A 56,524-nucleotide genomic window follows, 5' to 3' on the forward strand; every position below is an offset into this window, starting at 1 on the left:
AGTACAAATATTTTGCCTCTCTGAATACAAATACTGTTAATACTCCTGTTGCAGCAGCTTCTCTCTGCAGGATCTCTCTGGGGCTTCACACCTCCTTTATCCCAGACAAGACATGAGAACTCCACCTCTCCTCCTCCTCCTCTCATCCTCCTCCTCTCAAAAGTCTGTGTTCATATTGCAACTACTTGTCACAACTCCTCCTGTTGGGGAAAAACAATACACTTACTAACTATACACATATCAGAAACAGACGGAGAGAGAGAGAGAGCAGGGTGCAAAGAAACATCATGTCCCCTTTTAAAACTGTCTGACTAACTGACTAAAGTGTGGATCACTTTTCATTGCGTCGACACAAAATGCATTCAATGACCACGTCTTTTTCAATGGTGGAGAAGAGGTGGTGTGGCTCAGATCCTACTTAGTGGGCGACACCTGAAGCTGCTAATCTGTCCTCCTGGATCCATCCTCCTCACTTCAACAGTCACAGGACAGACAGGGTTTTTCCTCATTTGGATCAAGGGTCTAAGGACAGAGGGTGTTTGTAAAGCCCCCTGAGGCAAATTGTGATTTGTGATATTGGGCTATATAAATAAAATTAACTTTAAATTAAAGTCCATTAAATTACATTACATTTCTCTTCCAGTTTGGTGAGTTCTGCTGAAAACACACAAATTGGGAACTAAAGCTACATTATACAATCACGTTCTTGGTGACATTCGGTCTTTCACAGGAAAATGCCCTCATAACTCAATAACCAGTGATGTCATCATCCTCAAGCTGACTTCTCACAATAATCTGGTTTCTTGCATGTAAACGTCTCACAGAAAGTCAGCCACTGGTTGCGAGCTGGATGATACTAAGGTGAAGATGCCTCGTCACCTTTTAACTGGCCTGATCATTTATTACCATGGAGCAGGAGATACAGAGTGTGCAGTAAATGATCAAACCAGTTAAAAGCTTCCAGTCTGGTCCAGTTCTTTCACTGCCTCGCTGGTACAGCCACGAGTTTGATCAGGTTAGAATGACTCAGTGTTTTTCTTTCTCTTCAGATCTTGAAGCTGCGTACAAAGACTTTTGACAAAGACACTTTGAGACAGCATACAAAGACACTTTGAGTTTCTTGGAGAGTTAAATAAACATTCAATCAATGTCTGATGTCCAGAAATGAGATCGAGACCAAAATCAACAACAAAAAAAGACTGTCGAGACCTATGTTGGGCTCTGTTACAAGCATAAATGAAATGTCAGTTCTTATTAGAAACACAGTCTGCAGATTCTGAATTACTGGAAGACAGAGGAGGATGAGAGCGAGCAGTGAGTTATCCTTTCAAGGCCAAGTGGGCGACTTGTTTTCAACATGTGGTTTAGTGAAAAAGCTACAGTGTTGATCATTAAAAATGTCAGGGAATACTTTCCGTTGAGGAGGAAAAGGTCAGAAGTTGTAGCTTCTGCTGCTGGTTGGTTGTGTTTAAGCAGCTTTAGAGTTACAGTTTTCCTTTTAATGTCATTCATGAGTCAACATGTGCCTTCATGTTGATGTGGGTTAAGTGCCCTCTAGTGGACATGAGGTAGCAGTTATTATGGTAACATAGGAATCTTTGGGGTCTCAGTTTTTAAGGTTTCATGAGACTTACTAAAGTCAGGACAAAGTCACTAATGCCACATCTGTGTATTTAGGGTCTCATTGGACTAATTAAGGCTACATCAAGATCACATGAGACTCAACGTTACATGAGAGCTGCAAAAGTCACATGAGATTCATGAAGCTTCCATGACACCAGAGGTCAAATGAGGATTTTGAAGGTAACTTTCACATGAGAGATTTTGAAGGTCACTGAGACTTGTTGAGGTCAAATGGAAGTCACTAAAGTCACATGGGGGCCTTTAGGGTCTCATAAGGCACAATGAAATTACATGAGACTCAAGGTTACATGAGAATCTTTACAATCTCATTGGGGTCTTTGGGGTCTCATGAGACCCGTTTGGGGTTATATGAGTTTTTCATTCATGAGTCTTTAATGTTGTATGTGACTTGGTGATGATACATTAGAATCACATGAGACTTCTTGAGGCTGCATGAGAGTCTGTAAGGTCAGAGGAGACTTGTTGATGTTACATGAGAGTCTTTAAGGTCAATTGAGCCTTATTAAGATCTGAAAGACCTGTTGTGGTCACACACAAATCTTTTTAACTCCCAAGAGACTCTGGATCACATTAGACCCTTTTGCGTCCCATGAGACTTGTTGAGGTTATATGAGACTCTTTAAGGTAACGAGAATCATGAAGCTTCTATGAGACTGGAGGTCAAATGAGGATCTTTAAGGTGACTTTGTTGAGGTCACATGAGTCATTAAAGTCACATTTAGTCTTTGATTACATGAGGAAAAAACCTGCAACACTTGAGAAAATGAATAAACGTCTCCTTTAATTATTTGAAAGTAATAAGTAAAAATCTCCAAGAGTAATGTCAAGTTATTTAATGTATTCTTGTTGATGACTCAAATCAAGCAATGGGTGATCTGATCGTGAAGTAAACAAGACTAAAACAGTTTTTCAATCAATCAGAAAGTACTGAGGTTAAGGCCTGAGAGCTGTATCAAAGTCCAATCAGCTATAAATATCTTTATTTAAAAAGAACGCAGGACAGATGTAGGACGTTCAGCAGTTTTTAATGAAAACAAATAAAACAAATTTACAGAAATAAAATGATACGGTACATAATCTCAAGTTTGCGTTTGCATATTTGCATCATCATTGTCATCATCATAAAAAAAACAAGCTCAGAGAATAAATACTGTACATGAAGAAGTGGACGGAGGTTCTCTGAAGCAGGAAGTGTTGGTTTTTAACACGTCTGAGGAATATTGAGCGCTATTGTTCTGAGCTGAAACCCAAAGAAAATATCTGTCTGCTTTAAAATCTTGATGATTCAATTTCAGCAATTCACCATCCTCCAGTCAAGATATAGATAGGAAGTTGGAATGGTGAAGATGGGTTGAATTGATTGAATCTGAACTTGCCTTGTTGTTGTGGAGCGTCTTATAAAGCTGAATCTGGTGTCTCACTACAGTTTCTGGATATATAGTCTTTTAAAGTTTGATCAAATTTAATCACAAAACTTGATTTACAGTTTGAAATTTTGGAAAAATAAAATTCCAATGCAATACCTGCTGGCGCAAATAACTTTCCAGATGTGTTAAAAACAGCTACTGTCTGGTCCAGAGAGGAGCCCTGTGTGCAGCAGCTTGGGTGAATTGCTCCTTTAAACACTTAAATTATTTGTTAATTAGTTTGCATGTCCTCTGGGTTAATGGAAAATTAGCTTTTATTTTGGAAGCAAAGTGAAATCAGATGACAGAGGTTCAGTCCAAGCACGGAGAGAATACAAACACACTCACACACACACACACACACACACACACAAAGTTTGTATCATGTCAACTAGAAACAACGCTTCATTTTATGCATCCCTGTTTGTTTCACTCCAGTATTGCAACTCGGCCCCAGTACCAGGACTCGGACCAGTATCAAGACTCTCGGGCCTCAGTATTGCTGATAAAGGAAGCGAATGGGAAAGCAGCAGCTGATCTGTACATTATTGCATCATGATGACATCATCAGACAGAGGAGGAAGTGCAGTTGAAGAGCTCAGAGCTGCTCGTCTTCAACAGGCTCAGTGGAGGTTAATCAGCATCATCAACACGGATTTGACACTTTGTCTTCTTTTTACAGTTGCATGTTGATGAGACAGAGTTACTGCGCCTTGAGACCAAATACTGCATAGATAAACACACACACATACACACACACACACACACACACACACACACACACACACACACACACACACACACATAATGTCCTTAAACCTGTTTGTTCAATATTGGAAGACTGAGATGCTTCAAGTTAATCAGGAGGAGGCAGGAAGACAGACAGGAAAATGTTGACCATTTGAAACCTTAGAAAATAACCACCAGTTTAAAAATCCCTTTCATTACTGGATGATGATGAAATCAGCCAATTGTGAGGTTTACTGGTTATTTCTGCTTTTACTATCAATATTTCAGATTTTGTGTTAAACAGCTTTTCATCCACATGGCTTTGGCTTGATGCTCTTCAGCACTCATGTCTGAATCCAAAGTGAGACTATTTTTTAAATTTAAAATGTCGAGATGGAGACTTTGTAGTAAGAAATACCAAACAACATTTATTTCATGCATTATTTCTTGAAAATGAATTAACTTGTGTGTATTCCATCTGTAAATGTTTTGCAGGTGATTCACAAGAAAAATAAATAGTTCTAAAAAGTGCTTTGTACTTTATCTTACTTATTGAATAACAACTTATACATGTTTTTGTATTTACAAAACAGCAGCTGTGGAATCACTGACATTTATAGATTTACATATAGAAGTCCTTTGAGTGACTCTCCCTCAGGTAAATTATTGACATTGCTGATGGCCAATAAGAGAAGAGCCTTTGGGAGATAAACAAACCGAGTGGACAAGACGTCACCATGGAGAAGGAGCTTTTACAACTCGTCTTTAACTTTGTGGGAAGTTTTCAATGGTGTTTTCTATGGTTTCTCCTGGTTCTGTAAAGTCCTTTCACGACTGTCAAACAACCACCCGATCATTTCAATTTCAATACCTGGAAGTCTAAAAATGCTAATGAAAGCTATCTGCTAGCAATTACCTTTCACCAGTTAAAAGTCCTGCTAGTTCCCCCTAGAGGCTGTAGCGTTCATTACAGCCACAATATGAAAGTGACAAAACAACATAGTGAAGTTGAGCATGGAAGTCAATTCATGATCAGTTTGTGTGACAAAATAATCTCAACTCTCGATTGTGAGATTGAACCACATCTCATAATCTTCTTTAGTGAATGGCGCTAGCTCAGGACATAAGTCTGTTACCTGGAGAGGATGATGAGGATCTACGAAAACCTGAACAAAATAGATGATTAGAATATTGGACAAACTTGCTGCTATGTATATCAGCAAAAAAAGAAAAGCGCAGCATCGGGTCCTCACAACATTATAAATCACAGCTTGACATGATGTCCTGTCGGCCAATCAATATGACAATATGAAAACCGCATTGTCAGGAAATGTACTTAAATCATCAGGATAAATATACTGGCAGCACAGACTGGCTACTCATGACAATACCACACTTCTTCAGTACTTGACCTTGAGTATTTAGTAACACTTATAGCCACTTAAAGGGAATGTTTTCATTGCTCAAGAAACCCATTTCCAACCCTCAGATGTTTCCTATATTAAATGAGTCAATCTTTTTTACTATCCAGTTTTCGGAAAAAACTCAAGGTGCGACCACACTTATCCATAAAAACATTTAAAGCATTTGGGCCCTTTAAAGTAACTGAGGAGCAAAATGGCCACTTCGTATGGGAATCGGAGAAGCAGTTGAAAGCTTAGAATAAAGCTGCTCAGCGGACGTTTGAGTTGACCTTATTTTGTCACACATAACATACTGGTTATTTAGCTCCTCTTAGAGCCTTACCAGTAGTGGAGCTACTATGATATGCTTATCCTGAGGGTGGCACTAGAAGAAAGGTAATGGGGCCGAGTCTAAAGGGTTAGTCCAAATCCGACCTGTCTCTGGACCAAAGTGTTCGATTGAAGGACAAATCATGTGGTTGTTTGAAAGTCGTGAAAAAGCTTTGGGTAAATATTTACAACATACACTGTAAAATAAATAATTAGAGCACAGAAAAAGCAACCAGACAACTGTTAATATTTTCTTTTGCTCATGGAAAGTGAATAAGCTTATTTACGGAAATTGTTCCTTTGCTGTTGCATGTTGTGAAAAGTTCCAGTGATGTGTTTAAAGTCTTCTCACTCTTTGTGAAAAACGTTTCAGTTACAGTAAAAGTTCTGCTCAGACGCTTTAAACTCCACAAAGTCCTGGTTCAGTGACGGCAGGAAGTTTGACTGAAACGAAACCGACAGGCTGAGTGTTCAGACCAGGCAACAGTCAGGACGAAAGGCCTTTCTCACTGTAAAACCAGGAAGTAGCCCGGTCCAGAGTCTGTAACACATCGGCAGTGAAGACGACAGTTAACCTACAGGCAGGAGGAGGCGTTCATGTACTCCAGTTCAAACTCTGGTTCCAAACATACAGCCAGGTGATTCAGCAAGAGGCAACAAACCTGAATTAACTGACTCTCTGTTAAGGCTTTTTGCTGAGGGTTGAGAAAAGGAGCTGGATTTTATGTTGCCATAAATCCAAAAAGAAGGTTTAGCTAGTTTAGGCTCCTATTGCTGCAGGAAAGTTAAAACTATGTTTACATTAAAGGATAACTCCAGTTTATTCCGTCTTGGCTGCCTCTGAGGTCACAGAGGTGATGTCCTCTGTAATATTTGAGGGTTTTAGGGGAGGTTACATGGCATCAATTAAACACATATTACACATTTTAGGTTTTTTACAGCTGATTTAAAGGTATTTGTTTATCTAAACAAGTCTAAGGACTGAGTGACGGACTAACACACTTTTGGTTCTGGTCTTTTGACAATATGAAAAATATAGAATACCACCAGCCTTATCTTTTAATTTCTTTTTCTCCACTTCGCAGTTTGTTTGCTGTATGTTAGGAACAAGTCGAACACGAGCGCAGCGACATCTGAGGGAGTCAGTGTTGATATGACGTGAACGTCTGCTGAACTCTCTGACATCAGGTTTGTGCTGGTTAGTTTCTCCAGCAGGAGGAAGAAGAACTTTTCCCTTCAGAGGAGATTTGTTCGGAGAGAACCAACCCTCTCCAAACTCTGAGGACCCGATCCCACCCGACATAAACCAGGTTCTGAGTCCAGACTTTCTTGTCCATCTTTGTGTATGGTCTCAACACAAGCTGCATCTTTAGCCTGAAACTCAAATTACTGGCACCAGTGTGTCGTCGTCATGTTAATTTTAGCCAGCAGGTTCCGGTATCGTTGAGATGTTTTAGATTCTGCTTGTCGATTCCAGCTCCTCACCAATCCTGGTTCTGATTCTTGTTATCTCAATCAAACCAAAATATATTAAAAAGAAAATTCAGCTTTATTTTCAGTAGATTCAGGATGCACCAAAGAGTCATTTGTCAGAAATGACGAGGTACTTTGGGGTTATTTTTGGTACAAAGGAAGAAAAATATAAATATTCTCTATGTTTTCATGCACAAGTTGAATGTTTCACTTATTTTTCTTCGAGTTGAATGTTTTGAATCAGCTGAATCTGGAGCATCAAAACGACAAATGGGGACAACAAAAAAGCTGCATACTGTTTTTTCCTTATTGCTTTCTAGAAATTTTGGGACAATTCTGTAATTCGGCTGCATTTTCCAGAATGTGTGGGAACCTTTCAGCCTCTGTTCTGCTCAGCTTCAGGTCTGTGGTTTATTCAAAGCAACAAGTCCATTTCTGGTTTCTATCATCACAGGTCAGCTGTGAACTTTCGGACCCGAGAAGAAGATCCAGACAGAAGGAGGGGAGGAGGAGGAGGAGGTGCTGTCCTCTCATGTCTGTTTTTCAGGCCTCAGTCAGGTGAGAAGGTTGCAGGTTTGAATCCCTGCAGCCATGATGGCTGAGCTGATGTCTTCTGGACTCTTCTGCCCCTGCAGCTCCAACAAACTGGAGGTCAGAAGTCAAAGGTCGCCGGTTCGACACCCCACCGCCGATGCTGTCATCAGTAGGGTGTGAAGAGAATCGATCCTTGGCTCGTTCTGATTGGTCCAGGAGCCGGACGCAGGAAGGAGGCGGTGAAGAGCGACGAGGAGGCTGGAGGGCGAGGATGGAGAGAGATGGCGGTGGTGAGGGGTGAGGAGGTGGGAGTGAGGAGGGGGGAGGAGGAGAGAGAGGTGGGAGGGAGCGAGATTGTGGAGGTGAGGGAGGAGGGTGGAGGAGCGAAGGGAGTGGAGAGGAAGGAGGGAGAGAGGGAGGGCTTCACCAACTCCTTCTGAGGAGAAGAGGAGAGGACAGGAGATGAGAGGAGGAGACAAGGAAAGGACACAAGGAGATGAGGAAACAGGAGAGGAAAGAAGAGGAGAGCAGACAAGAAGAGGAAAGGAGAGACAAGAAAGTGGAGGATGAGACAAGGAGAAGAGAGGAAACAAGGAGGTGAGGAAACAGGAGAAGAAAGAAGAGAAGAGGAGACATAAAAGGAAACATGGAGAGGAGAGAGACAAGAAAAGAAAACAAGGAGAGAAAACAAGGAGAGGAGAAGAGGAAACAAAGAGGGGAGACAAGGAAAGGAAACAATGAGAGGAGAGGAGGCAGGGGGAGAGGAAAGGAAACAACACATTGTTGATATATATTAGCATTTGTCTACTGTATTGATGCATTTATTGATTTATTGATCTGCACAATACTGTAGTCAATGTTTCATGCCAATAAAGCTACTTTGAATTTGACTTTGAGAGAGAGTGGTAGAGAGACACTTACAGTGAGTGAGCTGCGCTGCTGTTTGTTATAAGGGCTGTATTTGGGTTTGCCGGGTTTTCCTGCCACTCTGTCTTTGTGCCTCCTGCTGGAGATGTGCTGCAACAACAACAACAACAACAACAACATCAACAACAAACACACTTTGACACTGACAACAAAGCTGAGGAGCCTGTGACTTGTCTGGATGTGTTGTGGAAATTAGTGAAAGGAGGGAAGAGGCAGAGCCAGAGCAACACTTCCTGTCAAGACAGAAGAAACAAGCTTTCTGCCAAAATAGAACTGAAATACAAAAGAATTTCAATATTCAATTGGAGAGAAAACTGATATTGACAAGCAGCCAAATAGGAGCTCTTTCAAAATATGACTGCTCTTTTTAATTTTTATTAGATTGTTATTTATCTGTGGTTATCACTATATTATTTTTTTTATTATTATCATCACATTGTTAACATATGGGGGTGTGCGAAATCACTCCCTCTCTGAAAAAGGCCTATATTATTTTATTAATTCATTGGGTCTGTATAAAGTAATACTAAAACAACGTTATCATACTGTATGTGCCTGCTGTGTTTCTACCTGTTTGAGTTGGATCTCAGAGTTGACATGGACGTCACAGATCTGGCAGTGGAAGGTTTTGTTCTGCAGGCCGGAGCCCTTCACTCCGGAGCTGCTGACGTTCTTCAGCTTGGCTCCGGGTCGAGGATACGCCTTGATCGGCCCGGCGCCGCTCCGAGCCTCCAACATCGTCTTGTGCTTTGAACCTGCAACAAAGACACAAAGCCATACAGATGTTGTTGTTTTCATCCCCTTCACCAACCCTGTCCACTTTTAATCCTTGCTGCTCATTTTTCAAATCCTCCATCAAACTGTCCGTTTGTTAATACATAAAACAAACTATAATGCCATATTTCCATCTCATTTTCCACATGGTTTTCCCTTGTTTCAGGTTGGACTGGCACTCTTTTCATTACATCATCTCATTGCGCCCCATTCTTCTGCAATGGTTTAATGGTGACTCCACAGTAGTGGATGAAAACATGTTTCTTTTGCAAATTAAAGATCATTGTTTTTCACACATGAGATGGGTGGTGTCATGTTAAAAAGCATCAACACATACCTTCCACTGGTTAAAATCAAACATGTGAACGTATAAAATAATGACCCAGATGTCTTTCCATACATCATCTCGTCCCTCCTCACCGGCGTTATGAGCCTCCAGCTGAGACAGAGAGTTGACGGCGACTTTACACAGAGAGCAGTACAACAGCTTCTTCGCTTTCTCCTCCTCTGACTCCACTGAGAGTGGAGCATCCTGGGAGGAGGCCTGGGAAGGAGGAGGAGGAGTGGGGGGCGAGGAGGAGGTGACAGGAGCTGGAGGAGGGGGAGGTGGAGAGGCTTTGGAAGAAGAGGAAGAGGACGAAGGAGAGGAGAAGAGGCCCGGGGCGGGGAGTGCGGAGGGAGGACTGGAGGGAGGAGGCTCACTGCCTGCTCTGCTAGAGGAGGGGGAGGAGGAGGAGAGAGGGGAGGACGAGCGGAGGAGGAAGGGTTTTAGAGAAGAGGAGGAGTCTGTGAGGGCAGATAAGAGATCTGGAAGGAGGACGGGTGAGAGGAAGAAGAAGAGGAGATGGAAAAAGGAGGAGGGAATTATAAAAACATCATCAGCAACATTAACAGTATTCAGATCAGTGTTATTAGTAGATAAAAACTACCTGTGTGCTGATTGGTGCTGCTGTTAGCTGAGACAGGAGGGGCGGGGCCAGCAGGACTTGTGCCACTCCCATTGGTCTCTCCAGTGATTGACAGCTTGACCTTGGCCTTGTTCTCCTGAGACTTGACCTTCTTGGCATGACGACTGCCTCTGTAATGAGCTTCTGCCTGAGACTGAGCAAGAGACATACAGAGGGACAGGCAAAGTTTTACTTTTCTATTTGCTCTTGTTTCTGTCGTCTGGATATAGAGAAGTGAAGTCCTGATGTCACTTCCTGTCTAGGAAGTTCCATGCATTCTTATTCCTTGTCAAAAGCTGGCGACTACATTACCCACAAAGCAACTCAACCGCGAACAGTTCGGTTGGAGATTTGGGTGTGTTATGCTAGTAGAGGTTAATGTAGCCTCAAGCAGAGATGAGGAGAGGCCTACAGAAGTCTGGTCAGCTCACTTCTTTCTAACTACACACAGTGTGCGTGTTACACATCATGGTAGTCAATATCAATGATATCCACCCACACTTCGACTGTTACCTTTCCAACTTTTAGCTGTAATCTCTGCTGTTTAAATAAGACTAAGAGTCGACAGTACAGCCATGCCAGTGGCTCTGTGAGGCTGTACTCGGGCACGGCCGTGCTTTGAACTAAATGCTAATGTCAGCATGCTAACATGCTCTTAGTGACAATGCTAACATGCTGATGTTAAACAGGTAATATTTTTTATTTATTATGTTCACCATACACTTGATGATGGGAATGTCATTAGTTTTAACTCATCAACCAAAGTACTGAACAAATTAAACCGATGATAATGATGATAGTTGCAGTAATCTGTGAGCGTTTACACCTGCATTTACGTGTGTTTTCTCTGATCCAAATAACATACAGATGGCATGCTGACAACAGGTGAAGATGGAGGTCTATTTGGTTATTAGGTCTGTACAGGAGTTTCAGGAGTTTCTCAAAACCACAGGAGTTTGAGAGCCCCTGTGTTGGGATGTATGTGGATCTGAATTGTGATGCAGTGTGTTAACAGTTCACATAAACAGATTATCTCTTCACTGTAAAAAATTGTTCATGTTAGGTGTCACCGCACAGTGTAACAAGCCCAGAGTAACAGTGTGTCAAACACTAACAGACCTCCAGGTCAACAGTGTCCTCATGTGACTGTCTGGAAGCTCTATGACTCAGCTTTTACTCAGCTTATTAAACTAAGTTAATGCTGCCCTCTTTTACTCTTCGACTCTCCTCAGCAGTGATTCATGTTTTCATGTTCACTCATGAATAATTTTAAGAGCTCATACATTCGTTATGTTTGATTGGCATGTCACTAACGAGGCAGCTCGTTACCTCTCAGCAGCTATTATGTAAATGAGCTGTGCGTCATTTACTTTGTTACTGCAGAAGGGTCGGGGTTACACCTGACAGAATAAACCAGTACAACAAAAACAAACTAACAAGCCTTGTAAAGTATTTTCCTTAGTTGCTCTCTGCAGCCAAATTGTCTTTAAAAGAACATCAACTTCAGTCAGTTTAGTCTCTGTACATGTAGAGGTAGCTCCAGTGTGTATTTAGCCTAGCTTAGCAAAAACCGGTTGCAGATGTAAACCGCTGGTCCAGCTCCAGGAAAACTGAAAAAAAAGTGAGAAAATAGACTGCAAATTCTGATCATTTTCAGCATCAAAAATAATTTAAAAAAACTGTGAGATCCTGGCAGGACCGCAATGCAGTTATCAACAATTAGGGCAAGCTATGCTAATGTTAGCTTGCAAACTAAATGTTAATTTTACTGGATGCTAAATTATATTCTCACTGTTCAAAACTGTTTTAATTCTTATCCCAATCCCGAAACCACAGACTTCAGTTGCTAATAAGCTAACATTTGTAAGATAAACACATGTTAACGTATTAGATAACAAACGACAGAGGAGTATGTTAAAGGAACTGTCCAACATTTAGTAAAATCCTCAGTCAGATGAGGAGATGTATATCAATTCCCTCTCTGTGTGTCCAGAGATACAGTAGGTCCACGGTGTATATAGCCTAGATTAGCACAAAAACTGGAATCAGAGGGAAGCTGCTATCATACAGCCCCATTAATAGTGTAAAAAGTGAGAAAATACGTTGTAAATTTAGTCATTTTCACATCACACCACAAATTATAAAACTCTGTGAGGTCCTGGTGGGACTGCCAAGCATGATACCTATTGCTGACCTGACTGCAGATGGATCACAAGAAAGGAAGTGGATCACAGAAGCATAATCAAACTGAAAACTAGACACAAAGAAACACAAACATAGACGCTTACATCAGAGTTGAACCTCAGCTGGCACACGTTACATGAGATGACCTGTTTCTTCTTGGGTACCAAGGTAACACCAAAGGTGTGGTTGATGACAGCCTTCTGCACCGGGTCCATCTGCAGGAGACGCACAGAGGTCAGAGGTCACCTGCCTGCTCAGGATTGGCTGAACAGCGATGACAGAGTGGTGCTGACAAGAATGATAGGTCAGTCTGTACTGCCTGCAGCTACAACACGCTGTCACTGTTACTGTCCCTCACACACACACACACACACACACATACACACACACACAGTCATACCGTGTTGAAGTTTGGGAAAAGTCCAACTGGCGACGTCGTCTCAACAGGAAACGTCAGGAACGGTTTCATCATCACTGAGGGACCAGTGGCGCCTATCAGCCCTGGCAACGCCCCGCCCACTGCACCACACCCACTTCCTGGAACAGAGAGACGGAGAGTTTGAATATTGATTTGAGTGCTCTGCTCCTGGGGCTGATGCCAAGGGGCTGTCCTTTCATAATGGCCCAACAACACCTGGAAAACGTGGCAGCTGGTTTTGAAAACATTATGGAGTTCATGGCAAAACTTAAGTCAGAGAAAAACTGTTTAATTCTTCAGATGTTCTTACAGAGAGCATAAGCATTGCCCCTCTTCCAAGGTAGCCTCGGAAGCCCCGCCCCGTCTGTTCCTTTTCTCATTCACATTTTCTCATTTATGTCTTTCTGACAGACAGATGCTGGAGCCTTCTGTAAATATCACTTTGTGGTCACACAGATGTGTACTTTCTGGAAGAAATGATAAAATGTTTGCCCAGGGCGAAACCAATGTTTAAATATAACATTTCTACAGACTGCACCACTCTGCTTCTTCTTCGTCGATGGAGCGTACGTTATGTCCGCTCAGTCTGTGGAAATGCTGAATTTAAATCTCGGTTTCTCCCAGGGAAAACATTTTATCATTCCAGGCAAACAGGAGACATCTGTGAGATCAAGAAAATACATTTGAAGACACAAAATGTAACGTGGATAACGCAAAATATACTGTTTTGACTATTCCTCTTCAGATGGGACTTCATACATTGAGGCTTTGATGTTAGAAAACAAAGATGTATTAAGTTTTCAGATAACCATTGTGTTAATGTAAGCAGGTCAGTAAATGTCTCTTGAGCTGGTGCGTTAGCTTGAACCTCAACAAAGACATTGCTAAGTGATACAGACACTTCTTGGCAAACCCTCAGAAGAACATATGCAGGAAGTCCATCTCACTCTAATATTTATGTAATTTCAACCTGGAGACCTGAGCAGCTGATCTGCTTTACACTGACAACATGAAGAACATATGGAGCTGCAGCTGTTGGAGGCAGAGAGAGGGGTGATAATACAGAGAGAAAAAGAGAGAGAGAAGGTGAATGAGTGGCTCACATAATGAGTCCAGGTGTCCAGTTGCCACAGGGCCAGTAAGAGTTGCTCTGTCTCAAATCCCCTTCAAACTGTCTTGAGTGTTATTCAGAAATGACAGAATTACCAAAACCTGAACCAAGTTATGGTAGGAAAAAGGTGATGCCTCTGAAGTCCAAATCCAAGCCTAACCCTGCTTCCAGCTGTGTTTGTTCCCAGTTACATATGAGGAGGTGTTACATGTGCATACACAGTATACACGAAGAGTAGATCTGATGAAGAATAAGTGTATTTCTTCTATCTGTGTACATGTATAGTCACAGCTTGTAGAAGCCCTGCAGTGAATTATTTCATAACAGTGTGGGTGGAAACACTGATAGCAACTGAATCAGCCCTGACAGAGGAGGAGGATGAGGAGGAGGAAGAAGAAGAGGATGAGGAGAAGTTTTGGTCTTATTGGTTTTGTCCATCTGTCCAACTTAACTTAGGTAAACCCATTCTGTCCCATTTTAAATACACTATAAACCAGTCAAACCAATTCTAAATTCTTAATGATTAATTCCAACCCATTCACTGTGTCCTATAACCCATTCTAAATGCACTGTAAGCTATTCTAACCCATTGTAACCCATTTTAACCAATTTTAATCCATTGTAAATGCACTATAACCCATTATAACCAATTCTAAATGCAATGTAAACCATTAAACTCATTTCAAATGCACGATAGCCCATTTTAACATGTCTTAAAAAAGTGAGAAAATAGACTGCAGTGAACTTGTCAGTCTCCAGTCCTAACCCTTGTAGATAAGGATTTCAAAGACAGTTTTAGATGTTGATCTGGATAAACTGGATTGAGAGGTGTGTGTTCTCAGATTGACGTTGCCCTATAACCCATTCTAAATGCTTTATTATTTATTCCAACCCATTGCATTATAACTCATTATAACCAATTTTAACAGTGCTATAGGCCATTGTAATCATTCCAAATGCACTATACCCCACTGCTATCCATTGTAAATTAACTATAGCACATTATAACTCACTCTAAATGCACAATAACCCATTGTAAATATCTTGATCTATTCTAATGTACCTTACATGTACCTTTCCATTTTAAATACAAAATAACCCATTCCAAAAAGTATTATCAAATGCAATATAACCCATTTTAAGACATGTTACAAGCCATTATAACCAATTATAACCCATTCTAACGTCTAAAATCCTGTTCTAACCCTTGTAGATGAGGATTTCGAACCCAGACCAGACCAGGCCAGGCCAGACCAGCTGTGTGTGTGTGTGTGTGTGTTTTCAGACTGACATTAAGATATCTGTGGATTAGTTGTGTGCCATGCTGCTGCTCTCTAAGTTTATCCTCATATAGCAGAGCTGTGAGTCAGTGTCTGTATTTATCACTGCAGCTCATTATGAAGTTCAGAACAGCATGACACAACACAGTACTGTAATCAAACACATGTAGCCGGACACATAACAGCTCAGATCACTGTCTGGATCAGCCGTTATTAGCTGGGAGATTATTTAATTTAGTAAAGAGAGATTAGCGTCTATTTTCAAAGATGGTGTAATGTGGCAGCTTGGTGGACCTGTCAAAATAAAAGCTTCGTCTTAAATAATACAGTCACAGTGAAGTAATGCTGGTAAACTGCATCTGAACTCCTGCTCTCTGATTGTCATTACTGAAAAAACAAAAAGGTATTTACACCCACTATAAAGCAGAAAAGTATTCATAAATCGACTATGTCACAGTTTTTATTAGCAGTAATAAGTAGTTTCCAAAGTCAGTTTGACAGTTTGTGTCATATTAGTACAAAACAGTACAGAACATGAATTTACTGTATGTATTTACTGTATTTACTGATGAGTGCACCGTCAGTGTTATGTTAGTACATAGTGTGTACTTTATAGTATATAGGGTTTTCATACAGGCTTTGTGACCCTCTACCCACTGTGGGTGGAAGTTTAAGGAGAAAGTCACTAAACTGATTTAGAAGAGATCTGAACAGATTATTTTACATAATAGACTGTAGTTTGCTCAATAACTAAAAAGAAATACTTGTTTAACTGGCTGTGATTGGTCTTCATAATATCATGACAGTGTTTGACCAGTGGTTTGTTTTCAGCTGCTTTCCTACTGACTCAGGAGGTGGAGGGGATCAGGATCATTTCAGTCACCTTGACAACCCAGAGAACCACTCACACAACACAAGAACCCTTTGGACCTCATCAGGGGCTACTGATACCATCGCAAGAACACCTAAAACATCCAGGAGAACCACTGGAGCTCCCTCAAGTAACCTGGGCGCTTTATCAAGAACATCACAAAGGTTTGAGAGGCAGGGGCTTAAAGCACTTCAGTTGAACCATAATGACGCCTTTACAACCTCTTCAAGCACCACTGAAACTCACTTGAACTTGAACACTTCATTAAGGACCCCGAGAATCTACTCATGGATTACTTAAACACCTCAAGGACCCCTGGAGCATCCTGACGGACAATTGGAGCCTTCACCTGGATTCCTTCAGCTTTTACCAATCCCCTCACCACTGTCTGAGCTTTTATTCAGTGTAAATGTTTCAGTGTCCATCAACACAACACTCAAACATCCACAGATTTGTAGTCTGCACGCTGGTATTTTTAACTGCACTTGATGTATTCATCGTGTGAATGCACGACATACTGCAAATATACTAAGTCTGTAGTCGGACATGGTTTCCTGTATGATCAGTATGAATTGGGGGTATCTTTTAGTATGTGTGTGTGTGATGAATAGTGTGGTGACAGGGTCGTCTTAATTCTGTCCTTCTGTCCTCTGAGATCTGGTTACAACACACACACACACACACACACACACACACACACACACACACACACACACACATACACACACACACACACACACACACACACACACACACACACACGCACACAGCAACCCTTCTGTCTTACAGCAAGTTGCTGATCTAAGAAGCTGCTATAAATACTGCTACACATCTGCTACTGCATTCGCATGGAAGCGGTCTGTAAACCAGTATGAAAACCGGCCAACAACTAAGTAACGAGCCAGACAGTTTTATTTCAGGATGTTGGTGATTGGTCAGAAGATCTGTGAAACGCGGCGCCACCTGTAAACAAACTAGCACTCTCAGTTTAAAGTTTCTTCCCAGGTTTTTAAAAAAACGCTTGGCATGAGAGTGACATGAGCAGTCGGTTATTTGATCATTTTTAACAGGGGGGGTGACCCAGTGGTAGCACCCCCCCTGCCCCCACACCACCAACCAACACACACACGAGGCCTGACCTAATTCTTGATATTATGATTGCGATTATAATTTCGATTTAATAGAACGGCTATTAGGCTAAATACATATGTTGTGTAGGCCTATTGTTTTACTGGATGTGGACATTAAGCATTTTAATAATGCTTATTTTTCTGAACACACCATAGTTTTGATGGTATAAACTTTACCTCAAATTATGTAAGTGGGGCAGCTGAGCGCGGTGCAGTCAGTGCAGGTTAATTCCCTCAGTCGCATTTCCTGCTCCACTTCCAGGTTACACCAAACATTTATAGTGAAAACTATATCTGTTGTCAAGTCTCCCCTAAAATATTGTTACAGGTGGTTTGGTGTTGGGGGGGTGTTTTCAGCAGCATATACGCAGCTAAATGATCATAGAAATATTATAGGAATAGGAATACTTCAGGCGGCAGTGTGTCTTTATGATCCTCTCGCTCTTCCACGTTGCTACTTGTCACTTTGATTATGAAGGTGACACTCCTCTATAGAGTATGTAGGTTACAATATAGTATATAATTGAGTATTTATAGTATATAGTTTGGAGAATATAAAAAATCCAAGACGAAACTGACAGAAGGGCGGGACTGAGAGAAAATGTCCGTCTGCTGCTTCAGCACCACGGACAGCACCATGAATTGATCAAAACACAGTACAGTTAGGCTACTGATATTTCAGAGGCGAACTCTGAACTCAACAAAGCTGTGTTGAGAGCGAGGAAGAGGAGGAGACTGCACACTCCTGAGGAGAGCTCTAACCTTCCAAAATAAATGATATCACCTGTGTGGGAGACCATGGGTGGATGGTGCACCACAGCGAATGAGCTACAATTGCTTCCTCCATTTTGGACTGAAAGGTCAAAGGTCAGCACTGTCAAGACGACTTGGTATTGTTCAACGGTGTAAATTCACGCATTTCCCAAAGTTGAACTTGATTCTTGCAGATTTACTTCGCTCCTGCAAGCGGATTCACTAATCACAGCCATCCCATTGAAATTAATTGATTTTGCAGCAGAATTTCACGGTTTTAAATGCTGGTTAAATCATTATAAAATCAGACCATTTCAAAGTTCCAAAAAAAGCAAAGTGTTTGCTGACATCAGCAGCTGCTGAGATTAAATGGTCTATAAATTGATTCTAAATCCTTTGTGATTCGCAGAGTCCAGTTTCCTGATGGTCAGTCCAGTTTAATCTGTGGCTGGAAGATTTATGATTCTGGCTGCAGTCACGGTCATCTCTGGCATTCACACCTCACACACACACATTTACACACACGCGCGGTCAGTTCTGCTTGGAAGCTCGTATGATGACGACGTAAAAAGGAAAATCTCACTCAGTGCTCCGCTGTACCGTCAGCTGCAGACTGAACCTCCTGTAACTGATCTGACCTGCAGAGCTCTGCGTCATCTGTCATAAACCACCCCCATAATTTAGCCAATGGCTGTGGTTACTAAGAAGCGTGGCTGAAATTGAATCACTCACACGACCCCCTCCCCCGATATATAAATCCAAATGGAGCTGATTAATTTGCGCATAACTTGTCAGTTATTTGCAGGAACTGACACCCAGAACATCCGTGGTGTTTCCAAAGGTTTGAGGGTTTGAAGGGGTGCTCTGATGAGCCAATATGCATCATAGCAGTTTTTCAAAGATCCCCTCCAGACATCATAAAACATTTAAAAATAGCTGTTTGCAAATAGTAAGTTGTGTTGGTCATGGTTTTTCCACAAAAATCTTGAATTAATTAGTTAAAAATTCTTAAAATGATATCTACCCCTTCTCCCTCATTGACAAATATGTTGTGTATGTTACCCAGCACATTGCTGCTGCGCAGCCTGAACCTGCTATGAAAGGAAACAAAATGATGTCTGTCACAATCAGCTGCATGCTGGTTTGAGTTTGGAAAAAATGAAGGAAAGGGAAGAAAAAATGAACAAGATGATTAATAATACTGCCCAAAGAAATCGTCAGATAGGTGTAATTAAAATAAAACTAGCACATAGCAACCGGCTGGCCAATAACAACTGCGCTATGCACTTCATATGTGTGTGTGTGTGTGTGTGTGTGTGTGACAGACAGGGAGAGGCTCTGTGAAACAGTGACACTTAAAATATGTTGAAACAGATATCAAAGTGTCTCAGTCATACCAGTGTATTTCTGAATGACAGAGATACTTTGATACCCTGCAGCAGGAATGAAGTCACTTAATCAACATGGCTCTTTTGTTGTTATACAGACTACATCCTTGACACATACAGTGGATTCACTTGCATCTAACCCTCTTTTGTCAGAGTATTAACTGCTCCACTAAAGAGGAATGGATCACAGAACGTTATGAAACAGGAGTCCATGTTACAAATGCATCTCTGTCCCGTTAGTGACCAAGCTAAGCCTGCTGGCTCAAATTCTTTACCTACGTTAAAGTATCAATACGGTAAAAGTGATACTCCATTATAAGTAAGTCCTGCATTCAAAATCTTAAGTAGAAGTACAGAAGTATTAGCCGAGAAATCTACTTGAACTATCAAAAGTAATAGTACCTATTATGCAGCAGAAATACTTCTGTCAGTGTTATATTGTTATGCACTACATTATTGGATTATGACCACTAATGCATAAACATGTAAGCAGAATTTTAATGTTTGTTTTATAAAATGATCATATGTTTTAAAAGTAACTACTAACTACAGCTGTTTATGAGCAACCCCCTGCCCCCACACCAACCAACACACACACAAGGCAGAGCCTAATTATAATTCAATAATAGAACCACTATTAGGCTAAATACTTATTTTGTGTAGGCCTATTCTTTTACAGGATGTGGACATTAAGCATTTTAATAATGCTTTAGTTTTGAAGGTATAAACTTGACCTTGAATTATGTAACTGTGGCAGGTGAGTGCAGCGCGGTCAGTGCAGGTTCATTTTAAAATGAGTTAAAAGTACAATATTTCCCCCTGAAATGTAGTGGAGAGGAGTACAAGTACCTCAAAATTGTATAGCATTGTAAATGTATTTAGTTACCGCCCATCACGGAAAATGATAAAGTTGTAAGTTGTCCCATCTTAAAGGAAGGAAGGAAGGATTTGTAAACAAAGACCCGTCTATACACACACAGTCCTGAGAAGAGGTCTGATCAACCAAAGAAGTGAAAACAAATGTGTGGATGGACAATAGGTGTGTATGGGCTTTAAATGGAAATTAATCTAATATTATTAGCTACACTCTGACACACACCGACAAGTCAAACTGTCCACTACAAAAAAGTTTTAGGTTGGTATCACACACCTGTCCACCTGTTCACATTGGCTTTTGACAAATGGGCCAAGAGGAATAAACATGAAGTCATATGTTCGGTGGGCCTGAGAACTCAACGCACTGCAACTTAAGAAAACACATACAAATGGTTGTGGGCTCTCAGGGCCACCGTACATCCTTATCATCCGCAATGTATGGAGCTGTGTGAAGAAATCGAATGCTGGTGACTGACTCCAGGTTCATGCTGCACTTGAACTGAACCTGATGTGTTTATTTATCTTCTCTGGTGTCACAAAGAGCTCACAAAGAAACATGTGATTCTGAGCATTATTAGTCAAGACTGAAAGTGGGCTTTATATGTCATAGATATGACAGACAAGTAGAAAAAGAGAAGTCCTTATCAACATCAATAGGGAATTACCAACCAGTGAAAAGGTTGAAAATAAAAGTATTCTTTCAACCTCATTTTCAAAACACAGAAGACTCAAATCTCTTGGGTGAATAATGGTGAACAGTTTACTGGAGAAGAGCTGTGCGACGGAGTATTTCCCGTGGTATAAACGTCAACATATCATCATCCAGACTGCTAGCTTCATTACATCATCATCATCATCATCACAGCAGAGAAAAGAGAAACATCTGGTGCTGTTAATCAGACTGTAAAGTGATTTGAACGCATGGAGTTAAAGTGAAACCGACAGCAGCAGAGACATTTCTCACACAGACAACAGGAAGTGATGAAGGCTGAGGAAGAGGAGGAAGAGGATGGCGATGCAGATGATGACACTTGTTCAAATCAAAGGATCCTACCTGAACCAGATGTCTTTTTTTCTTTATCTCGATCCAGATTTACTTTTTTCTCACCCCTCTGTCTGTATTTATTCTATTCAACTGTAATCCAGTCTGTCCGTCTACTGTACTCTGCTGTTCTCAGTCTGCCCGTGTTACTCTGCTCTCGCCTTTTTACGAACCAAAGAGCAACAGCCAAATGCACCCACCACTCACTGTGTGTTTGTATGTGTGTGTTGTGTGTGTGTGTGTGTGTGTGTGTCAGAGAGAGAGAGTGTATCAGGTGACTGGAGCAAGAGTGGCATGTGTCATCGCTATCTGAACCCCCAAACCATGAGCGTCAGGTGTGTGTTTCTGTGTGTGTGTGTGTGTGTTTGTGTGTCACTTCTTAATCCCCTGCTGCCATTTCCTCCAGAGAGAAGAAACTCTATCCCTGGGGAGAGAGAGAGAGAGAGAGAGAGAGAGAGAGAGAGAGAGAGAGAGAGAGAGAGACATACTGTACACACTAGGAGGGTTTCCATCCACTTGTTTTTTGTGCATTTTCAATTTACGCACAAAAGACATCGCAAAAACATTTTTACGCTTGGCTGAGGTGGAAAAGTTGGTTCATCAAAGTCAAAGGCGAAAACATCTGTGAGGAGCGTGTAACCTTCCTCAGATTAACACATCATGTTTTCCACCATTAGAGGTTTGACTGGTGCTCATTTAATTACGTCATCTCTTTGCGCCCTCTTCTTCTGCAGCGGTTTAATGGCAGCTGACTGGAGAATTAGCGGCGACAACTGTTTATCTCGATGAACCAACTCCTAATATTCACATAGCAGTGACATTCAATCGCATTTTCTTCTGCAGATTTTCATTACATTTGGATGGAAACCTACTGAGAGAGCGAAAAGACGACCCCACACACTATTTACAGATTATATTGGAGGATTAAGGATTAAATTACCCTGCTGCAGTCACTACTCGTGTGTGTGTGTGTGTGTGTGTGTGTGTGTGTGTGTGTGTGTGTGTGTGTGTGATGGGATCAGAGAGCAGTTGTTGTTGGTTCACACCGTCTCCTGTTACACAGAACACAGTGAGTGTGTGTGTGTGAGGGAGAGACACACAAAACCAGCTGCTTCACAGTTATAATATAATACGCATTAAAATAAATGACAAAGTGTGACATCAGATGTTTCAGTTGTTCACCAGTGGCAGGAACTAACCTCACTGTAACTGACTCCAGCCATCATTGAGACTACGTCTACATGACACTGTCTACTTTTTTAATGTGTCCACATCAGTGTTTCCAGGTTGTTTCAGTAGTGACATCTGCCTGCAGTGAAACACCTGAGCAACATAGAAAAAGGTTAAATCTCTCCTTCACAATAAAACATTTGATAAGGAGCAGGAGAGACGTTGTGATGTCGTCTGACAAAATCAACATAAATACAGGTGAATGTTTAAAATGCAGAGATAGTTAGAGATGACAGAAAGTTGTCTTCTTAACTTTACTGGCATACAACCCCCCCACTCTCACTGGGCAGCTTATGTCATTGTTTTGTAAAAGCTCAGTTTCCCAAGTACACACAGAAACACCAACTCTCTACTTTTAATTTTCATACAACTATTTCTGTCACTTTTCATGTGTACAAACGAGTGCAACACCATACCTTCAAGGAAAGGTGGTCCAAAATTGTGCGCTGTTATTGTGTGTTTTAAATCAACGCAGTAGAACCAGAAATATCATCCTTTTTATGTTACCTTCCTTGCCAAACATTACATTACATTACCCACACTTCAACTCAACTGCTGACAGTTCAGCCAGAGATTCGGGTGTATTAATGTTTTACTGCTTCCTGTTGCTCTTCATGATTTGAACCCTGATTCTGTTGCTATTGTTGTCATTTCAGCATCTTACTGTCCTTTGTTTGAATTTATTAAACTGTGGATTCTTTTTTAGATGGTCGGACAACATGGATTGAACACAGAAATCTAAATGTTCAGCAAGAAAGTTCCAGCATGTAACGCTCTCTAAAACCACAAACCGTCATTTTTACATTTCTGTTTGCAGGTTAGAAAAACAATGTAGAACATGCTAATTAGTGAGCTTAGACGTTAGCCTGGGTCATTAGCCTAACTGTTTACCCCTGTTTCCTGTCTTTATGCAAAGCTAGGCTAACCATCAGCTCCATTAAGAACCAACTGCATTTCTTCCCCATAGAGGTAGAGCTAAGTGGAGCCTCTATGGACCCAGTTTTGCGGCATGTCATTACAATACAATGACGTGATCCCTCACTGGCTTCCCACTGCAGCTGAACTCACTGCAGCTGGAGATGAAGCCTGGAGGAACGCAGGATATTAATACACCAGTGATCCTACTGGGAGGAGAACCCGTCTTCCAACCTTCATCTGCATCTTAAACATTCCTTATCCACAGAGAGGGAGAGCGGTAGAGCGACATAGAGTGTGGTTTTGCTGACGGCAGCATTAGACATCACACTGCATTATTATTATGGAGAGAAACACACACATTAGCATAACAAGCCTGTGTGTGTGTGTGTGTGTGTGTGTGTGTGTCTAACTAGGTCACGTTCAGATCCTTCTTCATCCAAAATCACACACATACACACACACACACAAATCAGACCAATCAGGAACATGAAAGCAGACAGGAGAGCTCCAGTCTGAGACTCTATAGCAGAAACTAATAGAAAGAATGTAATCACCTGCAACAGAAATGTCATCAGAAGCAAACCAACATTGTATTGTTGTATCAAAATGTTGCACAGAACAAACAACATACTGAGGACTAGTTTTTCTTTGATTTAGCCTTACCAGTAGTCGAAAACTTTTATTATAGGATGTTTAACATGGTGGACAAGAAAACTAATGGAAGCAAGACAAAATACTTTTACTTTGAAATTACTGAGCACAGTGGAAAATAAAAAGCTGCCGTGTATGTTTATCTGAGTCAAATATTTATCTGAGCGGGATGGAAAATTGAATATCTGCATGCCGAAAGAATCAACAGAGCAACTGCAACTACACTGAACAAGCGAGCAAATCAAACCACACTAAGCAAACTGGGGCTGGTTTCACAAACACAAGACTATGGCTTAGATCTAATTAACAGTTTGAATTTAGATATTTGTCTAAATTCACCAATTTGCCATGAATTCTGGGTAAATTAAGACATTTTTCAAACTGGCTGATCAAGCAACCACATCAAAGCGCTCAGCTCCATTTACTCGAGAAGAAAATGTTTGCCCTCTGGAAGAATTCAGCGGTTACAAGGACGTTTTACTGTGAAAATTCAGCAAAGAATGTAAGACTGTAGCGCAGGTGTCACTGATTTTTACCATGGAAACATGTCTCTTAGTTCAGAGTTAGCCTGGGGGTAGGGTGGGTTATTTTTTAGGCTTCAAATAAGTCAGACTTTATTTTTGTGAAACAGTCTAAATTGAATTACATTCATCTAAAAGCAAAATTAGGATTGGTCTAACACTACAGACCAGTCTAAAATCTCTTAGTGAAACCGGCCCTGGCAACTGCAACCACAACAAACAACTACAAGCTCGAGAAGTACAACCACACTGAACAACCAAAGAGACAATAGAACCTAAACTCCTCGCTTTCAGAGGAAAAACAGAAAACATGGAAATGAAACAGTGAGGGATGAAGATCAGGTTTAATCTGCAGAACTAAAACCAGACACACACTGGACAAGGGAAACCATTGTGTGTGTGTGTGACAGACACAGACGCACACACTGTGCTGTGGTGATGAGCAGTAGTGTGTGGGTAATCACAGCAGTCACGCCATCTATAATGAGAGGAATGTCAGACAGACAGTCAGTCAGACAGACAGGAAGTAGTCACAGATTCGGTGGACCAATCACAGCCTTTATTTTCTCCTAATCAGATATGCAGTTTTCCTCCAGGAATCTTCTAGAAGTTCTCTTTGTAAAAGGATCCATAATGTTTGTTAAGATAATGAAATTCCTGGAAAACTTCAGATGTCAGGACTCCATATTGAGCACTCATGAAGATCATCACATTAAAGAGTGAGCAAATAAAGCAAGAGAGGCTGCACCGTGTTGTAGCAGAGATCTGAAGTGAGCGAAATTCTGTTTTCCAGGCTAACTCCACAGTTTCTACTTTACCTAATGTGCCTTTTTGCTCTGCACATAAAAGGTCTGAGTGGGATTGACAAAGAGAAGATGATGGTTGATGGAGATTTTTATGGATGGCAGTGTTGGTCTGTCTGTCTGTCTGTCTGTCCATCCTGAAATATATCAACAACTACTGGATGGATTTCTATGAAAGCTAAACACATGCATGTTCCCCTCGAGATAAATTTTAATAACTTTGGTGGGTAATCCTTTCATCTAGTATCCCCAGCAGGTCAAAATTAGAATTTGTATTTAATATTTAATAACATGCTAAACTAAGATAATGAATATGGTAAACATTATAATTGCTTAGCATCAGCATCATTTTAGCATTCAGTTCAAAGTACTGGTGTGTTTAAGTACAAAATCACACAGCCGCTAGCATGACTGTAGTGTTGTTCTAATACACCTTGATGCTGTGATATCCAATATCATATACTAATATCTGAAGATCACTATCGGTAGAAACAAAGCAGCCTGCAGAATGTTATCTTATCTGGAAGGTTTCCACAGTGTTTTGATTACACTGATACGTGATACATGAATGTTTCTAAATACTGCAGATTTAAATTACACTTGTTGGATTTCCAAGTAATTTATAACATTTAAAATTCAAAAATAACCATCATCAAATACTAAAACTATCTCTTATTGTAATTGTATTACAAATATCTAGTCTCATAACATTAACCTCTATTATCAAAATCAGCTTCCATCACATCTTCTCTTCATCAATGGCACAACTTTTACACCTCAGCCAAGAAAAAAATGTGTTTAGAGATATTCCAGCTCCAAACAAGAACAGATCAATAGAAATGTACTGATTGATTGATCAGATTAACACCACAACAAAGTAGAAAATTATGAATAATAATCGTAAAATAATTATGAACAGCTGATTCTCTATGACAAAGACAGTTTTCACAGGGGAACCACCATTTTTAGACTGAACACATTGTGGTCAGAGAGACTACAACCTCAGATTAAGGTTCGAGTCCAGGTCACAACCTAAGCAGCTAAATTTGGAGCTCAAACACAAATAGACAGGAGAAGGATTTCCTACCTCGACTCGGGAAACTACTCCACATCATCGACAGGGAGGCAGCTGTCTCACCTCCTCCTCCTCCTCCCTCTCCCCTCTATCATCCGCTTCCCCAATAGAAAAAACCAACGAAGAGAAAACCCAAAACAAACAGCCAAAAATCGCCACCTGACTGTCTGTCTGTGTGAACGCAGAGGGACATGTGTGTGTGTGTGAGTGTGTGTGTGTGTGATAGAGGAGAGCGACCAACACACCGCGAGAAAGAGACAGAGTGTATCTGAATCACTGAGGTGATGATATTCAGGGTGAACGGTGATGACAGCCCCTCTGTCTCAATGGAAATCCCTCTTTCTCTGTCGCTCTATCTCTGTGTCGCTCACTCGCACTCAGCCAGTTCACGGCATCGTGATTCGAAAAAAGAGAAGAGGAGGAGAGAAGAGAGGAGAGGAAGATACAAGCTTTTAGTTATTTCATTCTCAAGAACAAAACACAAAATGAAAATAGACAAGAAGGAAAGAAAACAGATGGAAACAGCAGATGAATAAACCAACAAAGGATTTAACAAAATAACACAACAGGGTTCAGCGAGTTAACTGCCAAACGTATAAATGAAAAGCAGGAAAACAAAACAACCAATAAACAGGACTGGAAGAGCAAAACAACACCACCTCTACTAGTCCTCCTTGTTCTCTACCAGTGCTACCAGTCCTCTACACGTTTACAAGTCCAGATGTCTACTAGTCTCTACCAAGACAAACAGTCCATTACTATCTTTTCTATGTTTTATACTGTACCATGGCTAGTCCTAGTTCCACCAGTCCTACCCGTTTTCTACTAGACCTCGACTAGTCCTACAAGTTTTCTACTAGACTTTGACTATTCCTACTAGTCCTCTACTAGTTCCATGACTAACTAGTCCTACTCTCTTCTTTTATCTTTTCTATATGTTTTAAAGTAGTGCCTTGACTAGTCCTAGTTCCACTAGTCCTACCAGTTTTCTACTAGACCTTGACTAGTCCTACCAGTCCCTTTATTGGTCCTATCAAGCAGTCTTCTGTCTTTGTCTTTGTCTTCTAGTCTTCTTTTCTAGTCTGCTATCAATTCAACCAGTCCTCTATCTTCTCCACAAATTACTACTAGACCTTGACTAGTCCTACCAGTCATCTACAAGTTCCACTAGTCATACCAGTTTTCTACTAGACCTTGACCAGTCATACCAGTCTCCAATCCCCAGTACCAATACCTTTACCTCTTCCACTGGTATTAACACTTTTCTACCAGATCATGACTAGTCCTATCAGTCCTCTACTAGTTCCGCCAGTATTACCGGTTTTCTACTAGACCTTGACTAGGTCTACCAGTCCACTAATCCTACTTGACTAGTCCTTCCACTCTTTTATTAGTTCCACTAGTATTAAAAGTTTTCTTCCACTTTACTAGTTCTTCTAGATGCTTGTCCTGCTAGTCGTTTACTAGTTATTTAGGATTTCTTCCAGTCCCCTACGAGTTCCACCAGACCTACGGATCCTGTGCCAGTCCTGTCCATATAGTCCTCTAGCAGACCCGCCAGTCATCTTTTTTTTCTACTAGACCTAAACTAGTCCTACTAGTCCTCTACCCATTCTGCTAGCCCTATCAGTTTTTTATACCACTGCTTGTTATGCGAGACCTCCACTATGCCTCTACCAGTCATCTACAAGTCCTCTACCTTTTTCTTTCCTACTTCCAGTTATGTGCCACCAGTCCTCTATCAGAGCTCTACTAGTGGTATCAGTCCTCTACTAGGTCTGCAACTTCTTCTGTTTTCTACTTGTCCTCCACCAGTTGTACTAGTTGTACTAGTCCTGTACTAGCCCTACCTCGTTTCTACAAGTCCATTATCCTACTAGTCCTCACCAGTCTCCTGCTGTTACAGCCACAGTCTTACATGCCATTGAACCCCACCAAACCCACATGTAGGTTAGTTTTATAGTAGTCCTCTACCAGTCCTACCAGCCCTCTACTAGTTCCACTTGTATTACAAGTTGCCTACTGGTGACCAAAGAAGTGGGTCATGTGGATGCAGTGCAGGTTCAAATCTGGTCATATACCGCCATCCAGACCCCACCTCCCTTCCTCCCCCATCTGAGCCTAATGTCATCCCCGTACAACACAATGAGTGTGTGAATCTGTCAGCAGGGTCTATTCATACACTGCTGAATACATCAATGCAAGACCACACATCAACACCTGCTCAATCCCTCCATCTCACACACACACACACTGCTACAATATGGGTCTATTAATAACTGTCTATTTCTCAGCTCATTATGTATGGGGTATCAGCAGGACAACATGTTGACCTTTATTAGCCCAGGAGAGCTAATTAGAGCTAGCTTACACACACACCACTCACATGAAAAGGAAAGAAAAAGGTGAGCTGATTTTGACATTTCCACTGTACTAAAGACACAAGCAACACCGAGGCTCTCATTAAAAGGAAACTTTACATTTTACCCTCCGAAAAAAATAAACTCCAGTATCCTCCTCAAAACACTTCATACATAATTTTCTTCAGCCTATATTTACAGCAGTACAACGCGTTAGACGGTCATAGCACATTAGTGTTGTTGTCTGGAGTGCACAGCAACAGCCCACACTAAACACTGGAAACTACAAGGGGAGAGGAGGGGAGCTTTAATGTTGTAAATGTTATTAGTCTCATGTGAATGAATCTCTTCATTTGCACTGGGCATGTGGATCATGGGAATTCACTTCTGTCATTAGTGACTGAGTGTGTGTACGTGCGTGTGTATGAGTGTGTGTATGAGTGCGTATGTTGCCTCCTAGTGGTAAAACTGCCACTGAGGAGAAAATACAACTATGAGCGTATTCAGTGAGAGCAAGAACTGCATACAGAATATCCCCACTGTTTAGCATGAAGGTAATAGTTCTCTCAGCTCCCCATTGTGAGTGCATCTCCTAGTGCTTGTGTGTTTGTAATTGTGTATTTTGAAAGTGCATTTTTTTTTAATTCATTGATCGATTTAGTTTTAAATGTGTGTGTGTGTTTTCACCTGTCACCATGTGACTGGCAGTGGTGGAAATTACATTTACTCAAGCACTGTATTTAAATACAATTTGAATTTGTTTATATGTCTACTCCATTCTGCCACCTGCAGCTGGTTTCAGTTGAACATTCTGTTGCTCATAGCAACCACTACTGGCACAGTTCTATAGCAGTTACAGTTTATTAACTGACATTGTTAAATCCACCATTTTGTCAAATCTGCTTGAGGGACAGTGTAACTAATTTGACAGCCTGTCTATACTCTTGTGATTCCAGACTTCTTGTTACTGCACTTTGGTCTATCTCTCGTCTTTTTTCTGACATTTATCCAATACTGTTTTCACAGTTTCACAGTTGTTTCCAGTAAATACTCTGAATGCCACTCCTGTCTTCAACCTTTATTGGAAGTGTGTTAAGTTCACTGCATAGCTGTAGCTGTGCACCTACACACATAGTGTGGGCAGGAGAACTCCACTACTGTTCAGAGGGAAATATTATACTTCATACTACATGTACCTGACAGCTGTAGTTGCATCTTTACAGATTAATATTTTGCACACAAAACATATGATCGATTGATAAAATATGATGCACTGTCATAGATTAAATTACCCAACAGTATATAAAGTAGTTAAAATTAGCTCCACCTTCTCCAGCTATAATATTAAAATACTGCATACACATCAGTGCATCAGTAATAATAACACAGTAATGTAATATATAATAATATAACATGGATCCATTATTCTACCTAATAAGTACTTTTACTTTTGATATAATTGAACCCTTTAAGTACTGACTGTGCAGATTTTTTAAGTTTGATTGTTCATGTAAGAAGAAAAAGAAAAGAGTAATTTACCCCTACAATCAACTGAGTGATTTCTATATCATAACCAATACACAATAACACATATGAAACAACTGATTCCAGCAGTTTAATATGAACGTCATTGATTGAGGAGCTCACAGATGGAGTCGACTGTCCCCCTGTAGCACAACTGTTTGTATTGGCTGTGATGTCATCTGACCTGACTGCTGATAGGCCGCTCAGCCAGCCAGGTCACTGTCACACACACACACACACACACACACACACACACACACACACACACTCAGCCTGGCCTAGAGGAGCTGAGTTCAGGCCAAAGAGCTTTTCATGGTCGAGCGAGCATCATGTAATGGACAGAAAGAGAGAGAGAGAGAATGACATGACCATTCAGGCTGAGTGGTGTGTGTGTGTGTGTGTGTGTGTGTGTGTGTGTGTGTGTGTCCAGTAGGGAGAGATTTAATCTTTAATCAGTGTTATTGTAGCCTGTACACTGATATGGACACACAGTATGTAATTACAGCTGTGTGCATGTGTCAGTATGAGATTGTCTTTCAGTTTCCTGTCTCTCCTGACATCATCATCCCAAGTACTGTAATTAGATGTGTGTGTATATGTTTGTTTATTTTTTATTTTCTTATTTCTTCTTTTTGGTGATTTTTTTGTTGACAAGTACACTAGTCTTAGTACACTAGACTAGATAGTATTAACAGTTTCTACTAGGCCTTGACTAGTCCTACAGGCCCTCTACTTGTTCCTACCAATTTTCTACCAGATCTTGACCAGTCATACTAGTCTTCTACTAGTTCCACTAGTATTATCAATTTCTACTAGACCTTGACTAGTCCTAACAATTCCTTTACTAGTCCCACCAATCCAACCATGACCTTGACTAGTCCTACCAGTGCTCTACTAGTTCCACCAGTATCACCAGTTTTCTACTAGGCCTTGACTAGTCCTATCAGTCCTTTATTTGATTTGATTTGATTTAATTTAATATTGTGCAAGTGAATTTGTCTTTTTCTCGTCCAACCTTGAAGTCAGCTCCACTCAGGACTAAAACAGCAGATTTCCAATGGAAGTGCTGCATTGTGTTTTTGATCAAGAAAATATAATAAACTGGATGATTCTCATAAAGATGTAATCACAGCAAATTATTGTGGAGACAGATACATTAAGGGATTAAAACCAAATATGATGGTAAGAATATGATAAGAATCGATGCATGCGAATTTAACGATGTCCTTGAGAAATGTGTGGTTTTGGAGCAGTGCTCCGTCCCAGTTTAATGACCTGCTGCTGTCTGCTCCACTTTAACTCCTTTACATCTCACAGCAAATTCTCACTCTGTTGACCAGCAATTTGACTTTAAAAACTGGGTCTGAATCGCTGAAGATGCTCGGAAAACTGTTCCAGTCACGTCTGATCACAAAACCAAAGACGGTCAAGCAATGTGAAAAGCTTCAACTGTAAGTTCAGCAGCAGAGGGCGCTGGAAATTCTTAGAAACCTGCTGCAATAATGAAACCATGAAAAATCATGAGAACACTTTAAGACCACTTCATTACACTGAAGACTTTGAACCTAAAATATTATAGCTAATACAATATGACAATATGGACAATGTGGAACTGAACAGTCACACACTCATAAACTGTATCAATGTGAGCGTTGTCCAATAGCCACTGATATGGAGATAAACTATCTTTATATTAAAGGGATACTTCGACATTTGGGAAATACGCTTATTCACTTTCTTGCCAAGATTTTAGAGGAGAATATCAATACCATGTCTGTGCATTAAATATGAAGCTACAGCCAGCAGCCAGTTTAGCAGTTAGCTTAGCTTAGCACAAAGATTGGAAGTAGCTAGCCTGGCTATGTCCAAAGGTAACAAAGGTAACCATGTCATTGTCCTCTGCACTGTCCAAAAATTGGGGGATAAAAATATAAAAAAGAGTCCTATGCTGTTCAACCATGGATGTTAACACCCTCAGTTTAAAGCTGACATTCAGCAGTTTAACCTCATAGTAATTGTTTCATTACAAATCCAATATTCTGGAGTGCAGAGACAATACTTGACTAGACAATAGGAAAAGTCACACAATCACCAAACACCAAAGTCATTTGGATTCATCGTCTAGGAACCATGAATGTCTGTAAAAAAAACAGTGCCAATCCATCAAATAGATGTTGAGATATTTCACAGTGAAAACTTTGACTTGATGGATGGTGCAAGAAGAAAAGTCATTTCATGATAATGGATCCAATAGTTGTTAAGATATCCCAGTTTAGACCTGAAAGTGGTGGACCAAACGACCAACAGACATTGCCATTCCTCGAACCGTGCCTCTGGCATGACTAAAAATTTCACCCCGTCACCATGACGATTGGGCTTTTGGGCAGAGCTAACGATCACTGCAGTGATGATCTGAGTTAATACAGGGTCAGTTTATCCTTTTGGGGGTCAATCTGAGATCCAACACACACAGACACACACACACACACACACACACACACACACACACACAATCGGGCCTCTTCCACAGAGCAGCAGCTGTTGATGATGGATGAGCCAAGTCACTCTCACTCAGCAGACAGACAGCTCTTAATGTCCCTCTGGTTACTGTGACAATGTGCATATCTTTCTACAACAGGTACAGAATGTACATGCATGTCAGGTGTAGGCTCTGCAGCGTCAAAGCCTACAGCTGACATGACAACTTCACAGAAGACGTGAGACGACGCAAAATGTTTGATGAATCAGTCACCGTCGGCAAAGTACACCAGGAGTAGTGGAAGCAGTAGTAGCTCTGGTCCTACCTGCAGTCGTGGATGGAGCACTGAGGCCCGGGTTGGGGCCTGGGCTCGGAGTTAGTCCTGTAGCCTGGGAGCTGAGCCCTGTGGCCTGAGGAAGAGATCTAGACTGTGCCCCTGCTGGAATCAAAGACATCAAGACCCATTAGGACATTGGAGTTGACAATAATAAAGACTACTGTTACTGCCACTGCTACCACTGCAAATGATGTTACTACTGCTGCTGCTACAGCTACTAGTGCTACTGCAACTACGAAAACTACTACTGCTGCTTAGAGTTCTGCTACCCAACCCAACAAAGTATCATGTGAGATAAAGATAAAGCTTCAGGGTCAGGTCAGGTTCAGGTTATTTTCAAATGTAATTTGTGTATTAAGAAAGTTTTCTCTTTTTCTCTCACTGTGCCAAAGTAGTAGCTCGTGCATTGCATTAGCCAGGCAAGCGAATGATCAATAATGTTCGAAATAAAGCAGAAATAAAGCAATAATATAGCTTCAGGCCTTGGGTCAGGTTTGGTTCTCAAATCTGGCAGTGGCAGTTGCATTCGGGAGCGTCGGGTCTTGAAGACGTGGGTATGGGCCAGTTTCGGGTCTTAGTTTTGGCCAGTGCATAATTTACTTCTCTTGTTATTGCTACTACCACTCTGTTCACATTTATTTTAATATTATTTTAGCATTGCCTCATTAGGTGTTAAGAACTACTGCTACTGGTACAATCAAACAACAGAAGTGATCATAATGTACCTGCTGCCTGTTGTCCCGTCTCTCCAGCCTGGAGTTGTCTCACTCTCCGGAGGTGAGACCTGCCATTGTAGTGCACCTGGGCCTGAGCAGCAGAGGTCAGCTGCAGGTTACACACTTCACACAGCGAGTAGGCCACGCCCTGACCTGGAAGAAAGCAACAAGGATGTTCAGACTGTAGGAGAAAACTATAGGATGGGTCAGACTAGGAGAAAACTACAAGGATGGCCAGACTGTAGGAGAAAACTACAAGGATGGGTCAGACTAGAAGAAAACTACAAGGATGGGTCAGACTAGGAAAAAACTACAAGGATGGGTCAGACTGTAGGAGAAAACTACAATGGACGGTCAGACTGTAGGAGAAAACTACAAGGATGGGTCAGACTGTAGGAGAAAACTACAATGGATGGGTCAGAATGAAAGGAGATAATAAAGAGCATTGGTGCTGGAACATGTCAATCACCTCGGGATGGTGTCTGCTGGACAGAGAGACTGATGGTTGTAGGCATGGGCCTGTCCATCAGCTCTTGACACATCCCTCCAAAGGCAAAGATCTGCCCACTCTCCAGGAGCTGAGAGGGGCTGAGAGGAGTCTTCATCTCTGAGGAAGAAGAAGAAAAAGAGAAACAGACATAAATGATGATCACTGATGCTGGACATCCTTTATAGTTATAGTTTATAGTTGATATAGAAAAAACTGTTGAAAACTAAACACATAATGGGTATCCCTAGCTATTTAGAATTTATAAGCACTATATTCAAGTAATACGTTACCCAATATTGTCAAAGTAAGTCTGTGCTAATTTTTCAATAAACGGTGTGAACCTCTTGTCCCATTGTAGAGCTAACATGGTAACTGGCAATTAGCAAGCTTGTTAGCTCTGAGAGCTTTTTCTCCCTCTTCAAGAACACATTTCATGAAGACACCCAGATGACTTTCACGGTGTCACCTTCTGTTGTGACCAGGCCTTAAGAGTGATGATCTGCCACATTCAGCAGCTGACAAGGTCTAATATGGAAAACCATATCTGTCAATAGAAAACCACCCTAGATGTAAAGCAATGGATATCCAACACAGAAGCAAATGCATTCAGTGCTGATGTAAAGGTGACATTAAACATCCACAAGAACAAGTAATGACCTCAGGAGACACTGAGGGACAGACAGGTGAACAGACAGACAGCGGGCAGACAGACAGAGGGACAGAAAGGAGTGAGGCCTGAATGACACCGGATGCAGAGTGTGAAGCATCAAACGCTCACAGGGAGAGTGATGAGGTAATGAGTAAGAGGAGAGAGGAAGGATGACATATGTGTGTGTGTAGGTCAGTCCATGACTGTGTCCATCTGTTGTCCTGCTAGCTCTGCCAAGTCACATGACCTCTGATAGGACACACACACACACACACACACACACACACACACACACTTGTTTTTTTCACATTTAGTTAGCTTTATTGCCATGACCTACATACTGTACATTACTACTGTATACATAGTATTTAAAATCACTTCAGGCATTTGGATCAGATTTGGATCAGCTCATTAAGGCTGTACTGGCACACCATTGGATAATGGCTCAGAAGATATTGCTACCTAATGGTAATATATATTTCACAGAATGGTATAGCAGATGCTGGCACCCATAAGCCGGCACTGGAGAGGAAAATCAAGGTCTCTAGTTTCAACATCAACACACCAGCTGGACCTGTTGGACTGGCTATGATGATTGGCTAACATTTAAATCAAAAATTCAGTTATTTTAATTGGACCTGATAACTTTGCCACTGCAGCTGGTCAGTTTATTGGTTGATTTAACAAAAATACCAAAAATACAGAATCATGTTTCTAAGCTCGTCCAGTCCTGTTTTCTTCAGCTAAGAAATACTGATATTAATGAGATGTATCATGTCTTCTACGGATCATTTTCTCCCGTCTAGATTATTGTAATTACCTCAAGCAGCTTTAAATAGTTTACAGTTGGTTCAAAATGTAGCTGCCAGGCTATTAACAAGAACTAGCCGTCGATCCCACATTACCACTGTTCTTGTATCCCTCAGTTGTAAAATCCTGTAAAAATCAAAATAAAATACAAGAAGATCTACATGACCTTGCCCCCAGTTACATTTCTGATGTCCTCGTTCCTCATTCCACTTCTCCACCACTCTTATCTTTTTATCCATCCCCCGCTCATACTGCAAAACAAAAGGCGATCGCGCCTCGCTGTCTTAGCCCCAACTTTGTTTTTAAGTAGCTTTTAAAAACCCATATTTATAGACAGGCCGTTTTGTAGATCTCCATCCCTGCCTTGTGTTTTGGTTCGTTTTAGTTTGGCCTGTCTCTCATTGTGCTGTGTTTTATATTTTAATTAATTTCTTTCTTCATTTATTTATTCATTTTTGTGTGTGAAGCACTTTGTAACTGTGTGCTATATAAATAAAGCTTTACTTACTTACTCTGAGGCACATTTGTGATTCGGGGCTATATAAATAAAGTTGACTTGAACTGACTTGACATTTAGCCATTCAGGAAGCCACCACTGTTATGCCACGGGTCAGCCTGTGGGATCTACTGAGAACAGTACAGCAGCTATGGTGCAGTGTTTTGTTCCTGATTGCAGTGACAAAGTGCTCTGAATATGCCAGAAAGCTCGGAGTCATCTTCACAGAGTTGTGAAGTGCGCCCCTGATTCCAGAAGTAAAACTCCCATTATTTTTTCCCCATAGACAATGTTACATGACTGACAGCTCCATCCAATAGTAGTTGAGATATTTCATTCTGAAACAAAGTTGTGGACAGGCAAACATCCCTAGAAACATGCTGCTAGCTCTAGCATGGCCAAATATACTGTGTGTTGACTAGATGGCAATAGTTGGCTGATATGAGGCATCCCTGTTTCTTTGGTTTTCAGGCACACACACAAGTTGGATACATCGGAGCTTGAAGAAAATTAAATAAATATAAAAAATAAATTTGGTAAATCCAATATGATATTAACATAGCAAGCGTTTATGTCATAGTGCCAGGTCTTTAGTAATTTGCATTGCTACAGATGTCAGGGACTGTGTCAGAAATCACTCCCGTTTTCTACATAGTGCATTGTGTCAGTGTTTCCAACGAGTGTTGAAAATGAACGTGAAATTTATGCTCTAAATAGTGCCCTCAAAACACTACTTTCTGCTAACAGTCCCACAATGCAGTGCTCTGCATTTTATACATGCAAAAATAGTCATGAATCAGAGTCATGCGACCCTACACCTGTCAGTGATGATGAAAATGATGATGATGATTAATAAGTGTCTGAATCTCTGGTTACTGCTCACTATTGAGTAAACTATTTATCATAAAATGAGAAGATGAATGAGGGAACAAGGGAGAGATTTTGTTTGATTTTGAATGAGATTTTTTTTGAAAGTCTCACTTCCTGTAAGGGGTCTGTAGTATTTAGAGTCATTCCACAAACCACAATAAAGTAAAAATGTGATTTGACTGGCAGGAAGGTGAAATATTTGAAAGTGATGGTCATGAGATAAACCTACAGCATGGCTCAGTTAACCAGGAGACTGCTGCTTTCACACTTCCTGTCTCTCTCTCTCTGTCTCTCTCTCTCTCTCTTTAGAGAGAGGTTGTTAGTAGTCGACTTTATGTTTTGCAGACAGCTGGTTAATCTGCCACAGTGATGAATTAGCTACAAAATGCACACACACACACACACACACACACACACACACACACACACACGTACGCACAGAGCCAGCTGATGCTGACATCAGCTTTAGCGAGGGAAGGATTAAATATATCTGCTCTATTGAGCTGGGAATTACACACTACACACACACACATAGGTAAATACATACACACACACACACATATACATAAAGTGACATGCAGACAAAGAAAAAGCAAGTCAGTAAACTGAGCGTTCAGCATCAAAATGAAATGAAATACATGCGTTTACCTTTTCTGTTGTGATGTGTGTGTGTGAGTCTAATCCAGGCTGACCATGCAGTCAGTAATCAGAGAGGCCAGCTGTGGGTTATAATCCCACGCACACACAAATACACGCACACACACACAGCAGTCAGGCAACAATGTGATTCCTGATTGAAGAGGAAAAGCATAAATATTTTCTTCAGCGTCTGATAAAAGCAGGTCTGTGCTCCACAACAACCTGAACAAGTAAATGCCTCCATCTTTTAAGACTTCAAAGAGACACAAGAGAGTGTAAAGAAACACTGAAACACTGAGTTTCAGTCTCATCTCCGTCTTTAATGTCAATATATGGTGAAATATAATGACATCATACATTCACTGGTCAAGAAACAGCACTGTTTGTGGATCTTTCTAAGGCTTTTGATACTCTTCACAACTGATCAATCTTCTCATCTAACTCTCGGCTAGACAGTGAAGATTATTTCCCTAAATGTCAAACTATTAAATGTTTTAAAAGGCGACTGTACATGCAAATAAGACGTATCCTACACCCAGTGTCCCTCCTGCTGGTGGACGCACACACAAAACTGATTTTTTATTTATTTCACCTCTATTTTACACATAAAATCTCGCTTAACCACCAGCCGTTCCACCCACCATGATGTACTACCATTGAGACTGTTGTCGGGCGAAAACCTTTTATGTCCAAAATGTATGTCAGCTTTAAAGGAACAAACAGGCAACTGCAGTGTGTGTTATTGTTCAGTGGGGTATGAAAGCTTTTATGAGCCATTGTTCAGGTCTGAAGAACACATAGAGGCATGTTACCCTTCAGCTAACAACAAGGGAAGTCACTACACGTGGACATACAAGGTTTACACCATCAGATATCTTGTCTTTTCTTGCTCGCACACTTTTTTTTTATGTTTTTATGTCAGCGAGTGGACTCATCTCAGCTCTGAATCCTGCTGGAGTAAAAGATGAAGACAAGGAGATATTGAGGCACTAATGTATGTCCCTGTTCCCTGAGAGAGACTGTACAACACACACACACACACACACACACAGTAACCTGAGGGGACGACAGGACAAAGAAACTAATGGAGATGTGAAAAGACAGAGAGAGAGGTCTTAGAGTGGCTGTCTCTCACCCCGAGGCCAGTAGCTGGTAATGACAGTGGTCAAAGACACACACACACACACACACACACACACACAGTAAACAGAGCAGTGGCCAGCAGCAGCAGAGATGCAACTAGAAACAACTAGATACAGTTTGATGTTTGTATCTTCGTCCCTGCAGGAATCTGAGATCCAACAATCAGAAGAAACTGGCGAAAACTCAAACCATCACCCCACAATCAGCTTCGTTACACATTGAAATATTTCAGAAAATTCAAATTTGGACAATAATTTCCATTTTCCTCACACAGTAATCGTTTTCACAATCAACACTTTCCCTACAAATACATTAATATCTGATTGTTTCCTTTTGAAGATGCTCTCTCAGGCAGAGCTTCCTCCCGGTCTGTGTTTGACCTCCAACAGGCTCCACAAGTTCAAAACCATCTCATTTCTAACCTCAAAACCTAAACTGGAGCAGCTCTGACCTGAAAGCACAAACTTAACACTGGATTTATGAAGCTCGTTGGGAGGAAGAACTAGCTGAGAGGCTGAATTCAGGGCAAAAAACTTTTACAGAAGTTTCATTTTTCTGTCTCACACTCCTTCACACTCACAAAACAAAACTGCATTAAGGTTGTTAAATGATTACTACATGTAAGCATGTCTCAGAGAAAACTATGGTTAGCTGGGTCTCCTGCAGAAGAAAAGATGCTAGCCACTAGAGACACTAAGCTGGATGAACTTCAGTATTTATGTATTTTTCTTTGGCTACGTGATATGTGGATGGTCTGTATCTATGGTCGCCCTGAGAGCTCAACGCATTGCAACAAAACAAATGAAGACAAACCTTGTCTACAATTTGACAACACATATGCAGCATAACAAGACGTGCCGCATACACAGATAACTCAACCAAATACAGAAAGGCAAGAAGTTGCACCAAACAAAACAGAACTGAGTTACAAAACAAAAAAAAGTTTCCAGAGGACACTAAAAACTGATGAACACACCTGGGCACGCCAAGCCCCCAGGAACATGACACACAATGGCCCAAAAAGCAACATATGTAAAACTAATTAATACATTTTTCTGAGCATCACAAACATCTTGAATTTGATCCATTCGGCCAAATAAAAATGTGAAAGTCTGGAAGAGCTCCCAAAACAGCTCAAGGAAGCCTGGAAAACATTTTGAGCATAAATGGGGCGTCATCTTGGTATGGAATGTGCATTTCCAGCGTATTTTGTTATGTTCAACAAGCAGTCTGATGAGATCACATTCAGACTGCTGTGAATCTGAAGACCTGCAGGAGGCCGTAACCTGAAGACACTCTGAGGACACATGAGGTTCTTTCCATTCAGCTAATTATGCTTCCTCCCTCCTCAACCATCATCGAGGACGTTCCAAAACCTTAAACGTGTCTCGGAGCAGGTGAGGAGCGATGAACCACAGGTGTATCCTATGAGTATGTTTTTAGTTTCTGTTCTGGGGTTTCTATGGAAACAGCATTAACTGTAATATTAATGTTATTGCATCATTGCATTACTGTAGGTTGGACAAACCACCTGTGGAATAACAACACCAACGTTATTCATGTTTGTTCATGAAACAGAAATGATGTGTGTTTGATCTGAACCATGAATGAATCATAAAAACACTGCCTTCTCCTGTTTTTTCTTTTCTGTGCCACGTGCCTCTTGGCTCATTCAGGAAAGGATATTTTCAAAATATTTGTCCTAAACAGCCGTGGTTATTCTTAGTCCAATAATATCAGTCTGAAAAGTGTCAGACGTACTGGACCTGCAGCCCTTCACAAACAAAACACAGATTTTATTAAGTATTTAAAGTATTTAAAGCTGTTGTTATTGCTCTCTCACATTAAGTCTGTTCTTCTTAGTTGTCTGTTGACGTTATTTCTATCAGTCGCATTTCATGACACTCTTTTATTATTTCTACACATTATAGGACAGAGATGGTGTCTGTCATGACCGTCCTCACATCTCTCTCTTGCATCCTCGCTGAGAAAAGAGATGGAAATGAAGGAACTGAGGAGCCACGTTAGCTAAATGGAAACTGCAGTGTCAAACAGGTGGAAAGACAGGTTTGCAGACAGTCCAGCTTCCTGTCTGTCTGTTTTCTGGTTGTCATGGAGGCGCTGTGTAACTGCTGATGTCACTGTGGTCAGTCCACTGGGAAACTATGACACACACAAACACACACCTGTAGTCTCTCTGTCCACATCCTCACTTTTCTGTCCAGGTTGTTTCTAAAGGGTTTCTGTCCAACACGAAGAAAAAAGAAAAAGTAAAACAAACAAATAAAACCTCTAAAAGTCAAACAGAGAGCTGGTCCATCGGCCCGTCTGTCAGGTCAGCAGAGCAGCTGGATTACACACTTTTTGTCTCGGCAGTTTTAAAGTTATAATCCTTAAGATTTTCATGAAATCAAATTGTTTTTGATTCTATTTATCGTCTGCATTTTTAGTGTAGTATAGTAGTGTACATTATTTACATTCAGTAACTACCTCTCTGTTTAGTAGTATTCATTGTTAGTGATTGCCTTCATACGCAGCTACAGTCTGACCGATACTAGATGTTTGAGGCTAATCTGGGAATCCAATAACCACATATCGGCAATGGAAATGAATGTAAACACATGACATTAACAATCTTGATGGGGATTTTTTTTGGTTTATACTGTGATCAAGATACATACTGAGCAGGTCATTTTACTGTTATGGTAATTGCATATCTGCAATTAACTCATATCGGCAGATATATTGGTCCAGCTTTAAATCCAGAATTTCCTCTCATTGATATCAGCCTTGCTGTTTATTGTTAATTCTCCTACAGTCGTATCAGATCTGGATTAAGTTACTGCTAATGCAAACTGAACATTTCCTACTGCTGCTGCTTCACATGGTGAAACACAGGTGCTTTTTCTTATGAAGTAGTCACAAGAGGTTAGCAATGACAGCAATCAAAAAATTAGTCTAAAAAAAAAAAAAGGAAAACAGTCATTTTCCAATGTGTTTTGACAGCGGATCTGAAACTAATGGAACAAGCAGGAGCATCCCATCTGCTGATAAAGAGATGAGGTTACATCAGATGGTGGTTACAGTAACCACCTCAATTAATATGACTGAATGTGATTGATTATTATTCTCTCAGTGTTCACTGAAGCAGTTTGACAGGGATTTAATTTGGATCACACTCAGAAAGCGATGTAGAGAGTTTGTGTGATTCTAATCCTCTAATGTGTACGACCAGCATCATGTTGGTTGTATGGTTTACATACCGCAGCAGGGATTACACACACACACACACACACACACACACACACAGAGAGAGAGAGAGAGAGAGAGAGAGAGAGAGAGAGAGAGAGGCACAGTGAGGTTGTTCTGTCTGTCCAACCTTCACTTCAGAACGCTGTGACTTCTGTTCTGTCTCTAAATAGCTGCACTGCTCCGTAAGGACCTGACACTTACTTTTCAAGGTGAAACTCGGCTTTCACACTAAAATCCAGGACTGAACTGCTAACAAAAGGTGCAAACACGAGTGGCCCCGTCACCTGACACACCGCTCAGCTAATGAACCACCTCACCATCTGACAACTTCCCACTGAACTCAGCGACAAAGACGAGACATAACTGCTGTTCGGTTGCTTTGGTGTTTCAGAGTAGATAGAAACGTTTTAATTAATGAAGACGTGGAGTGAGACCCTTCTTTAAAGCTCCTGATATAATGGCCTTTTTAATGTCTATGAGTAGATGTTGCATATTGCAAATTGTTAATGTTGAGATCACGGCAGAAAAGGCAGCAGCAGCGCCACCGTAGATTTCATGTGCTTAATTGCGCACTTAAAGGAATCGTTTGTCATTTTGGGAAATGCTCTTATTTGCTTTCCTGCTGAGAGTTAGATGAGAAGATGTCTGTACGGTAAATATGAAGATACAGCCAGGAGCTGGTTAGCTTAGCTTAGCATAAAGAGTGGAAACAGGGGGAAACAGCTAGTCTTGCTCTCTCCAAAAGTAACAAAATCCACCCACCAGCACCTCTAAAGCTCACTAACCGAAGAATAAGCGCAATTTGTGGTTTATAAGAGGGGTTTACGTGCAGGACTATTTCTTGGCATATTGGAGTGTTGTCATCACCGTGAGATTGCCAGGCAACCAGCAGAGACTCCAGGAAGTCACTGCCCCCGGCCAAGAGATAATCCCACTCTAGAGGTGCTGGTCATGCTAGCTGCTTCCAGTCAGCTAACCTAAGCTAACTGTCTCCTCAGTAGCTTTATATTTAACATCTTGATGGAGGGTTGATATGCATACCACAATGTCAACGTAATGAAGTGTAATTGGGTTTACTAACTGTAATGTACAATAAATACTCATTTCAAACCTAAACTACTCTTTTCTGGGAAAAGTATTCAGTGACACGTTACTACACAACACTGCCCAAAACAGACTACGACCTGAAGAAGGCAGAAAGTGAATTTACCAGCAATTGTGCAAAACACATTTTGAAATTATTTGGAATTCAAGTTTGAAAGTGATTCTGTTTCCTGACTGAACAGGAAGCTTCAGAATCACAGAGATAAACCAGATGTTCCTCCATTACAGACTGTCAGGGATTAACACACACACACACACACTCAAATACACACATACACACCACTGCATGTAGGTTACCCAGCAGGCTGTGCAGGATTTGGTGGGACATGATTGGTTGAGCCAGAAGGGGATCGTAGGATTGGGATTATAATCCACAGATAAGTGTGTGTGTGTGTGTGTGTGTGTGTGTGTGTGTGTGTGTGTCGTAGCTCACTTTGTATAATCTGTGGTCTAATAATAGAGATTACCACTCGCACTCTTCTGAACATCTACTGACAGTCGTCTGACTTCACTTCTTCCCTGCTGAAGTGTCCCTCAGAAAAACACTGAACTCCTGTGACCTCCCTGTGACTCAGTGTCTGTCTGCATGTGTGCGTGTGTGTGTGTGTGTCTGTGTGTGTGTGTGTGTGTGTCTGTGTGTGTGTGTGTGTGTGTGTGTGTGTGTGTTGTGGACCGCATCTCATGGTCTCCATTCAGTAAAAGGAACTGGTTCAGGTGTCATCATCACTTGACTGATACAGGCTGATTTATGGTTGTGCATGCTGTATCTGATGTGCACCTCCTTGAAAATGTCGGGTCTATGGTGGCTACAGATACGAGCTTTGACTCTGATGCTGGTCGATGCAAGTTGAAGAAAGACTTATTTTCTCCTTTTCACTAACACTCATCTAGCAAAGCGTCTTCCAGTGCAAACCCTCTGCTAACCGCGATCTCCATCACAAGTTTTTATTCGAATGTTAAATTAAATTAAGGCACCTTTCCAGTGACTGCTGTTATGCAAACATTAGGAGTTTGGCGCATTAAGATAAACAATGGAAATGGTTTCATGTTTTAATCTGAGGAAATCGCTCCACACAGATCTGATGTTTTCGTCTCTTCAGTGGATATTTAAGTCACATGATTCACGTTTGTCGTGATTCATTCACTAAATCAGTTTCCATGGAAATTTGTTGTCTTTTGTTGCAACTTTTACACCTCAGCAAAGCATTTTTTTTATTAGATATTTCGGCTACAAGTACTGAGTACTGCAAGCCAAAACACAGAGAACGTTTCTCTCTCAGCAAAGACACACGAGGGTTCGGCTGTGGTCATCAGCAGGTAAACAAACACTGCAGACGTTTCCTCACTTCCATGACTTAAACATAAAAAGAAAGCTGTGAATGTTTGGTTTATATTATTTATATCATCAAACAAGCACACTCAGAACCTCAGTACTACAAACTGTACAACGTGGTGAGTATCAGCAGTATTCACAGGAGAAGCTGAAGCCTCGAAACTACTGCCGGAAAACATTAACTCGGCCCGAAAGACGAGACGACGGCTGTGACATCACTTCCTTCTCAACATGCTGACTCATCAAACATTCAACAGCTGCTCCACTCAACTAATGGAAGAAGAAACATGAGACAAACACACACCTTGGTAGGCAGGTGGTTTAAGTTAGGACACACTCTTTCTTAGACTACAAACTGAAGTTCAAAGCTGACAGAGAGTGAAGTTGTGTCTCTATATAAAGACCAACCATCACCTTCACATAGAGGACACTGTGACTTTGTGTGTTTGACAAGATTCACTTTACTGCACTTTTCCTGCTGACGCAGAGAAGCTGTCTGTCTTTCTGAGTGACTCTCCGAGAGTAATGTCTACACTAAGCCAGCTAAATCTGTACACAAATCTTTACTCTTTCCGTTTATGATCCTCCATCCACATTAAGCCAACATTTTTCACACCTAACTGAGCTTTTTGGAAAAAGTCTCCCGCAGTGGATGAATCTAAACAGACTGACCTCATGTTTTATTCTGGACATGGAGCTTTTGGTCAAGCCTTGTTGTGGCTGTAGAGTTAAAGGATAAGTAGTGATATTCTATGTTTATCTTTTTGTCAACAAATCCCATATGTGTACACCAAATGTGTATTAATCCACTGCTGAAAATAGTCCCACACGCACTGTTTACTCCTGTTTGAGTAAAACGTGTTACAGTAGCCAGCTGTTTTAGAAAAGTGTTTAGTCTATTTAAAAAGAGAAACTATATGCTTGTGAGATGTTTTTAAAGATTTACGTCTTCAGTTGGAACCAATGGGCTTGGGGCTGAGATCCACAGGCAGTGTAGGGAAGTCAGAAAGTATTAAGAGACATATTAACACATGGTTAGCTTTGGTCTTGAAAAATATATAATTACAACAAATGTATCTTTTAAGAAGACAAATTTCTCTCTTCTGATTTTCTCTGCGGTCATTCATTTTAAATGTGAATATAGTCGACCCCTCAATGCAGATCTTATCTTTAACTTGTCTTCATGTTGATTCTGTCAGACTATGATCATAAAATACTGATTTGATTGACATCTCAGTTACTGTTGACCTGGTTAAAAGGAAGCATTTATGACCTGATCAAATCTCTAGTTTCTGCTCATTCAGTTGTCTGACAACAGAAACACAAAAATATGAAAATGAGCTGTAAATCAACTGTATTAAAACAAAGCATAGGTGATAATGTAGAGCAGGAGTAGAGATGAGAAGATTGATACCATTCTCATGTCTCTACAGCCAGCAGACAGTTAGCTTAGTTTAGCATAAAGACTAGAAACAGAGGGAAACAGCTAGCCTGGCTCTGTCCAAAGGTAACACATTTTTGTGCAGTTACAAAATCATAAAGTGTTGCATTTGTTATTAAATGACATAATCAGAGCTTCATTTGATCTACACAGGTATTTGCTCTGAAAGGACGCAGAGAAGAAAACGTTTTTCAAGTTTAAGCCCGAAGGAAGCATTAGAACGGACTTTCCAACTAGCTGGTTGCAGTTTAATTTTGTTATCTGAACTTGATTTTTGATGCAGTTGCTTTTTAAAAAGATGATGCATGAACCAATCGAAGCCTTTTGAGCTTTCATCAGTATTTTGCAAGTGACATGCATCAATTTTGAACTATTTTTGCCTTTACACAAACACACACACTACCATTAGCCTTGTGCTCTCATGGAAACCCCAATGAGCCACAGACTTAACATGGCCTTCCTGCTAAGCTAAGCTAACTGGCTGCTGGCCTCATACTGCTTCATACTCCAGCTGAGACTCAGCAGAGAAACACAACCAGTGATGGAAGAAGTAAAAGTACTAAAACCACACTGAAAATTCTCCACTAAAAGTCCTGCATTCAAAGCATCACTTAAATAAAAGTATAAAAGTATTATCAGTGACATTTACTTAAAGTATCAAAAGTAAAAGTATTCATTCTGCAGGAAAATGATCACTGTCTGTGTTTTATTATTATATGTGATGTTTCTGGATTAATATTACTGCTGCATTAATGTGTATGTTGCACATTAGTGCTGTTGATGTTTAAAGTGGTGCTAATTTAACTACTTTATATACTGTTGGGTAGTTTAATCTACAGCAATGCATCATATTCTGTAAGATTGTCATGTGTTTGCAGCATTGCTGACCTGTGAAACCGCTGTTTTAAGCTTTGAGAAGATGTAGCTGAAAAATCTGAAAAGTAAGATGTAGTGGGGTGAAAAGTACAATATGGAGTAGTAGTATAAAGTTGCATAAAATGGAAATACTCAAGTAAAATACAAGTACCCTGGGGTTTTAACTTAAGTACAGTACTTGAGTACTTAGTTACATTCTACCACTGAATAAAGACCGACTGTCTCACATGTTGGCTGTGATGCACACAGACCAAAAGATGACGAAGGAGAAGAGATTTCAGTGTGGACTGAAATCTTCACGAAAACAACCTGAAAGCACATTTCCAGATTCAGCTGGATTAGCGAGGATATGGTCTGACTGACAGATTAAACTCCTGACGACTTCCTGCAGCCTCCAAACACAGTGATGACACAGTGTGTAAGTGTACGTATGTGTGTCAGTGTGACCTTCACAACCTCAGTGTGTGTGTGAGTGTGTAATACCTCAGAGACACGAGTCGTGAGGAGACACTTCATCACTGCCGGCCTATTTACACACACACACACTTTCTCTTTCACACACGCATAATCAACTTTTCCTTTATACACTCTTTCGTTTTTTATACACACTTTCCTAAACTCTCTCTCTCTCTCTCTTGTCGCCTTCAGGCCACTAATTGTGTTTTTGATGATAATCATCCAATCACATTTCATTACTGTCATCATTTCCTCTTCGTCACATGACAGGAAATTAATTAAAACTTCCTGAGACAACAAGGGGAGCAGGTGCAGACTCATACACACTCACACACACACACACACACACACACACACACACAGGTATAGCTCCATAAATCACAGCAGACAGAATGGGAGTAATGAGGTGGCTAGCTCTGTTAGCGCTCTGTACGGTAGGCAGCACCTAGCTAGCTAAGCACAGACACACAAACACACAGTACTCCACATACTGCACTACATCTCTGAGGGAAAACACAGCTGTTACACAGTAGTGTGTGTGGAGTGTCGTCAACAACAAAACTACTGAGCGAGCACAAAAGTTTCAGCAGTGATGAGTCTGAGCCCAGATTTATGAGTTCAGACCAAGTTTTTATTTGATTTTCTTAAAGGAATAGTTCGACATTTTGGAAAATGTGCTTTTTCTTCTTTCTTGCCAAGAGTTACACGAGAAGACTGACACCACTTTCGAGTCGTGTCGTTGATTAAATATGAAGCTGGAGTCAGGAGATGGTTAGCTTAGCTTAGCATAAAGACTGGAAACACTGCTTCCAGCCAAGAAATAGTCCGGCACATAAACCCCTCATAAAACTGCAATGTGCCGTTAAGGACTTTAGTTTTTGTATGGATTAAACAAATCGGGTAAGTGTGCTGGTAGGTGGATTTATTTACGTTTGGATAGAGCCAGACTAGCTGTTCGCTCCTGTTAACAGTCTTTATGCTAAGATAAGTTAACCACCAGCTGGCTGTAGCCTCATATTTAGTGAACAGACATCAGAGTGGTGTCAATCTTCTCATCAAACTGTCTGCAAGAAAGCACAAATGCATATTTTCCAAAATTTTAAACTATTCCTTGAGTCACAAAACTGAGCGTGATCAGAAGAACACGAGCACACTGAAGAAACTAGATTAATTTAGTATTGATGTAACAATCACGTCTCTGCTCCCTTATCAGAACAGTAATAAAGTTGTTACGATGAGCTCATTACACCTGCCTGCTGTCTGTCCACACAAACACACAAACACACGATACACAAAGGGGTTAGATTTAGTACAGAAACAGTTCGTGCCTGCATCCATGTTTGTGTGTGTGTGTGTGTGTGTGTGTGTGTGTGCTCTCTGCAGGTTTCTAAACTAATCTGTCCTGACGTAACAACATGCTGCTTCTCAATCTGCCCACTGCTGGAGTCCTGGCACACACACACACACAAACACACAGTCACACAGTGTTTAGTAATGTTGTCATGTTCTATAAATAGGTGAAATTGATTTGTGTGGAGGAGAACAAGAGACAGTGTGTTACAGTAGGATAAATCTACCTTTACTGTACAACTGGACAATGCAAACCAATAGCCTGTTAGTGTGAACGTAAAGCTGCGCACACACCTTTAGTGAAGTCTAGCAGCTCATTAGTGCATCCTAACGACCCTTTAGCCCATCTACCGGCAAGTTAGTGCAGTCTACCAGCAGGTTAAACAGTCAAACAGCAGGTTAGTGCGGTCTGCCAAATAGTTAATAGAGTCTACGAGCAGGTTAGTGTGGTCTAACAGCTGGTTAGTATGGGATACCAGCAGGTTAGTGCAGTCTAACTGTTGGTCAGTATGGTCTGGCAACTGGTTAATACAGTCTACCAGCAGGTTAGTATAGTCTTCCAGCTGGTTATTGTCCAATACCGAGAGTCGTTGTGTTTCAGTTTACCTAATTTATTAAGTAACTGTGCAGAACATGAGGTGAGCAAGTTCAACATTTGTACTCTTTCAGAAGTCACCCAAGTCACCCAGATAAGCGTTTTCCTGTCAACCCGGGATACACAACATAGCTGTACTCTGAGTGAAGATGTACACTCCTACATACGTCCTTGACACTTCCCCCCTTTCTTTTCGCTAATCTTTCCCTTCTGTCCTATGAATAACTCTCTAATGCCTTCATTCTGTCCATGCACGAACTAGTTAACTTTGACATTAACATTTTAACAGTTTGTTTTTGTTTTTCAACAACTACACTCAATGCAACCTCCACAGATCTAACTTTCCAATGGGCTCACAGACTCTTACAGACTAGTGATTGTCAGTCTTTCGGGAGTCTGTTTTAGCTGATGTGGTGAGTTCAGAGTTTGCTCACACTCAATGACTGGGCTTCTCTGAGACTCTGGTCTTGCAAACTTGCATATTTCAGTCTCTTGAGGGAGAGCCTGCAGATGTCGACGGTCCCCTGCTCCGCCCCCCTCCCCCCTTCTGGGGAGTGGACCATGTACGACCGCTGAGTGGTGCTCTCCTGCAGCACCAATAATGGAGTAGTCCACCATTTCTCAGAGTCACGTTTCACCAGGACCCTGCTGCCTGCCTGTAGCACAGTTAGGTCCCGCAGCCCATAGCTGCTAGCATCTACCGACACTGCCGCTGGTCTGTTTGGGTCGTAATATACGGGCTGGGGTGCTCATCAGAGCTTGTTTTAGGCTCTGGAAGGCTCTCTCTTCTGCTTGGTCCCAGGTCCACGCACTGCTGGTCTTAAGGAGATCATAGAATGGCCCCCCGATGGTTGTCAGGTGGGTTATGTACGTCCTTACATATTTGATAATTCCAAGTACTCGTTTCAGCTCTTTCATGTTTGTTGGGGCCCGTAGGTCTGCAAATCCCCTTGACCTTCTCTGGATCCAGCTGTACACCTCTCTCATTCACCATGTGTCCCAGGAAGTGTAGCTGCTGTTGTCTGAAGCGACATTTGTCTTTGTTCAACTTCAATCCAGCTCTCTCCGGCCTTTCCAGAACTTTCTCCCCGGGTGCACATCGTGCTCCTACTTGCTGGATCAAGGTCAGACAGTGTTTCATGCATTTTCCTTTGGAAGGTTTCTGGTGCTATGTTTATGGTGTGATAAATAATAAATGCTGCTGTGCAAAGAAATCTGCCAAAACCCACTGGATGTGTCGAGGGAGGAGAAGCCTTTGGCCCCTGCTAGTTTTGCCAAGACTCTTTCAATAGTGGGAAGCATGTATCTTTCTCTTTTCACCTGCTCATTCACTTTTTTCATGTTTACACAGACAGACACTACTGGCACCATTGGACTGCACCAGTCGGTTGGGTGGGTGACTTTCTCAACCACTGCCAAGATCTCCATCCTGCTAAGTTCCTCCTTAACTTTGGGTACTATGTGCAATGGCACTCTGCAGGCTGTCGTTACTGCAGAGGGTTCTGATCCCTCTTTGAGGCATATTTTGACGGGCTCAGTCTACAGTCTAACAACTAGTTGGTACAGTCTAACAGCCAGTTAGTATAGCCTAACAACTAGTTAGTGCAGCATAACAAGTTAGTACAGTCTAACAAGTAGGTAGTACAGTCTAACAGCAAGTTAGTATAGTCTAACAAGTAGTTAGTACAGTCTAAGAGCCAGTTAGTACAGTCTTAAAACTAGTTAGTACAGTCTAACAGCCCGTTAGTACGACTAGTTAGTACAGGAGGTCTACCAGAAGGTAAGTACTCTGTCTGTCTCTGGGTCTTTGTTCTGATTGGACGTTGAGCTCAGTGTGAAGGTGTTCCTGCTCTTCCTCAGTCAGCTTCCCCCTTCTGCTTTAATGAAGTTGATTAGTGTTAATTAGAGTCACAGAGGCCTGAGACACACAGACTGAAGGTCCAAACATCCAAACAAAGAGCGACAGGCAGGCAGGCAGCATCTCAACAGGAGGAAACACACTGGGAGAAAACCTCCTCTGCTGCTGGGAAGGAGGGAAAGACAGAAAGGACAAACGGATAATGGAGGCAGGGAAGAAAAGGAGGAAAGGTAGAGGTAGGGAAGGAAGAGAGGAGGTAAGGAATGAAAAAGGAATGGAAAGGAGGAGATAGTAAAGGAGAGGAGGAGGAAGGGAGGTAAAGGAGGAGGTATTTTAGGGGGAAAAAACAGTTTTCAGATCTGTTTCTGTCCTAGCTGCTGGGGGCGCTACAGTCCAGCTGATCACACACACACACACACACACACACAGACACACACACACACACACACACACACACACTCTGTCACCTATGTGAAAATTAACAACATCTCCATGACAGAAAGAGAGAGACAGGACAACCATTCGGACAGTGTGTGTGTGTGTGTGTGTGTGTGTGTGTGTGTGTGTGTGCGTGTGTGTGTGTGTGCGTAGGCTTTGTAAGGGATTATCTGACAATAATGAAGCATGTTCAATACACACACAAGATTATACTGTCTGTCTGTCTGTCTGTCTGTCTGTTCTCTTCTTCATCCCTGAGTTTAGAAGAATCAGTCAATACAGTGTGTTGGTCTGCTGGATGAAAACTGTTTTAAGAACAAAATACATTTACATTTCGATTTGAAGAAAATTACCAACCTGCCAACTGCAGTTCATTTAATTTAAAAAATATATAAATCCACACACTTGAGGATAAAAGGACGGACAAGGATTAAAACCACCGAATGAACGGACTGAGAGAGAGTCAGAAACACATGTAGTCTGGGTTGCAACAAACAGTTATTTTCATTATCAATTATTTCTTCAATCAACTGATTTATAAAACAACAGAAAACTGTGAAAAATCACAAAAACTTTTCTAGAATTTTCTAGAGACACCTCATTAAATGTCAGATCAACAGTCTGAAACCCCAAAAATATTAAATTTACTGTCATGTAAGAAAAGAAAAAGCAGCAGATTTAAGAACCTGGAACCATCTAATGTTAAGCATTGTGATTAATAGATTATCAAAATAGAAGATTCATTTTATGTCAATTGACTATTTGATTAATCAACAAATCATAGCCGCTCCACATGTAGTAAGTACAGAAAGAAATATATACGAATATGCAGAATGGACACTTCCAAAGTGTATTATTATTATTACTGATACAAGCAGCACTTTAATGTTGCAGCTGTTCGAGGTTTGTTGGGCTGTAGGCAGGATTTTAAATATACTGAGGTCATGAGTCCAAGTCACCCAACCACCTCAACCCCTGCAAACAAAAAGAAAGTCTCTAAATGATTTTAATTATTTGGATTTATTATAGTTAGGCGCTTAGGGAATTCGGGGAAATACACTTATTCACTTTCTTGCTGAGAGTTAAATGAGCTTTAAAGGTGCTGATAGGCAGATTTGTTATCTTTGAACAGTGTTTTATTAGTATCTGTTATATTATTGGATTATTATCACTGGTGCATTAATGCTAATTTCAAGTATTTAATATACTACTGGATAGTTTAATCTACAACAATACATCATCATTATTATTTTTTTTAATGTAAAATCTTAATCTACAAAATAACTACAGAATACTACAACTGTCAGATCAACAGTGGAGTAAAAAGTACAATATTTGCTGCTTGGACAGTAACTACGTACATTAACTCAAGTACTGTACTTTAGTACAATTTTGAGGTACTTCTACTTATCTAAAGTATTTCCAGTGTAATCTACTTTATACTGGTACTCCACTACAGGTACTTTTTACTCCAGGTTTACTGCAGGTTACTTTTAATAATAAGATTTCACATTTAAAACATACAACCAGCTTTTAAAATATGATGCATTATTATAGATTTAAAGTAGTTAGTTAACTCCACCAGTGAAATGCTACTTACACATTACTGCACGACTACTGATAACTTTTACGTACTTACTAAAAATACAACTCAATACTACATTTCTGAACTGATAATGAGAAAAATCAAGAGACACAAAATCGGCTAAAACTAAGACAAACAGGCGGACACGGAAATGAACATTTAAAGTTATTTAAATGTGTGTGTGTGTGTGTGTGTGTGTGTGTGTATATATATATATATATATAAGAGTGACAGGAGCAGTCTGAAAGTGATCCGGACACAAACCGGCGGACAGACGGACAGACGGACTCCGGGAGGTTCGTGGTTTAAAGCCTCTGCTGCTGCTGTTCAGTCCGTTTCATAACAACAAACACAAGATAAAAGACACAAGAAGTGGAGGAGGAGGAGGAGGAGGAGGAGGAGGAAGAGGAGGAGGTAAAGAGACAGAAGATGAAGAGAAAACAGAAGAAGAGGAGGAGGAAGGTGACTTACCGGAGGAGGAGGAGGTGATGGATGGATGTAGAAAGTAGAGTCCTGTTGGTTTGAAGCGCTGAACTCCGCTCACACACACACACACACACACACACACACACACACTCAGCTGCCGATCATTCAGCCTAATCAGTAATCAATACTGAACAGGTGTGTGTCTCCTGGCTGTGAGTCCAGCGCGGGGTTTAATTGATCAGTCATCGATCGACCACCCATCAGGTCTCCGGACACTGATCAACTCTGTCTGAGCAGCGGAGAGCCGCGCGCTCTGCGCCGCACAGAGAGCAGAGCGACTGCGCATGTGCCACACACACACACACACACACACAGAGAGAGAGAGAGAGAGAGAGAGAGAGAGAGAGAGAGAGAGGGGCTTAAATTGCATCCAATAAAAATAAAACAATTGGATGGATTTTTAAGGAAATATATACCTGAAACCATCTTGTTACCCGTGTGTGTGTGTGTGTGTGTGTGTGTGTGTGTGTGTGTGTGTGTGAACAGCAGGTCCAGGTTGACTTGTTTCCAGGTTTTGTTCTTGGCAAAAAAGCGGATAAAATCTATTTTAAAACTGTAAATACTGGCTGCAGCACACGCACACACACACACACACACACACACACACACACACACACACACACAGGCATTGTTCTCAGCAGTATTGTCTCTCTCTCTCTCTCTCTCTCTCTCTCTGTATTTACTGTCAACTCACCTGTTCATGGAGTCAGGAGGTATCAGGTTAAAGGACCATTTCACAGTTTCTTTCAACCGCAACTGAAACTTTATGGATTTAAAGAGTCATGAAAACTTGGTATTTCTCTATAACATTAAATATCCATGACTGGAGATAAGAAAAGACTGAACTTTAATAATCCCAAGGGAAATTGTTGTGCAGCAGTTGCAGTGAAAATATCAATGTGGTGCAAATCCAAAATATACACAATGCCAAAAATGTAAACAGGTTAATGTAACTTTGGCAGAAGTGTTCACCGTCGCTCATAGCAAGAGGCTGATTGGGAAAATACGTTTTCAGGCCCAAAGATTTTTTTGAATGAATGAATGAATTGATTTCAGTTTAAAATGCAGGTGTGACGGGGTGCTGATAATCAGACCGGGTGATGAGTCCACAGAGTCTGAACAGAGACTCAACAACCCATCTGAACTTTGACCTTTTTATCAGCGAAGCAGAACGTTTTCAGCTCAGTCCATTTAAATCATCAGTGTTTATACGGATGATTCAATGATCTTAAAGACGAAAGTTTCTTGTTCTTCTTGACAAATGATGTGAAGTTTAATCCAGAGATTATACAACAAACAATTGTTTAGTTTAACCTAATAACCGTGGGTTGTTTGGTAAGTGGCCTGATAGAAGAGCAATGTGAATGTTTTTCTTCCTGCATTTATATATTTATAACATCTAGCAAATAACATATTATTGAATTAGTTATCGGGCTATTAGCCGGACTAACACCAATTTGAAAGATGTTGATGATGTTAAATATCATATTTGCTTCTTTTCTTTACTGCCTTATCTTTGACTGATGCTGAATAGCGTCACTTCAGGAGAATATACTGACTATAAATAATAACATACATAAAATAATATATAAAAACATGCAGAGGAGTTTCAGGTGTTTTTCCAGCCCTAAGTAGTGTCTGCAGGTCCTCCACCAATCAGAGGGTAGAGCAGTAGCCTCTATGTAGCAAGATGTGTATTAAGTGTTAATCATTGAACTCACTGGAAAGTGACCTGGATGAATATATCAACATATTTATCAATATCACTCTCCTCTCCTCTGGATTTTGGCAGCTGGACGCTACGGAGATTCTGTTTAGAGAGATTTTGGTGAGTAAATCAAACTGAGGGGTTCAGAAGACCTCAGAGAGCCAGAGTGTCACTTAACTCACAGATTCTTCAGTACCAGAGTTCAGACAGACAGACAGATATACAGACAGACAGACAGGTAAAATGATGTCAGAGAGCTGAGACATTTCACACTACTGTCTGAGAGAGACACTTCTGCCCGTCTGTCTCTCTCTGAAGCTCAGAAATGTTGACAACTTCCAGCCAAACCAAAGCGTGATGGGGAACTCCTGGAGCTAGTGTGCTCTGGTGGCAAGAAACACGACTCCAAATGAATGATAATGTTGCTCTGTGTCTGCTGGATGTGTAAATAAGCACCTGTTTGCTAACAAGTTCACCATAGCAACTTAAAAGGGGATAATATGTCAGTGTTGTGTTCACAGCTTGTTTCTGCTGCCCCCAAGTGGCCACAACAAATCAGTTACTGCAGGTTTAAAAACATGTCTTTTCACTGTCTGACGGTATCATATGCATATACAGTACTGTGTGTTATCTCTTCATTGAAGCTACATGATCTTTACACTTTCAAAAAAATTCAGCCTGATGTATTTGACATCTTTGGAAACTTTGGGATCTATACTAGAATTTGAATGGAGTCAGTTTCTCCTCATCTATATCCTGTGTTCCTTTTTCCACTTTTCCCTCGTTCACTCCTCCATTTCTCACTTCCATCCCCGGTGTCTCTCTCTCTCTCTGTCTCTCTCTCTCTCTCTCTCTCTGTCTCTCTCTCTCTCTCTCTCTCTGTCTCTCTCTCTCTCTCTCTCTCTCAGTGAGGGGCCTTGCTGTGGTTTCCCAGAGTTCCTTGCAGCTCCCAGGTCCCAGTGGATCTGTTCCTCCATTTGCTGCCGCAGCAAACCAATCTGGTTCCTCTCCTCCTCAGGACATCCCACCAATCACAGTCCAGCACTGCAACGACCCACTTACACACACACACACACACATACACACACACACAGGCATCTCCCCCTCTCAC

General features: G+C 41.1%; 1 protein-coding gene across 1 annotated transcript; it reads right to left on the minus strand.

The window, feature by feature from the left end:
• Positions 1–7,685: 7,685 nt before the first annotated feature.
• znf385b (zinc finger protein 385B) lies at positions 7,686–34,439 on the minus strand. The gene is made up of 10 exons (XM_070914802.1): positions 34,304–34,439; positions 33,844–33,987; positions 33,107–33,220; positions 12,752–12,888; positions 12,456–12,566; positions 10,150–10,321; positions 9,641–10,027; positions 9,017–9,201; positions 8,441–8,536; positions 7,686–7,955 (listed from the first exon to the last, which is right to left on the minus strand). Exons 1-10 carry the CDS (start codon positions 34,437–34,439, stop codon positions 7,686–7,688), a joined length of 1,752 nt encoding a protein of 583 aa, XP_070770903.1.
• Between the last annotated feature and the right edge of the window lie 22,085 nt (positions 34,440–56,524).

The sequence above is a fragment of the Enoplosus armatus genome, chromosome 11, assembly GCF_043641665.1.
Source record: "Enoplosus armatus isolate fEnoArm2 chromosome 11, fEnoArm2.hap1, whole genome shotgun sequence".
In the NCBI taxonomy this organism is placed as follows: Eukaryota; Metazoa; Chordata; class Actinopteri; order Centrarchiformes; family Enoplosidae; genus Enoplosus; species Enoplosus armatus.

Bases quoted from the DNA above. Each gene is read 5' to 3' on its own strand.
- znf385b (XM_070914802.1), bottom strand. From the start codon at position 34,439: ATGAAGACTCCTCTCAGCCCCTCTCAGCTCCTGGAGAGTGGGCAGATC. The intron at 33,988-34,303 runs GTGATTGACATG...GCTTTCTTCCAG, and splicing joins CCAGCAGACACCATCCCGAG to GTCAGGGCGTGGCCTACTCG. The intron at 7,956-8,440 runs GTAAGTGTCTCT...TCTTCTCCTCAG, and splicing joins AGCAGCGCAGCTCACTCACT to AAGGAGTTGGTGAAGCCCTC.